The sequence below is a fragment of the Stegostoma tigrinum genome, chromosome 14, assembly GCF_030684315.1.
Source record: "Stegostoma tigrinum isolate sSteTig4 chromosome 14, sSteTig4.hap1, whole genome shotgun sequence".
Taxonomy (NCBI): Eukaryota; Metazoa; Chordata; class Chondrichthyes; order Orectolobiformes; family Stegostomatidae; genus Stegostoma; species Stegostoma tigrinum.
Window position 1 is genome coordinate 62,148,256 of NC_081367.1, and position 72,089 is coordinate 62,220,344.

At 41.0% G+C, this 72,089-nt stretch overlaps 2 protein-coding genes across 2 annotated transcripts; both read left to right on the forward strand.

The window, feature by feature from the left end:
- Window positions 1-6,673: 6,673 nt before the first annotated feature.
- LOC125457442 (extracellular calcium-sensing receptor-like) lies at window positions 6,674-31,958 on the forward strand. Its single transcript, XM_059650845.1, has 7 exons — window positions 6,674-6,857; window positions 13,393-13,556; window positions 13,680-13,769; window positions 27,088-27,921; window positions 28,021-28,248; window positions 30,813-30,997; window positions 31,088-31,958. Exons 1-7 carry the CDS (start codon window positions 6,674-6,676, stop codon window positions 31,956-31,958), a joined length of 2,556 nt encoding a protein of 851 aa, XP_059506828.1.
- An 18,183-nt stretch (window positions 31,959-50,141) lies between these two features.
- On the forward strand, window positions 50,142-56,226 carry LOC125457443 (extracellular calcium-sensing receptor-like). The gene is given in 8 exon segments (XM_059650846.1): window positions 50,142-50,281; window positions 50,601-50,892; window positions 52,202-53,035; window positions 53,155-53,184; window positions 53,186-53,392; window positions 55,041-55,221; window positions 55,327-55,453; window positions 55,455-56,226. Coding segments are annotated over 8 exon segments (2,583 nt in total).
- Window positions 56,227-72,089: the final 15,863 nt, after the last annotated feature.

Below are 72,089 nucleotides of genomic sequence, written 5' to 3' on the forward strand. Positions count from 1 at the left end.
TGCTGACGATAGAATGACAGGAAATCATTTTCAAGGCACAAAGTTTTTGATAAAATATCTACAAAGGGATCAAGATTGGTTAAGTGAACAGACAAAGGTGTTGAGTAGAATCTGTAGTGGAGTAGTTTCACCTCAATGTCCTTAGTGTGATAGATAGAAGTATGAAGCATAATTTCAAAAATAATACCGTTCTCACACTAGGTGGAGAAGAAGAAGAATTTGTTCTCTCAGAGAGTTGTTTTCTTTGGAATTCACTTTCACAGGGATCAGTCGAAGTTGAATCATCAAGTCTACTCAACGGCAAGCTCAATTGAATTTCAATCCACAAATATGTTGAGGGGGATGAAGACAAAGGAGGGAAGTGCTGTAGCAGCTTCAGGCAGATCATGCATTAACTTTTTGAATAATGGAGTAGGATCAAAGTGGCCTTACTGAAGAGAAGACAACAATATTGTCAACTGAGTTGAAGGGAAACATTCAGTTATGCGTGGCGTGGAACTTCCTGAAATGGAGACAAGGCTGAAGAGTCTGCAGGTGGGTGTAGTACCTTCCACACCCAGTTCAGTGACTAGTTTGCAGATCATGGAAAAAACATGGCACAGCAGTTTGTTTTCAAATTCAGCAGAATACCATTCACATTGAATTCCATGTGGAGTTCGACAGCCATGTTTACCTGAACAATTTTTAATGCATAGCATCTCTTTTTCATGGGTCTCTTTTCTTTCCAAATTTTGGATCTAGCAAGTTTTAATGTAACTTTGTGTTCTGTCTGGACTCGAGATAAGCCCACATTCCTAATTTAGTCTAAATATGGCCAAAATTTGAATTCTAAAAATGAGTGAAAACAATGCCACCCATCGAGCGAGGCAGCATTTGATAGGGGGAAGCTATAAGAAACCCAAATAAAATTAAAATCCATGGAAAACAAGTCTATTGGCGAGAACTATAGTTAGCACAAAATTTATGGAGATAAAACGTATTATTACTAATTCCTCAGAGCAACGAATGCTGTGGAGTATTCCATACCCGCATGCAGAAAAGCCATGGATGGCTTTCTGATTTGGAATGCTTAAGTGACAATTAATTTGCAAGAAACACAGGAACCAATTAATGACCATCTTCAACAAAATGGAACTCACTCATCTCCGCTTATCTTTAATTTATGCTACTATTCCTAAATTCTCCACTTTCAACTTCCTGCATGATGCCATTTGACTGGAGAAGCCATAGAAATATTTTCCTTGGACAGGCTGGATATTCTGAGTGGAAGAACTCACATCCTGCATTCCCTAAATATTTTTACATGCCATGAGGCAAAAATCAAGGAGCTGATGGTTTATGGTCACTTTTCCGGGCAGTGCAACCCCCACAGGGTTTCAATAAAATTGTGGAGCAAAGCAGTTGACTTGATTAAAACATTAATCACATTAAACCCGAAGTTCAATTTCAGTGGTGCACAGTGGCAACAGTGTGTAACGTCTATAAGATGCTCTGGATCAACTTGCAAAAGTGCTCCCTCCCTCACCCAGGACGACTACTATCGAGAAGAATAATGACAGCAGGTGCTTGTGAATGTTGCTATTTGAAAGATTCCCCCCCCCCCGTCCGTCCCCCACCACCAAGACTCAAACCATTTTAACAGAGAATGGTTACCACAAAGAAGGAGGCCATTCAGCTTGTTGAATCTGCACAAGCTGATTACAAGGGTAAATTTGCTTACTTCCATTTTTTATCCCTTTCCTGCCAACTACACACACATTAACCTTAAGGTTCTAATCTATTTTCCTTTGGAAGCCACAAATTGATTCGTCTCCATGACAGCATTAAGTAGGGTGTTCCAGGTTATAACTACCCACTGCATAAGATATAGACTTTCTTGATGCACCATTCAGGATATGGTAAATATATTGTTGTTTCTGTTCTGAAGATAGTTCACAGACGTAGAAATTTGCCTACCAGTGCTGGCTGGCTGTGTCTGTACCATAAGCAGAGCAGTACCTCAAGAGAGTAATTGACCACCATTCTCAAGCATATTTTGGGATTACGCAGAAATGATGGCCTTTCCAATAATACCTGCTTGCCAGAAATTAACAAAAGATTCACTCAAACATTGCTCCAATTAAAATACTGCATTTGCAATAATCATTGAATTATGCAAAGCAGTGAGCTATTTAGATAAATGCACACTTCCAGACATTTTAAGCTCTTTTCTGTTCTCCTTTCCAATAACTATGAATTTTTCACACTTCAAGCACTTATCCAATGCAGTTGTGAATTTTGTTGCTGAAACTGCTTCTCCTAACATTTCATTGATTGATTGATTATCACTTGTACCGAAGTAACGTGAAAAGCTTTGTTTTCAAAGAGTGCAGGCAGATTATAGTAAGCAAGGAATTACAGGTCAAAAAGACTCAGATAGAGGCATACCGGTTACACTGAAAAGGGCTGCCAAGGCAAGATCAATGTCAGCAAAGTCAACATTATATGAGGCTAGAGAATCCATTCATCAGTCTCATAACAGCCAGGGAACACCTGCCCTGGAATCTGCTGTTGTAGGTGTTCAGACTTCTTTATCTTCTCCCTGACAGAAAAGGTTGTCAGAGGTTACTAACAGGGTGAGATGGGGCATTGATGCCATTAGCAGCCGTTCTGCAGTAGTAAACCATGTAAATGGACTCCATGGATGGAAGAGCTAGCCCCATGATAGTCTGAACTGTAAACAGCTCCTTCTGGATTTACTTCCAGTCCTGGGCACAGCAGTTGCCAAACCAGGCCATTGCGCTCTAAGACAGAATGGTTTAAATCATGCAGCTAAATAAATTGGTCAGAATTCTTATGGGCATGCCAAAATTCATGTGCCACCTAAGGAAGAAGTGGCATCATTGTGCATTCTTGACCATTGTATCCATGTGGGATGTCCAGACAGTTTGTTGGTCATTGTCACTCTGAGGGTGTGATGCTGTCCACCTTCTCAACCTCACTTCTGTCGATATAGATGCGGCTGTGTTAATTCTTTCTGAAGTCAATGATCAGTTCTTTCCTTTTGCCAACATTGAAAGAGTTGTTCTCTTTGCACCAATTAACCAAGTCCTCGATCTGCATTCTACATTTTGATTTGTCATTGTTTGGTATCTGTGCTATTTCGATGGCACCATCAGCAAACTTGTAGATTGCATTAATTTTTGATTTTGGTGACACAGTACAGGGCATGGAGTACAGTAGGGGGATGAAGATGCATCCTTGGTGGGGTGGAATGGTGATGAGGGTTTGCTCCAGTGTTGGGTGTTATTGTGGAGGAAGTTCAGTTACCTATCATTACAGACTTCAGTTTGTGGGTTAGAAAGCTGAGGTCCAGTTACAAATGGTGGAGCCGAGACCAAGGTTGCAGAATTTTGTGATCAGTTGTGAGGATATAATGGTTTTGAAGGCATAGTTGTAGTCAATGAGCACGAACGTCCTTGCTGTTCAGTTGTTCTTTGAAAGAGTGCACGGCTCGGGGTATAGCATCAGTTGTGGACCTATTACATCAGTAGGCAAACTGTAGGGGTATGTATGAGTGATAATGGGAACTGCAGATGCTGGAGAATCCAAGATAATAAAATGTGAGGCTGGATGAACACAGCAGGCCCAGCAGCAGCGCAGGAGCACAAAAGCTGACGTTTCGGGCCTCGACCATTCATCAGGGACGGGGATGGGGTGAGGGTTCTGGAATAAATAGGGAGAGAGGGGGAGGCAGACCGAAGATGGAGAGAAAAGAAGATAGGTGGAGAGGAGAGTATAGGTGGGGAGGTAGGGAGGGGATAGGTCAGCCCAGGGAAGACGGACAGGTCAAGGAGCTAGGATGAGGTTAGTAGGTACGTATTTAGGCAGGTTGGAAGACTGGAGTTGATGTGGACCATGATCACCTGCTCGAAGTACTTCATGACTATTGAGGTCGGAGTCACTGGGTACTAGTCATCAATGCACATTGTATATGTCTTATTCGGTATGGAGATGATAGCCATCTTGAAGCAGGCAGGAACTTCAGCTTTTAAGAGGGAGGTGTTGAAGATGTCAGTGAATACCTTCGCCGACTGGTCCAAACAGGGCCTCAGTGCTCAGCTGGGAGCATTGTTTTCGCCCATTGCTTTCCTTGGGTTGACTCCCAGATGGACCCCTTTGATGTCTGTAATGGTTATCAAGGAACAGCATTGAATGCATCAGAGAGGGATGTGTTTTTGTCTAATGTCTTGCTGTGCTTCAGTTTGTATCCCCTAACATTGTTTCGACGTTGCCATTGGGGACAGGAGAGTTTTTTTGTGGATTTGGGTGTTGTACTTGTTCAGGTACTTCCTATTAGAATCCTTGATGATTTTGCCAAGGTCATATTTGGATTTCGTTTATTGGCCTCAGTCATTTGACTTGAATGTTGCACGTCTGGTTTTCAGTAGGGAGTGGATTTCCTGGTTCAACCATCGTTTACAGTTGGGAACACTGAGATTGACTTCTTTGCTACACAATCTGCCATGCACTCCCATTCATACATTTCTTCCAAATAAACAGTTCTGGTTGTTTTTATGCTTTCTTAAATTATGTCCTCTGACTCTTGGCTCTTCTGTTATTGGAAATAGTTTCTCCAATTCATTTACTTAAATGCCTTGATGATTAGAATTCTCACAAATCTCACCGAATCTTCTGTGCTTAAAGGCAGAATTCTTCTTCAAATTGTATCTCCACATTTTGAAGTCTAACATCCTTTCTTCTAACTGGTGTAAATTTTCTCTGAATCCATGTTAAGGCCTGAATATTCACTTGAGAGTGTGACGAATTTCTCCAGTTATGGACGTTTTTTTTTGTCTGGTGCAAGTCAATATTCTCTTTGAAATACAATGTTCAGAGTGTGCTCCGATCCAGAGTTGGTTTGTGGTAAACTTTAATTCTGCTCAATGAAAGTGGAAGAAATGTCATTTGGGAGAGTTCAGTGTTGACTGAGCAGCCTTTCAAAGCAGAAAAAGAAATATTGAAAGGAAGGTCAGTAAATATCGGAAAAAGAGATGTTCGCTAATTTTTTACGAGTAGAGCAATTAACTGTACTGTCAGGTTGGGACCCAAACATGTTGTGTACATAGTGAGAATTCAAGGACAGTTGGAAGACTGTATTGTTAATCGATTTCATAGCGTGTGCAACCAAGCCATTTGTCCCCTTGAATCGTCAATGTCCCTCCAAAGAAAATTACTCTCTGAAACTCTTCCTGTATCAGCATGGGTTTCACATCAATGGTTAGAGGTAAATAAAGAAGTATTGAATGACAACTGACATTTGGAATCAAACATTAGAATTCCTGGGGTGTTCCAAATTTGGGATAGCTGCTGGATCTCTGCTGAGAGAGGCTGTGAAGGTCGTAGGCTACACCATGCCTCTGGGCAATGATACTTCCATGCAGCAGAGAATTTGAGATCAGAAGTTTATAAGCAACTGTGTTTATCTGATGAAATGGAACAAGATTGGAGATTGGGAGATAATTCTTGGAGCAGACCTAGTTCAGTGAAGTTACCTGTCGTTGAAGAATTGGAATTATCCTTGTGAAAGTCTACTGGAGGACAATCTCTGCTTCCAGGCAACATGAACACAGGGCAGCAGTATGTATCACTAGAACAAAGCAGCCATTGAGGGAGTCCATGTGGCAACAGCTTATGAGAGGGAGTTTGAAAGATGGGTCATCAATAATGAAGATTTGTATTTCATTGTAAAGTTACATTAGAATTTATGATCTACCAAGTCTTTTAAGTACATGGATGGTTATTGAGAAGTCCATGGGATTTATCTTGTTTGCAACACCTGTTTGATGTGTAGGTGTATGATGTGTTTCTTTATTCACTCATGGTATATGGATTTTGCGGCCTCATCAATATTTATTCCCCATCCCTAATTGTCATTTGGAAAGTGGTGTTCAGCTGCTTACCTGAACCACTGCAGACCATATGCCCGTGTGCAGCATATGGCCCCATAATGCCTTTAGAGAGGTATTCCAGGATTTAGCTCAAAGTACATGTGAAAGTTTATCAAATATTGATTCTGTTTGTCAAGAAGAAGTTGTACATGTGTTAGAGATTGTATTGGCATCTTGTTTAGTACAGTCTCATTGTGTCTTCAAAGCCATAGCTGTATTGTCTTATAAGTCACTGGAAGTTGTGTACAGTTGAAACATGTAAAAATTGCTGATTTTTGAACAGTTCATGGTATAGTTTGACGTCCCCATAGTGGAAATAACATGGTGATCTCTACTGACACACTAACACAAAATTGATGTTCTGGTCAGGGTTCATAACAATAACCATTCCATGTATTTGACAGTCCTGGAGTTGGCTATAACTAATGATTGCTAAAAGTTCAGTGTATCCTCAACATCATTGCATTGGAAAAATCTCAAAATTGTGCAATTTAGTTTATAATGTCCACTTCTTTTTAACTCTTTCCTGTAATGTGGCATGATTGACAAGGCCACTAATGGATGACCTCGTGGTGAGGGTGAGCTATTTTCTTAAATCACCTGTGTATTTAGTGCTGTGTTGAAGCTGTTCCAGGATTACAACTCAATTACACAGGCAAAAGCTGGCAATTTGGATGCACAGTTGTCTTGAAAGTGGAAAGCAGAGAGCAGTAGTGGGAGCATACTTGTAGGACTGGAGGCCTATGACGAGTAATGTTCCTCAGGGAATGCTGTTTGGCCCATTGTTGTTTGTTATTAATATTCATGGTTTGGATGAGAATGTAAAAGACATGATTAATAAGTGTGAGGACGACGCCAAAATAGACAGCATTGTGGACAGTGAGGAAGGTTGTCAAACATTACAGCAGGATTTTGATCAGCTGACAAGTGGGCTGAGAAATAGCAAATGGAGTTTAATTTAGATAAATGCGAGGTGTTGCATTGTGTAAAGTTGAATCAATGAAGAAGCATCATGGTGAATGGTAGGGCCTTGAGGATTGTATTGGAACAGCCGGACCTTGACGTTCAGGTGTACGATTCTCTGAAACAAATACATGGGGACAAAGGGCAGAGAATAAGGCTTTTGTCATACTGGCCTTCATCAGTCAGTGCGCTGAGTACAGAAATTGGATAGTTATGTTGCAATTGTACAGTTCATTAGTAAGTCCGCACTTGCAGAACTGTTTTCAGTTTTGGTCACCTTGCTATAGGAAGGATATTATGAAAATTTAAACTGTTCAGAAGAAATTTACAAGAATTTTGCCAGTACTCAAGGTTGTAGGAAGAGGTTGGACTAGCTTGGGCAGCTTTTTAAGAGCATAGGAGACTGTAGGGTAATCTTTTGAAGTCTATAAGATCATGTGAGACACAGATAGAGTGAATGCACTCAGTCGTTTTCCCAGTATTGGAGAATCAACGGTTAGAGGGCATCGGTTCAAGGTACTTGGGGAAATAAGATGTGGGTACATGAGGGGAAATTTTTATTTTGTTACATGAGTGGTAATATGCATATGGAATTAACTGGTACTGGAAGTGTTTGAAGCAGGCACATTAGCAACATTTAAAAGGCGTTTGAATGAATATTTGGATAGGAACGATTTAGAAGGATGTGGGACAACTACAAGGAAATGGGTTTGCATAGATGCAAATTTTGGTTGGTGCAGACCAGTTTAGGCTGAAGGTCCTGTCTCTGTGCTGTAGGAATCTACGGCTCTGTGACAATGCTTATCTTATTTACATTAGGCACCACAAACACGTTACTCTGAAAGATGTACAGCTGGAACGAGGAAAGCTGCCAGAAAAGGACAATCTGTTTACTGTTTCTTTGTGTATACTGTGCTGAAGATTACAAATATTATACGTATGTCGCGTGTCCACACACACACACACACACACACACACACACACACAATAATTAAGCATTCATGCATTCTAATCTATTCATATCATTTTACTTTCAATAAAAATGAACTGTATGTGCTTTTACCACTTCTAAAAAAATAATTCGAAAAGTGTCGAAAGTGCCTTGAGGATTGTTGGCCATGTGAACAGTGAAATCAATGCATACTGAAGATAACATAAGTGCTCTCCATTGAGATCAACATGGGAATTGTTTTAGTGGCACAGGCATTAGTTGGAACTAGCTTCACAGTGACTGTAAGCATAATTATGTGTGTTCACATGAGCACTCCCATTGTTAACACAAACAACTCAGAATTAAGCTTAATAAAAACCAAAACTGTTCTGATAAATGTTCACCAGACCTGAAATGTTGATGTTTTTTTCTTTCACAGATGCTGCCAGACCTGCTGAGTTTTTCCAGCAGGTTTGGTTTTTGTTCAGAATTAAGCTTTCTGCTTTGTTTTTGCCGCACTGTTCTGCTTTGTTTGCAAAATAATGTTCATTGCAATACCATCAGACTGCTCTTGCTTGCTACACAACACAATATTTCGTTTTACTTTTGTGATCTTCATTTCCTGTGTTTTGGCCAGTGGTAATGATGGCCTTTATTGCGATCTTTCCTAATGACATCACAATGAAATGGTTTATGTCAGTACAATTGTGCCTGGCCACTTTCATCCTTACATTTCTCCAGTGTCTTCGTACGCATGACCCGGCTAATTACATCACTAACCGATCCATTGAAAACTGTTAATTATTTTAAACGTCTTATTAGTTTGCCTTATGTTTGCTTTGTTGTTACCTTTTAGCACATAAACTACACGATAATTTTAACAAAGCTAAATTTACTACTTTTAGCATGTTTATAATCAGTGTTGTTTGAATAACGTTCACTCTCATTTCTATGAGTTCCCCTGGCAAATGCATGACTGCAGAAGTGTTTGGTCTTCTGGCATCAAGCTTTGGCCTATCTGTCTGAATTTTTTTCTTTCTAAATGTTACATTATTTCCACCAATAGAGAAGAAAACATGTAAGCACAAGCACAAAGCACAAAGCCTCATGAAGTTAAAAGAAACTTCTAAATTTTCCAAAACTTTAAATTGTGTTACCCGGTTTCATGTCTTGTCTTGCAGTAGAATTATTACAGAACACTGACTAGGAGCAAAGCATTTGGAAGCAGGGTTAGGCTATTCAAACTTTGATCATGCTCCATCATTCAACAGCATCATGGATGATCAGATTCTGGTTGTAATCCTGTTTTCCAGTCAGCACTGCCCTCCCATAATTTATCACATAAGAAATGGTCCAACTGAAATGATTAAAATGGTGAAAAGGAGGTAAACAGACATATAGAGATAAAGAATTTCCTCCAGTCTAAACATCCAACATCAGTTATAACCTTAAAATTAGGACAAAACTATTCAGGCAGCAAGGTTGGAAGCATTTTTCAACACAAATAATTTGGAGAAATTTGGATAATTCTCATCCGAAATGCATTGGAATTGATATGTAAAGGCTCTGATTGATCAATTTTTGAGGTCATGTAACCAAAGCCACATACTTAGCTTGCAGACGAGCAATAATCTAATTGAACAAGAGAAAGTGTCAATGTGTCAATGGGGCGAAGGAGTTAATCCTTTTCCCATGTTTGACCATGAATTCTTTCAATATTAAACTTACGATTGCACAAAATGCAATCTCATTTTCCTTGGCTTTCTTTGACAATTATGCACATGCAACGTCTGAATAATAAACATTCAAAAAGTCCCACATTCTAAATTACTTAACATTGTGAATATCTATTATTTAACATGAATAGCATGCACCAGTGTTGCAGCATTACATTAATAAAGCTTTTCAGATGCTACGGATCCAATATAAGCGAACATTCATACAAATGTATGTGTGAAAATTGAAATTCTAACCTGTAGTTTGTCTGTACATTATCTGGAGGATGGTATTTCGCATATGTTACATCTCAGAATCCCTGTAGAGTGGAAACAGGCCCTTCCACCCAACAAGTCCACACGAATCTTCTGATCATCCGAGCCTGACTCCTCCCCTAACCTACACATCCCTGAACACGACAGGCAATTTAGCATGGCCAATTCACCTAGCTTGTACACATATAGACTGCGGGAGGAAACAGGAGTACCTGGAAGAAACTCACACAGACACAGGGAGAGCATTAAAACTCCACACAGAAAGATGACCAAGGATGGAATTGAACCATAGTCTCTGGTGCTGTAAGGCAACATCTAACTACTGAGCCACTATTCCACACCAACTACAGAGCCACCGTGCCACCACACGTGCTTAAGTCAAATTTTGTTATTACTGTGATGTCAATTTGTTTACAATTGAAATTACACGACGAAGATCATCTAAAAGGAACAGGGCAGCAGATACATGGAGACAGCTGCAAGTTCCTGTCAAAGCCTCTGAGCTTTCAGACTCTGAAGTATAATGACCTCCATTCAGTTTCTGGGACAAAATCATGAAACTTTCTCTCTGACAGCATTACAAGGGGGTATCTATTATAAGTTGGCTATGTTGGCTTCAGGCCGCAGTTCACTATCAACTTCTGAAGGACAATAGGCATTCGCAAGAAATGGTAGCACCACCAATGAAATCTGTGTTCCATAAATTCGTGGAAAATAAACCCTTAAAATCCCAAAAATACAGGAGTAGTTGCACTGCTAGAGCATGTCTGAGGCACATGATGTCTTGTTTCTGAAGAAGGCAGATTCTGTGGTGAGGTCTCGTAGTCCGAGATTCTCTCATGAATCCTCATTGGCTGCTCAAACTTAGTGATAAGAGTGGTATTAATGCATTATTCAGTTCTGAATTTAAGCTGTCCATGAGCGATGGATGTTTCGTGTGTTCACGGGAATGTGCCATTTATTACTTACCAGAAGGATTGATGTTTCTACCCGTTGCTTTACCCATTCGCAATGGCATGATCATTCCTCACTCCTCATGTGTCACCTCACTCTGCTGCATCAAATACTGTTTCCTTTGTCTCCTCTTACTTCGGGGCCATTACAGCCATGAGTTACTCACCGGAATTAGGTCCTCTCCAGTTCCCTGGATTTAGAGACAGACTCAAATAGGCACATTTCTCCAATGATGTTAACATTATATCAACCTGTGTCAGTTTTCATGACAAGCAATGCACTCTGTGCCTGCTTAAAAGAGTCATTCGCCCTTGATAATGCAGTGCTCAATTCTGACCAACATGGGGGCTCTGCTGCAAGTGCTTTGCTTCTGTACCTGCATCTGTCTGACCCATGTGTTTCCAACATGGATATTCATATAGCTGCCATTGATGAATTGCAAAGATGTGACCTTGTTATAATTTGTAATAGACAACTTGGTTGATCAAAGTAGGCAATTGAATATCTTAAGATATTCAGGCCACGTTCAGCAACGACCCTATGGTGACTCAGCTCACCAGTCAACCTCATCGAAGCATTCTTTCTGGCTGGCTACTCTCATCCATTAAAAAAACTCTCTCAATTGCATTGCTGTCAGACGCAGGATGTTCAGAGTGGTATTGTAATTACTTGGTGAGATATTGGAAAATATCAGATGAAGTTTAATAATTTGAGTTCTGTTTGTTTTAAAGCTCAGAGGTTTTGCCAGCTACTCTCATTGTTCTGTTCTATCACTAAATTAAACCCTTCCTGAAATGCATAGCCTAATTTATTTCTTTATTTATTCACTTGCTTACTTTTCGAGGAATCCATCTCCCCTACGCTCCCAGGCAATGCATTCCAAACCGTAACAACTGTCTGAAGATAAAGCTTTCTCCTTATTGCACTCCTGTCTTGCATGCAATCTTGAATTTGTGACCCTTTCTTGTTTCTTTCATTCTTGGGATGTCGGTATTCACGTCCAGCATTTATTGTCAGTCCCTATTTCCTGATGGATGGAACATACTTGCTTTATTGTCTTGGAGGCTATTTTGCAACCACATTGGTGTGCACCTAGAGTTGCATGTAGGCCATAAAGGGTAAAGATTGTTATTTCCTTCCCTGAAGGAAAACTTGGAAAAAACTGAGGATTGATGAAGATCAGCAACAGTTTAATAGTAACCAACAGATTGGACGTTAATTCCTAATTTTATTTTACATTTGAATTCAAATTTCACCATTGGCTATGATAAAATTTGAACACAGCGCCCTCACTCTATTAGCCTGACTTTTCAGCTTCACATAAATGGAAAAGTGGGAGTATGTGTGTTCACTGTATTCACTTCAATTGAAGATTGAGTTTCCAGAGTTGGGGAAACATTTGTAGTATGTTGTACATTAAAGAGTTGGATGGGGGTTGTTTGACAGCTCAGGAGAATTAGCTAGCACATTCCTCTTATCAATCTGGTCTAAGGGTTAATGATTTTGTTAAACTTTGAAATCTTCATTCACAATCAAAATTACTACAACCGTATTGGCAAAACGTCTAAAAATAAACAGCGACTTCCACACTTTTTTTCTGGAATGGGATATTATTTTGTTCTGTTTGAGCAGTTTGATCTTGCATTTAATTCCAATAATGATTGTTCTCACTTGAATTCGAATTCCAGAGGGTAACTTCCCAAGTTTTTTTTAATTTCTAATGTACAATAATACTATTAAGTCATGAACTTTATGCCAAAAGTGAAAACTAAGTAAAAGACTCGATTAAACAGTTATATTTAAGAATGAGCTTGCAGACTGGAAACATCCAAGTGCGTGCAAAACAGTAGACGTAGCATGCAATCAAAAGAACGAAATGAGCCACATTCAATGGCTAAAATACCAGATAGTTAGCGTTGCCACATAACCAGAACGCAACTAAACAACTAAAGTATTGACATCCACAATGAGAGAAATATCGAGCACAGCAATGTAAACTCAGGTAAGTGGTAAACTTCCTCAAACTTTCCAATTGTCTTGCCATTACTGTTGTCATTATCAGCAAAAAGATGGAAAGTGTTGTTGACAGTGTTACCAACTGCTATTTATTCAGCAGTCATTGCTCCATGGATGCTTATTTTGGATTTCACCAGAGTAATTGAGCTCCTGACTTCAGTAAAGCCTTGATCCAAGCATGGGTAAAAGAGTCGAAGTGAAGTAAAGTGTTAGCACAGCTGCCTCACTGTGCTGGGACCCTTGTTCAATTCCACCTTTGGACAGCTGTCTGTGTGGAGTTTGCACATTCTCGCTGTGTCTGTGTAGGTTTCCTTCAAGTGTCTGGTTTCCTCCCACAGTTCTATAATATGCAGGATGACTGGAGTGGCCATGTAAAGTTGTCCACAGATATGCAGGCTGGGTGGATTAATGATGTGAAATCCCAAGATGCCCTTCAGAATACAGGTGTGAACTGGATGGGCCAAATGGCCTGCATCTAAATATCCATGAATGGCACCCAGAAGCCGCTATCAAAATTACAATAAATGTGATTGGGGAGGAAAACTTCCCATAGTTGAAGTTGTATGTAGCACTGATGATTATGGTGTTGAATATGAATAATCTTAAGCTAGGAGGTTACTGCAGCAATCACATTGGTTTGTGTCCCAGGATCAATCATCTTCATCTTCTTTATCACTGATCATTCCGTCATCAGAAATTCAGAAGTGCATGATGAACAATGATGATTACACAATGAGCATCACCATCCAGAACTTGTCTGGAACTGAAAGCGTCAGGTTGAAATGCAATAAGCCCTGGAGAACATGAAGACTTGGGCTCATAACTAGCATGTAACATTGTCCAGGACAACAGCTGTCTCCATAAATAAATAATCCAATTATTTCTCTTTTACAGGGAATGACTTTGCCATTGCTGAATCTATCTCCCACAGTCAATCGCTTGAACTCTACCATTGACCAGAAGCAAGAAGAGTCAGACATGCCAGTAATGTGACCACTAGAGTAGGCCAGAGGCTTACGATGCTGTATTGACTAACTTGCCTCTGTGCAACTGCCATCCACTATCTGCAAGACACAAATCAGGATTGTAATGTCATTGGCTGGCCAACAGAAGGCAGCAAGTGGTAGTAGAAGGAAAATATACTGCCTGGAAGTCAGTGGTGAGTGGTGTTCCACAGGGCTCTGTCCTTGGGCCTCTACTGTTTGTAATTTTTATTAATGACTTAGATGAGGGGATTGAAGGATGGGTCAGCAAGTTTGCAGACGACACAAAGAATGGCGGTGTCATTGACAGTATAGAGGGTTGTTGTAGGCTGCAGCAGGACATTGACAGGATGCAGAGATGGGCTGAGAGGTGGCAGATGGAGTTCACCATGGATAAATGCGAGGTGATGCATTTTGGAAGGTTGAGTTTGAAAGCTGAGTACAGGATTAAGGATAGGATTTTTGGCAGTGTGGAGGAACAGAGGGATCTTGGTGTGCAGATACGTAGATCCCTTAAAATGGCCACCCAAGTGGACAGGGTTGTTAAGAAACCATATGGTGTTTTGGCATTCATTAACAGGGGGATTGAGTTTAACAATCGTGAGATCTTGTTGCAGCTCTATAAAACTTTGGTTAGACCGCACTTGGAATGCTGCGTCCAGTTCTGGTCGCCCTATTATAGGAAAGATGTGGATGCTTTGGAGAGGGTTCAGAGGAGGTTTACCAGGATGCTGCCTGGACTGGAGGGCTTATCTTATAAAGAGAGGTTGACTGAGCTCGGACTTTTTTCATTGGAGAAAAGGAGGAGGAGAGAGGACCTAATTGAGGTGTACAAGATAATGAGAGGCATAGATAGAGTTGATAGCCAGAGACTATTTCCCAGGGCAGAAATGGCTAACACGAGGGGTCATAGTTTTAAGCTGGTTGGAGGAAAGTATAGAGAGGATTTCAGAGGTGGGTTCTTTACACAGAGAGTTGTGAGAGCATGGAATGCGTTGCCAGCAGCAGTTGTGTTAGCAAGGTCATTGGAGTCATTTAAGAGACTGCTGGACATGCATATGGTCACAGAAATTTGAGGGTGCATACATGAGGATCAATGGTCGGCACAACATCGTGAGCTGAAGGGCCTGTTCTGTGCTGTACTGTTCTATGTTCTATGTTCTATAATATCCACTTGCCTGGATGACTGAAACTCCAGGAACACTCAAAAGCATTGCCACGAATCAAGACAAAACAATTTGCTTGAACTCAACTTGTAACATTAGAGCTGGAAGCATTTAGAGATATTTCCTGGTAACTGAAGTCCTTCTTTGCAAACTGGAACAGATTTGCAATTAATTATCGTGGTTTGGGGAGGTTTCAAACCTGTTCTTCTTTGAAGCATCATCACTTTGGTTAATAGCGAAACATTGCTGACTTTTATAGAGACTGAATAAATGCAGAAGAATGAGAAATGCAATCCATATGTAGAGACATATCGAATGATTTTTCATCCATCACCTTACCAACCGAATCTGAACATAGATTAGCATCTCATTTGATTGACACCCCACTCATTACTTTCAACATGCACTTACTCAATCACTGCTGCCCAAGAACAATGGAGAATGCTCTCATTTCAGTGCACAGTAGCACCATTGTTCCTTCAACAACATCTCATACCCTCTATGGTCTAGAAGGGAAAAGACATCAGATGCTTTTAAATACCAGATGTACAAGACTTGTTTCCCATTGGTTAGCCTATCAATTCTATATTATTGATGCGTTATCACCATAATGGTAACTACGAATGGCCAATTTGAAAACAACGGTGCAAGGCTTAACTTATATTTCTTTTTTTTTGTATAGCCGCTGCGCAGTAATATGTAAAATCTTTCACAAGCAGTCATAAGCATTGTCAATGACTTTTGCAATGCATTGAAGTGAGCCGATCTCTGAGCCAGGAGGCCTGAGTTCAAGTTCCACCTAGCCTCAACATCTTTGGACTGTAAGAAGAGACTGGAGCACCCGGAAGAAACACACAGAGAAACGGGGAAAATATATGCAAACTCCACACAGAGAGTCGCCTGAGGTTGGAATTGAGATGGGTCCCATGGCAGAAGTGCTAATCACTGTGCTACCCAAACTGGATTGAATGTACTCAGGTGACTACGTTTGCAATTATTTCCTTCATGAGTCTCATTTTGGCTGAAGTGGTGATGTGTTTTCTGAAGGGGCTAGTCAAGCAATAAGTTGATGTTCTACAGAGATTGAAATCGATTTGGCACTTATTCGCAATTTAGTCAATGTAACGATAGCAATTTAACAATTACTCTGTGTACCCCGCCAGCTCCCACAATTAGTCATGTGATAGCAACTCCGGAACCTCTTTTCGAATTTTGGAATGAGGGATAGATGTGGGCCAGGCATTGCGAGAGCTATCCTGATAGACTTCGAAATACTTCTATTGAATCCAAGAGGAAAAAGTTAGGAATCCTGTTAACTTCTTACTTGAAACAGAGCACATTGTCAGGTTTTTACTTAAAATTGGTTAATTTTTTTGTGCTCAAGACTCTGCATTTGAACTTAAATCCACCAACTTTCAGTTTTTACTCAGAGGTGTGCCACTGAATTGTAGTCAACAACAGCAACGCGGCAGTCCCCTTGCATATATACCTGTTATCGTTATTTTATGTGTTTTTTTTTGTCGTATTCCTTCACCTTCTCTGCAGTTTTCAGTTCCGACCTTTCCGTTTTGCTCTGGCGATGGTTTTTGCAATTGAGGAAATAAATAACGATACGGCTCTACTACCCGGTGTCACTCTGGGATACCGCATTTACGATTCTTGTAATTTGCCCCAGTTATCGTTAAAAGCAGCAATGGCGTTTCTCAACAAACCCGAGGAAATCACATCCTCTGATAACTGTAAAAGCTCCCCCATTGTTTCAGCGATTGTTGCTGATTCTGGATCCACGAATTCTTTATCAATAGCACCTTCCATCGGTGCCTTCAGAATTCCAATGATAAGAAATGGCTTTTAATATCTTCGTTATGCAGTGTGAACACATTTGGATTAACAGCATTTGATGCGGTGTTATATGTGTAATACAAACCATCGTTCATGCAAAATTTGGAACGTTTCTTGGTGATTGAAAAAAGACCAAACACTTCAATTACATCCCCATTTGCTGTTTTGATTGCATACCATGTGCACAAAATGAAATTAGTAACTGAACTGGTAAGGAAGCACCATTGCAAAGAGCATTTTTTTTTCAGATTGATGTCTGCATTGTACGGGCGTTAAAATTTATCTTGGAATAACGAAGTTTCGTGGTGCTTTTTAGATTCTGTTCATTGCATTGTCTTGTATGCTCTGCCACGTAGCGTTTGGTATAAGTTTCGTGCTTTGCATCTCATGCGTATTGAGTAAAACAATAGTGGTGGTGATGGCATTCAAAGCAACGTTTCCTAACAATAATATGATGAAGTGGTTTGGACCAAGACAACAACGGCTGATGGTTTACGTTCTTACCCTGGTACAATGTGTAATATGTACTGCCTGGTTAATTACATTTCCACCTTATCCTTTGAAAAACACTAGTCACTTTAATGAGATAATTGTGTTTGAACGCAACGTGGGATCTTCGTTGTCTTCTATTGCGTACTTGGTTATATTGGATTTCTGTCCTGCGTGTGTTTCGTGGTCGCATTTCTAGCTCGCCGACTTCCAGATAACTTCAACGAAGCTAAGCACATAACGTTTAGTATGCTTATTTTTTGTGCAGTTTAGATAACTTTCATTCCAGCATATATAAGTTCGCCAGGGAAATATGCTGTGGCTTTTGAACTATTTGCGATTTTGGCTTCGAGCTTTGGGCGACTTATTTGTATTTTTGTCCCAAAATGTTATATTATTCTACTGAAGAAAGAAAACAACACAAAACGGAACATGATGTCCTCAGTGGCTTCCAAGGAATTCGTCGAAAGCAGTTTTTTTTTGTAAAGATAGTGAATAAGAATTGCATGTAGAGAGCCAGAAAATCGACTGTTTTACGAGCACCCATCTTTACAATCGAACAAAGCCATAATGACCACACGGAAAATGAATTTTGGTGTTGGGTGGTAATTTGAGCCATATCATATATCTCTCGCGAAATCCATTTCAACAGAATTACAAATTGTGTATGATGAGTATTTATTTAAATACGGATGGAAGTCACATTCAGTTCCTTCTCCATTCCTTGACTTTCTTCATTGCGTTGAGTTTTAATTTGAGAGCTTGTCTTATCTGTCAATATTTGTGTATTTTCTCGTGAGATTTAGTAATTCCCTGCTGTATTGTAAGTTACTCATATTCAGCACCGAATTTACTCTATCATTCCTAAAATATTTGCCATTTAAATCAACTACCATGTACTGCACGCTTAGTTTTCCACCGTGATTGAAACCAATAGAGTTAACAAGATTTTTTTTTCAACACATGAAGGCATTATTTGCGCACATTTTGGAGAAAATGCCCATGGATATCCATCCTTTCCTTTCGAAATAAAACTGTCAGGCGTGTTTGTTTTCATGGTGAACAAAATTAACGAAACGATTATTGAATACAAGACGATTAAATATTTGATTTGGAATAAAATCATGACATCCAAATGGAGCTCCTTAATTTGGAAGTCATACTTATCAAACTTACTCAGTAGTTTCGAACTGAGCTCTGAGTGCAGGGCAAGTTCAGAATCCTGGATGACGAGATATCTGCAGACCTGTTTTTCAAATAAGATATTGCTGTTGGCGGGGTGGTGGTGAACGGTGGGGGCGTGAGTAGTCCCGAAGGACAGTACAACGATCCTTGGAGGGATGTTACTTTTGCATTTCGGTTTTGAATGGTAATGTTGCTGCACAGGGTGACATAGAAAAGGTTGCTGCACAAGGTTTGATCTCGTGGTCTTTGGAGGTGGATATTAACATGGACATAAGATTTGCTAATGAACAGGAGTCATGATAGGTAAGTCATCTCCAAGTTCGAACATTGTAATTAATAGGATGCATCAATCATACATCTGTAACTATTTAAAATGTATATGAATTTTTTGAAGGGGTAGAGTTATTTGCAGCCAAAATTGCTGATGATAGAAGGACTGGAAATCATTTTCAAGGCATAAATTTTTTTGGACAAAATATCTACAAAGGGATCAAGATTGGTTAAGTGAATAGACAAAGATGTGGAGTAGAATCTGTTGTGGAGCAATTTCACCTCAATCACTTGAGTAGAAGAGATAGAAATATGAAACATAGTTTCAAAATAATTTCAAAAATAATTCAGTTCTCTCAGAAAGTGGAGATGCAAAAGAATTTCTTCTCTCAGCGACTTGGTATCTTTGGAATTGGAAACGTTGAGTATGTTTCGTCCCTCACAGATGCTGCCAGGCCTGCTGAGCTTTTCCAGCAGTTTTGGTTTTTGTTCAGAATTAGGCTTTCTGGTTTCTTTTTGCCGCACTGCTGTCCTTTCTTTGCACAATAATCTTCATTGGAATACCTTCTGACTGGATTTGCTTGCTACACCACACAATATTTCATTTTATTTTTGTGATCTTCATTTCCTGTATTTTGGCCAGTGGTAATGATGGCCTTTATTGCGATCTTTCCTAATGACATCACAATGAAATGGTTTATGTCAGTACAACTGCGCCAGGCCACTTTCATCCTTACATTTCTACAGCATCTTCATTCGAATCGCCTGGCTAATTACTTTACCATCATTGAAAAATGTTAATTATTTTAAACATCTTATTGTTTTACCTTATGTTTGCTGTGTTGCTACCTTTTAGCACGTTAACTACCCGATAATTTCACAAATCTAAATTTACTACTTTTAGCACGCTTATAATCAGTGTTGTTTGAATAACGTTCATTCTCGTTTCTGCGAGTTCCCCTGGCAAATGCATGACTGCAGAAGTGTTCGGTCTTCTGGCATCAAGCTTTGGCCTGTCTGTCTGAATTTTTTTCTTTCTAAATGTTACATTATCTGTACCAGCAGAGAAGAAAACACGGAAAGATTTGATGCACAAAGTCTCGTGAATTCAAAAGAAACTTCTCATTTTTCCTCTACTTTAAATTGTGGTCCCCGGTTTCATATCTTGCCTTGCACGTCAATTATTACAGAACATCGACTAGCAGCAAAGCATTTGGGAGCAGGATTACGCTATTCAAACTTTTGAGTGTGCTCCATCATTCAACAGCTTCATGGATGATCTGATTCTGGTTGTAATCCTGTTTTCCAGTCAGCACTGCCTTCCCATAATTGATCACATAAGAAGTAGTCTAACTGAAGTGATTAAAATGATGAAAAGGAGTTTAACAGAAATATAGAGATAAAGAATTTGCTCCCGTCTAAACATCCAACTGATAAGTTCGTTTTCGGAGACCCTCACGGAATTGTTGCAATAACAAGACACTGACCTGTTTAGAAAAACACAAATCCTTTTATTACCAAGCAAGTGGAGAATCACTGTACTCAACCCGGCACAGAGTGCAGAGTCTCGCAAGTAATTCTCCCCGAGCAGCGGACAGTACCCGCTTTTCATACTTCACAAAAGACATGATACATAAAACGATTTCACAATTTACAATGGCATGATACATAAAACAATTACTGCAACAGACAAAAACAGGATACGAAACAATTATTACATCAACAACATAAAAGGCCAGGATATAATATTGATTGCTGGTGAAGTAGCTGCTAATGGCAGGAGGCGATTTCGAATTGTTGTCCGGGACAGATTGTGATTTCAAGTTGCCAGTGTGTCTGACTAGAACAAAATCAATGCCCTGGCCCCTTTGTCAGCGACAGAAGTTACATGCTTTAGAGGTTTCACAGCTTTACAAATTTTCCGCACCTAACCCTATTTGAAACAGTGATAATGTTGGATGCTGGAGAATCCAAGATAACAAAGTGTGGAGCTGGATGAACACAGCAGGCCAAGCAGCATCTCAGGAGCACAAAAGCTGACGTTTCGGGCCTAGACCCTTCATCAGAGAAGGAACTGGAATAAATATGGAGAGAGGGGGAGGCGGACCGAAGGTGGAGGGAAAAGAAGATAGGTAGAAAGGAGAGTATAGGTGGGGAGGTAGGGAGGGGATAGGTCAGTCCAGGGAAGACGGACAGGTCAAGGAGGTGGGATGAGGTTAGTAGGTAGATGGGGGTGCGGCTTGGGGTGGGAGGAAGGGATGGGTGAGAGGAAGAACCGATTAGGGAAGCAGAGACAGACTGGGCTGGTTTTGGGATGCAGTGGGGGGATGGGACGAGCTGGACTGGTTTTGTGATGCAGTGGGGGGAGGGGACGAACTGAGCTGGTTTTGGGATGTAGTGGGGGAAAGGGAGATTTTGAAGCTTGTGAAGTCCCCATTGATACCATTGGGCTGCAGGGTTCCCAAGCGGAATATGAGTTGCTGTTCTTGCAAACTTCGAGTGGCATCATTGTGACACTGCCGGAGGCCCATGATGGACATGTTGTCTGAGGAACGGGAGAGGGAGTTAAAATGGTTCGCAACAGATTGACTCCAATTTTAATTCAGCCAGGAAGCTTAAGGCAGTGTCTGCATACCAATGTGTGAGGAGATAAGGAGTGACAAAAGCTTTACGTTGAATTCGTAACTGGGCAGGAAGCTTCAGGGCAGTGCCTGCATACCTATGTGGACGTAGATAAGAGTTTACTTCTGTAAATTAAAGTCTCTGCATCGGAATCAAATGCAGATAAAAGACTTTAATTTATCGAAGTGTAGAAATCAATGGGTTGTTATCACATTAAAATCTCACAACATCAGTCATAATTTTAAAATTTGGACAAAACTACTCAGGTAACAACGTTAGAAGCAATTTTCCACACAAATAATTTGGAGAAATCTGGATAATTCTCATCCAAAATGCATTGGAATTGATATGTAAAGGCTGTGATTGATCATTTTTGAGGTCATGTAACCAAAGCCACATACTTAGCTTGCAGATGAGCAATAATCTAATTGAAAGTATCAATGGGGTGAGGGAGTTAATCCTTTTCCTGTGCTTGACCAAGAATTCCTGCAATATTAAACTTGTGATTGCACAAAATACAACCTCATTTTCCTTGGGTTTCTTTGACAATTATCCACATGCAATATCTGAATAATAAACATTCAAAAAGTCCCACATTCTAAATCATTTAAAATTGTGAATATCCGTTATTTGACTTGAATAGCATACACCAATGTTTCAGCATTACATTGATACATCTTTTCAGCTACTATGGAGCCAATATAAGCTAACATTCATACTAATATATTTGTGAAAATTCAAATTCTAACATGTACTTTTTCTGAACATTATCTGGAGGATGTTATTTTGCACATGTTACATCTCAGAATCGCTGCAGTGTGGAAACAGGCTCTTCCGCCCAACAAGTCCTCACAACCTTCAGATCATCCGAGCCTGACTCCTCCCCTGACACATCCCTGAACACGACAGGCAATTTAGCATGGCCAATTCACCTATCTTGTACATATTTAAACTGTGGGAGGAAACAGGAGTACCTGGAGGAAACTCACATAGACCTGGGGAGAACGTTAAAACTCCTCAAAGACAGTTGGCCAAGGGTGGAATTGAATTATAGCCTCTGGTACTGTAAGGCAACATCTGGCCACTGAGCCACCATGCGGTGCAAGCTACTGAGCCACTGTGCTTCCACAGATGCTTACATCAAATTTCTTTATTATTGTGATGTCAATTTGTTTACAATTGAAATTCCACAACAAAGATCATCTAAAAGGATCAGGGCAGCAGATGCATGAAGCCACCACCACCTCCAAGTTCCCCTCAAAGCCGCTAAGTTTCAGACTCTAAAATGTAATGACATCCATTCATTTGCTGGGACAAAATCATGAAACGTTCTCTCTGACAGCATTACAAGGAGGTACCTATTATAAGTTGACTATAGTGGCTGAAGACCGCAGTTCACCCTCAACTTCTGAAGAATAAGCATTAGCAAGAAATGATGGCCCCACCAATGAAGTCTGTGTTTAATGAATTCATGGGAAATAAAGCCTTAAAATCCCACAAATACAGGAGTAGCTGCACTGCTGAAGCATGTACGATGCACATGATGTCTTGTTTCTGAAGATGGCAGATTCCTTTGTGAGGTCTTGTAGTCCTAGATTCTTTCTTGATTCTTCATTAGCTGCTCAACCTGTGTGATAGATAAGAGTGGTATTAATGCATTATGCAGTCCTGAATTAACGCTGTCCACTATTGATGGACTTTTCATGTGCCCACAGGAAAGTGGCATTTATTACTTAGCAGAATGATTGATATTTCCACCCGTTGCTTTACCCACTCGCAATGGCATCATCATACCTTACTCCTCATGTCCAACCTCACTCTGCTGCATCACATACCGTTTCCTTTGTCTCCTCTTACTTCGGGGTCATTACAGCCATGAGTTACTTACCAGAATTAGGTCCTCTCCAGTTCCCTGGAATTAGAGACAGACTCAGATAGACACATTTCTCAGATGATGTTCACATTATATCAACCAGTGTCAGTTTTCCCGACAAGCAATGCACTCTGTGCCTGCTTCAAAGTGTCATTCACCCTTGATAATGCAGTGCTCAACTCTGACCAACATGGGGGATCTGCTGCAAGGGCTTTGCATCTGTATCTGCATCCGTCTGACCCATGTGTTTCCAACATGGATATTCATATATTTATATAGCTGCCATTGATGAATTACAAAGATGAGACCTTGTTATAATTTGTAATAGCCACCTTGCTTGATCAAAATAGTCAACTGAATTTCTTAGGATATTCAAACCAGGTTCAGCAACTACCCTATGGCGACTGACATCACCAGACAACCTCATCGAAGCATTCTTTCTGGCTGGCTATTCTGATTCATGTAAAAAAAAATAAACTTTCTCTATTGCATTGCCGTCAGAAGGAGAATGTTCAGAGTGGTATTGTAATTACTCGGCGATATTTTGGAAACTATCAGATGAAATTTAGTAATTTGAGTTCTGTTTGTTTTAACTCTCAGATGTTTCGCCAACTACTCTCATTCTCCTGTTCTATCTCTAAATTAATCCATTCCAGAAATGCATACACAATTTTTTTACAGGAATCCATCCCCCCTACTCTCCCAGCAATGCGTTCCAAATCTTAACAACTCTCTGAAGAAAGAGGTTTCTCCTCATTGCACTCCTGACATGCATACAATCTGGAATTTGTGACCCTTTCTTGTTTCATTTATTCTTGGCATGTGGGCATTTACGTCTGTCTCCATAAATAAATAATCCAATCAGTTCTCTTTGACAGGGAATGACATTGCCATTGCTGAATCTATCCCCCACAGTCAATCGCTTGAGCTCTACCATTGACCAGAAAGCAAGAAGAGCCAGACATGCCAGTAACATAACCACTAGAGTAGGTCAGAGGCTTACTATACTGTATTGACTAACTTGCCTCTGTGAAACTGCTATCCACTATCTGCGAGACACAAATCAGGAGTGTAATGTCATAACATCCACTTGCCTGGATGGCTGAAGCTCCAGGGACACTCAAACGCGTTGCAACTAATCATGACAAAACAATTTGCTTGAACTGAATTGGTAACATTAGAGCTGGAAGCATTTAGGAATATTTCCTGGTAGCCGAAGTCCTTCTTTGCAAACTGGAACAGATTTGCAATTATTTATCGTGGTTTGGGGAGGTTTCAAACCTGTTCTTCTTTGAATCATCACCACTTTGGTTAACAGTAAAACATTGCTGACTTTTATAGAGACTGATTAAAGCAGGAAGAATGAGAAATGCAATCACTATGTAGAGACATCCCAAATGATTTTTCATCCATCACCTTACCAACTCGAACCTGACCATAGATCATCATACCATTTGATTGACACCCTACTCATTACTTTCAACATGAACTTCGTGAACCACTGCTGCCCAGGAACAACAGAGAATGCTCTCATTTCGGTTCACAGTAGCACCATTGTCCCTCGACAACATCTCATACCCTCTACGGCCTAGAAGGGAAAAGGCCTCAAATGTTTTTAAATACAAGATGACAAGATTGTTTCACCATATGTTGGCCTATCAATTTTCAATTATTGATGCATTATCATCGTAATGGTAACTACAAATGGCCAATTTGAAAACAATGGTGCAAGGCTTGAATATCTTTTTTGTATAGCCGCTGCATAGTAATATGTAAAATCTTTAGCAAGCTGTCATAAGCATTTTCAATGACTTCTGTGATACATTGAAGTGAGCCTATCTCTGAGCTGATGTTCTACAGAGATTGAAATCGATTTGGCACTTCTTGAGGCATTTTGAAACAGAAAGGTCTGGCAGCTTTTGTGGAAATAAATCATGGTTTCTTTTTTCTTGAGCCTCGTGACCCCTTTTCAGAACATTACATGGAATCACGCGCACAGTAGACATTAGTGAAAGAGATGGAAACCTTTCTTTGACTTCAATTCGAACTTCGTTGTTAATCCTGCTACCTTTATATTCGAAATGTAATCTTTGAATTTAATCTCAACCGGTTGCCATGGTCTAATACCAATGGCATTTGTCCGCCTGCAAATTCACACTTTTCTCATACTGTGCTAAATGAAATACATGTTAAAAAAATAAACTAACGGCTTTATCAGACTTTCACTTAGTTTTCAATCAACTTGTCCATTGAGGCTATCGCAATTTCTGGGCAGGATGAGAAGTCATTCTGTCCAAAGTTCGGGACCTTGCCAGTGCGCTTCAACAGCCCTTCGCCATTTTTGTCAAGTGTGCCTGTTTGTCAAGATTTTGATGTGTTCTTATCATGAATAATGTTAACGTAATTTACGAGTGGCCAATCCAGCCATTACAAAACTTCCTTAAGTGTAAAATCACTCGCTTTTCAATACTTTCCGTATTACAGCATTTGTCACTGTTGAGTTTTAACGGAGACCTCAATCTATTAATTGTAAATATTTCAGCGACAAAACGAACCCATGAGATCATTTATTTACTTTAAAAAAGACTATTGCCATTACAATGCAATTTTTTAAAAACAAAACCAGATAATTTTGAAAATAATGGTCAGGTCAAGTGTATCTGTGGAAAGAGAAACCGTGATTTAGAGTGAGCTCGATAGTGTTCCACATTTAAATTCAATTCCGGTCTTCCAAAAAGAGATGGATAACATTTTAGCCAATCCGTAAACGTTGTAACTCATTCTGGGAATAGTCGCGTTGAGGCATGTAATGTTTTCTGTGAGGATTTGCTCAGAAGCTTCCAAAATGAGTGAATGCCATCTTGAATCCAATGCCTTAAAGCTACATTACACAAGAGAACATTTGCTCCGAAGAATAACAGAAAAAAAACATTCCAAAGGAGGCAAAAACTGAAAATAACTTACATTTCTTTGAATAATCTTGTATTATCAAAAATGCTACAAAACTAAAGATGCAAAGGGATAAACAGCCAGCTATTCACTGAGATTTTGAAATTAAAGTGTTGTAAAATAGAACGATAAACATTATAAAGCCTGAATAAAATATTCGCAAAGACTGCCCAGCGAAAAACGACACGATAATAGATTATCAAACCATACAATGCAGACATTACGCTATCAGTTGAAGTAAGTCTAACTTAAACGAAAGAATGTTTTGATTTCGGCTCACTGAAGCATGCATAATTCATGCTTGAAAGACGATGAGCTTAATGTTGGTGCCAGAAGCAGAACAAATTCTTCGAAGTTGTACTTCCGATTTTTGAATTAAAATCAATGTTGAACATGCCGATAAAGACGTTAAGAGGTTTGACGAAGAGGAATTTTATCTTGGGGCAACGCTGTAAAGCTGGTTTCATAAAACTAGTCTCATATCCTACCTCTTGCTTTGCTTTTCCCTCCATTGAATGCTTTGGGTAGGGACAGAAGCCGAGAACGACAGTGGATCCTCATTCTGATATTATACGCAGTTAGAGTTGACCCCAACTAACATCAAGTGGAATTAGAGGGAGAAAGAGAGGAAGAGACGTTCACCACGTTAAATTGTGATGAATGGAAGTTATGCGCGTTGATGCAGCTCGGACAAGGTGAATCAAGAATGAGCAGGACTTGGAATGAACATTTGGGGAAAATATTTGAATGGGATGTTTTGAAATTATGGAAATAGTAGTTAGTTATACTTTTAAGTTTGTCCACTCCTGTACGGACAGCGCGATTGCAAACTTTGCACTTTTTCGCCGATATCGACGCCTTGATGTTATGAATATCCACCAATTGTAGTCCAAATGCAAAATTTTCCGCTTTATTTATGACAGGTTAGCTACATTTCTACCTGTGTCTGCCTGAGCAATAGAAAGGAATATCCATCATTTTTTCGAACAATACCGAGTGATTACTATCAGGCTCGAGCATTAGCCCAACTCGTGAAACATTTCGGATGGACCTGGATTGGGACAGTTAAGAGCGATGATGATTATGGAAACTTTGGAATGCAAGCATTTGAAGAGGCAGTCCAACAATTACGCGTTTGCGTAGCCTTCTCGGAGACGTTTAACTTCACGTACACTCGAGAGAAGTTACTGAAAACAATTGACACCATAAAAACATCATCCACAAAAGCTGTTGTTGCGTTTGTGGGTGAATTAGACATGCGTACTCTGCTAAAAGAAATGCTTAGACAAAACGTCAGCGGCATACAATGGATTGGAGGCGAATCATGGGTTTCCACGTTGCTTCTTTCTCCGAAGGAAAGTAAAAAGATTGGATCTGGTGTAATTGGGGTTGCAATTCCCAAAGTCGGCATACCACGGCTGAGGGAATTCCTGATGAATGTTCATCCATCCTCGCATTCGGGGAATCCCTTGGTGAAAAAGTTTTGGGAAAGTTGTTTCGGCTACACTCTAAGTGGTGGAAACAAAACAGATACTCGGAAAACTGATTCAGATCTTAAGGAATGCACGGGGAGAGAAAATTTACAGAACATCCGAAATGAATTTACTGATGTGTTGCAGTACAGAGTCACCTACAACGTGTACAAAGCAACTTATGCGATAGCTTATGCGCTTCACAACATGGTGTCATGCAAAAATGGGCAAGGACCCTTCTCCAACGGGAGTTGTGCGAATGTTTCAAATTTTCAACCGTGGCAGGTGAGGAACATTCAATGTTGTATGGTGACTGTATTTACATAAGAATCTAATGTGGTTGGACATTTGTAATTAATGTAACAGTGTTCCTACTTTTTAAAGCTCCTTTATTACATGAAGACAGTGAATTTCGTAACCAAGAACTGCGAAAAAGTTTGTTTTGATGAAAATGGAGACCCGGTCGCAACATATGACATTGTAAACTGGCAACCAAATGCCTTCGGTGATATTGAAATTGTAAATGTTGGGCACTATGATGGGTCAGCTCGATCTGGTGAAGAATTTTCGATAAGAGAAGAGGCAATTGTTTGGAGTGGCGAGCAGAAGTTGGTAAGATTTGTGGAGAACCGTTCCTTTATAAAATCTGGTGTAGAGCTGGATGAACACCGCAGGCCAAGAAGCAGGCAGGCTTGCGTTTCGGACCGAGACCCTTCATCAGAGAAACCTAAAACCGAACTGGTGCTTGTTGTTTCGTTTCTGTGTCCTACGCGACACTGTAATTTTCTGCTGAGTGAAATTGCAACTTCATAAGCTTTTTACATGGAACAGTACGGCTTACCGATTCAACAGTGTCTGCATCAAAACAGAATATAACATTAGAGAGATGTTTTATTTCCATCCATTTCAACAGCAGAATGTCTTTACACAAGTAATGTGGTTAAAATGACCGAAGGAAAGGTAGTGCCGTTTATCAACAAGAAATGTAGCGATATCTTAAATGAAAGCCCGCATGACGTAAACATCTAAACAGACTGAAATGTGCTTGAATAGTCTAAATTCATATTTAAAAAACAGGGAGCCATAGTTCAAGGCACATTATAGTTGTTGAAAAAAAAAACATTTGTGCCACATATGTCCCAAGCAATGATTATCTCCACCAAAAGAGGATCTAATCATTTCCGCTTCATATTCAATAGGATCAGCATGACTAATTCCCACACGATAAAAATACCGGGGATACCAGAAAAGAAAAACTAAACTGAACTAATCAGCTACACTCTGCGGCTACAAGAGTTGATCAGAGATGAGGAAAACCGCAGTCAGTATCTCATCTCTAGACTCTCCAAGATATAACCACCACTAACGGAGCACAGCTCGGGACTGTGGTACCAAAATCCCTCTTACCTGAATGGGTGCCGTTTCAAAAACTCCGAAGAAGCTTGACACGTTCAAGGAAAAAGCAGCCCATTTGTTTGGCACCATATCCACAAACAGTAACTTCATCTATCACAGATGATCAGTAGCAGCACTTCAAAATACAATGTAAAAATTCAACAACAGTGTGGAGCTGGATAAACACAGCAGACTAAGCAGCATCTTCGGAGCACAAAGGCCTGCTGTGTTCATTCAGCTCCACACTTTGTTTTCTCGGATTCTACAGCATCTGCATTTCCCATTAGACAATAGGCAACAGAAAATAGGTGCTGGAGTAGGCCATTCGGCCCCTCAGACCAGCACCGCCATTCATTATGATCATGGCTGATCATCCACAATCAGTATCCTGTTACTGTCTTATCCCCCTAACCCTTATTACCACTATCTTTAAGAGCTCTATCCACATCTTCCCTGAAAGCATCCAGAGAGTTGACCTCCATTGCCTTCTGTGGTAGAGCATTCCACATATCCACCACTCTCTGGGTGAAGTTTTTCCTCAACTCTGTTCTCAACGGCCTCCCTCTTATTTTTGAACTGCGTCTTCTGGTTCTGGAATCACGAATCAGCGGAAACATGCTTCCTGTCTCCAGAGTGTCCAATTCCTTAATAATCTTGTACGTCTCAACCAGATCCCCTCTCATCCTTCTAAACTCGTGTACACAAGCCCAGTCGCTCCAATCTTTCAACATATGATAGTCCCGCCATTCCGGGAATTGGCCTCGTGAACCTACGCTGCACTCCCTCAATAGCCAGAATGTCTGTCCTCAAATTTGGAGACTAAAACTGCACACAATACTCCAGGTGCGGTCTCACCAGGGGCCTGTACTGCTGCAGAAGGACGTCTTTGCTCCTGTACTCAATTCACCTTGTTATGAAGGCCAGCATGCCATTAGCTTTCTTCACTACCTGTTGTACCTGCATGCTTAGTTTCATTGACTGATGTAGAAGAACACGGGAATCTCTTTGTACTTCCCCTTTACATAACTTGACTCCATTATTCCTGTGCAAAAAAAATCAACAATGCTTTTTCGGCAGCGCCTCCCAAACACATGCCCACTTCCATCGAGAAGAACATTGCAACAAATCGATGAGAACAACTCCAGATGAAAATTCCCCTGGCAGCCACTCGCCAGCTTCACTTGGAAACATATGTCAGTTCCTCTTTTATGACATTATGGGTCTACCTACAGGAAATGGATTGCACCAGATCAGGAATGTTGCACAAAGGCAGCGAGGGATGGGCAATAAATGCGAGCCTCGACAGAAACATCCGCATTGCATGATTTTTGTTGTGTAGACAGAAATGGTCGGAACTGCCGATGCTGGGGAATCTGAGATAACAAAAGAAAGAGCTGGATGAACACAGCAGGCTTCTCAATCAGTTTTTTTTTCCATTTCGGCCATTAAAAAGTATTATTAAAAAATATGTTTGATTTTATTTAGTTCATTTCTGATATTCTTTTTCAGTAGCGAATGAAGCAACTCCAGAGACACGTCATGAATTTTATGATGAGTATTTGAAGTCAATAAAAACGTCCGGATTCTGGAACTGCAAATCTGTTCCAAACACTTTCGCGCAGCTGTAAATTGCGACAAGTCAGAAACAGTAAAATCAATCCAAAAAAAGGATACAAATGTAGCAGAAATAGCCATTCCACTGTAAACCAGACTGAATGTTACAGTTTTGCCACGTGGAGTAATTAATATTTCTCCATCATTGTATTCATGTTCATAAACAGTTTCCTAAAGTTGTTTGCTCTGAAAGCTGTCATCAAGGGACAAGGAAAGCAGGAAGAAAAGGACAACCCATTTGCTGTTTTGATTGCATAAAATGTGCACAAAATGAAATTAGTAACAGAACTGGTAAGGAAGCACCATTGCAAAGAGCATTGCTGTTTCAGATTGATGCCTGCATTTTACGGGCGTTAAGATTTCTCTTGGAATAACCAAGTTTCGTGTTGCTTTTTAGATCCGGTTCATTGCATAATATGTCCTTTGGAATCCAGATCCAAAGGCAGGACCGGTGCATTCCAAAGGAAATCGAGTTTCTTTCGTTTTTCGAGACATTGGGCACCATTCTGGTGTCCCTGGCGTTGTTGGGAGCCTGCGCCACTGTCGGTGTATGCGCAATATTCTACATCTATAGACACACTCCGATTGTTAAAGCTAATAACTCTGAGTTAAGCTTCCTTCTTCTTTTTGCCTTGACGCTTTGCTTCCTGTGTTCAATCACATTCATTGGTGAACCTTGTATGCTCAGCCACGTAGCGTTTGGTATTAGTTTTGTTCTTTGCATATTTTGTGTATTGAGTAAAACAATAGTGGTGGTGATGGCATTCAAAGCAACGTTTCCTCACAATAATATGATGAAGTGGTTTGGACCAAGACAACAACGGCTGATGGGTTACGTTCTTACCCTGGTACAATGCGCAATATGTACTGCCTGGTTAATTGCATTTCCACCTTATCCTTTGAAAAACACTGTTCACTCTAATGAGATAATTGTCTTTGAATGCCATGTAGGGTCTTTGTTCGCCTTCTATTGCGTACTTGGTTATATTGGATTTCTGTCCTGCGTGTGCTTTGTAGTCGCATTTCTAGCTCGCCAACTTCCACATAACTTCAATGAAGCTAAATACATAACGTTTAGCGTGCTTATTTTTTGTGCAGTTTGGATAACTTTCATTTCAGCATATATAAGTTCGCCAGGCAAATATGCTGTGGCTGTTGAAGTCTTTGCGATTTTGTCTTCGAGTTTTGGACTACTTATTTGTATTTTTGTCCCAAAATGTTATATTATTCTTTTGAAGAAAGAAAACAACACAAAGCGAAACATGATGTCCTCAGTGGCTTCCAACGAATTCTTCGAACGCGTTCGTAAATGACGTGCAGATATTTAAGTAGTTAATTAATTTGTTGCAAAAATAGTGAATGAGAATTGCAAGTAAAGAGCCAGAAAATCGACTGTTTTACGAGCACCCACCTTCGCAATTGAACAGAGGCATAATTTTCCAGACGGAAAATGAATTTTGATGTTGGGCTGGAAATTTGAACCACATCATATACCTCTCCCGAAATCCATTTCATCAGAATTGTAAATTGCGTACAGAGAGTTGTGAGAGCATGGAATGCGTTGCCAGCAGCAGTTGTGGAAGCAAGGTCATTGGGGTCATTTAAGAGACTGCTGGACATGCATATGGTCACAGAAATTTGAGGGTGCATACATGACGATCAATGGTCGGCACAACATCGTGGGCTGAAGGGCCTGTTCTGTGCTGTACTGTTCTATGTTCTATGTTCTATCAGTATTTATTTAAATACGGATCAAAGTCGCTTTCAGTTCCTTCCCCATTCCACGACTTTCTTCATTCCATTGAGATTTAATTTGAGAACTTATCTATCAATATTTGTGTATTTTCTCGTGAGATGCTGTAATTCACTGCTGTATTGTACGTTACTCATATTCAGCACCGAATTTACTCGATCATTCCTTAAATATATGCCATGTATATCAACTATCATGTACTGCACGCTTAGCTTTCCACCGTGATTGAATCCAATAGAGTTAACAAGCTGGTGTTTTCAACACTTAGAGGCATTATTTGCGCAAATTTTGGAGAATATGCCCATGGGTATGCATCCTTTTCTATCAAAATAAATCTGTTAGACGTGTTCGTTTTCATAGTGAGCAAAATTAATGAAACACTTATTGAATGCAAGATGATTAAATGTTTGATTTGAAATAAAATCCTGATTGCTCAATGGAGCTCCATAATTTGGAAGTCATACTTATCAAACTTACTCAGTTGTTTCGAACTGACTTCTGAGTGCGGGAGAAGTTCACAATCCTCGATGGCAAGATGTGTGTAGACCTGTTTTTCCCAAATAGGATATTGGTGTGGGCGGTGTTGTGGTGAAGGGTGGGGCGTGATTAGCCCAGAAGGACAGTACAACGGTCCTCGGAGGGATGTTGCTTTTGCATTTGCGTTTTTGAGTGGTAATGTTGCTGCTCAGGCTGACACATATAAGGTTAACACAAGGTTTGAACTCGTTGTCTTTGGAAGTGGTTATTAACACGAATATAAGATTTGCTAATGAACAGGAGTCATGATAGGTAAGTCATCCACAAGTCCGTACATTGTAACTAATAGTATGCATCAACAATACTCCTGTAGCTATTTAAAATTTGTATGATTTGTTTGAAGGGATAGAATTATTTGCAGCCAAAATTGCTGATGTTAGAAGGGCAGGAAATCATTCTCATGGCATAAAATCTTTTGGACAAAATATCTACAAAGAGATAAAGATTGGTTAAGTGAATAGACAAAGACATCGAGTAGAATCTGTTGTGGAGTAATTTCACCTCAATCCCTTTCGTAGGAGAGACAGAAAAATGTAACATAATTTCAAAAATAATTCAGTTCTCTCACTAGGTGGAGATGAAGAAGAATTTCTTCTCTCCGTGACTTGTGATCTTTGGAATTCACTTTCACAGGTAACAGTAGAAGTTGAATCATCAAATATATTCAACGGCAAGCTCAATTGAATTTCAATCCACCATTCCATTGAGCGGAATGAGGAGAAAAGAGGGAACTGTTGTAGCAGCTTCCGACAGATCATGCAATACCATTTTGAATGATGGAGAAGGATCAAGGTGGCCTGACTGAAGAGAAGACAACAATACTGTCAACTGAGTTAATGGGAGACAATCAGAAATGACGACAAGTCTGAAGAGTCTGCAGATGGGTGTTGTACCTTCTACATCCAGTTCAGTGACTACTTTGCAGATCATGGGGAAAACATGGCACAGCAGTTTGTTTTCAAAATGAGCATCATACCATTCACATTGAATTTCATGTGCAGTATGACAGCAACGTTCAGCTGAACAATTATTAATGCTAAGCATCTGTTTTTCATTGGTCTCCTGACTTTACCAATTTGGATCTAGCAAGTGTAAATGTAACTTTGTGTTCTGACTGGACTCCAGGTAAGCCCACATTCCTAATTTAGTCAAAATAGAGGCAACATGTTGAATTCTAAAAATGAGTGAAAAGCATGCTGCACCTCGAGTGACACAGCATTTGATAGAGGGCAGCTTTAAGAAACCCAAATAAAATTGAAACCCTGGAAAACAAGTCTATTGGCTAGAGATATACTTAGCATAATGTTCTTGGAGATAAAACGTACTATGACTGGGTCCTCAGAACACTGATCTCTGTGGTGTAGTTCAAACCCGCATGCAAAAAAGCCATAGATGTTTTTTTTCAGGTTTGGAATGGTTAAGTGACAATTAACATGCATTTAAGCACAGGTACCAATTAATGACCACCTTCAACAAAGTGGAGCTCAATCATCACCGCTTCCCTTTAGTTTATGTTACAATTCATAAATTCTCCACTTTCAATGTCCTGCATGATGCCATTGGCATGGAGAAGCCAAAGAAATATTGTCCTTGCACAGGCTGGGTAGTTTGAGTGGAAGAACTCTCATCCTGGTTTCACTAAATCTTTTCACATGCCATGAGGCACAAATCAGTAAGCTGATGGGTTATGGTCACTTTTCCGGGCAGTGCAACCCCCACGGGGCTTCAAGAAAATCGTGGACAACAACAGTTGATTTGAATAAAACATGAATCACATTAAACCCGAACTTCAATTTCAGTGGTGCACAGTGGCAACAGTGTGTAACGTCTATAAGATGCTCTGGAGCAACTTACAAAGGTGCTTCCTCCCTAACCCAGGACGACTACTATCTAGATGAGTAATGACAGCAGGTGCTTGTGAATGTTGCTGTTTGAAAGCTCCCCTCCAAGCCTCAAACCATCTTAACAGAGAATGGTTACCACGAAGAAGGAGGGCATTCAACTCATTGAATTTGCACATGGCCATTTCAAGAGTAAACTCGCTTTCTTCCATTTTTTTATTCCTTTCCTGCCAACTACACACAAATTAATCTAGAGGCTCTTATCTAATTTCCTTTGGAAGCCACGAATTGATTTGTCTCCATGACTGTATTAATTAGCATGTTCCGGATTCTAACCACTCACTGCATGATGCTCATAATTTCTTGATGCACCATTCGGTATTTTGGAAATACATTGTTGTGTCTTTACTATTGATAGTTCACAGACTTAGATGTTTGCTTTTCAGTGCTGGCTGGCTGTGTCTATGCTGTAAGGAGTGCAGTACCTCAAGAGAGTAATTGACCACCAACCTTGCAAACATATTTTGCGATTGCAGAGTAATGATAGCCTTTCCAATAATACCTGCTTGCTAGAAATTAACAAAAGATTCATTCAAACATTTCCCTAATTTAAATACTACATTTGCAATTAATCATCGAATAATGCAATGCATAGATCTATTTAGATAAATGCACTGTATCAGACGTTTTAAGCTCGTTTCTATGCTCCCTTCTGATAAGTAATTTTTCACTACTTCAAGTACTTATCCAATGCAGTTGTGAATTTTGTTGTTGAAACTGCTTCTCCTAACATTTCATTGATTGATTGTTTATCACTTGTACCGAAGTGAAAAGCTTTGTTTCCAAGTAGTACAGGCAGATCATAGTAAGCAAGGATGTACAGATCAAAAACGCTGAAATCGATGCATACAGATTACATTAAAAAGGGCTGGCGAGGCAAGATCAACATTATATGAGGCTAGTGAGTTTATGAATCAGTCTCATAACTGCCAGGAAGCAACTGCCCTGGAATCTGCTGTTGCAAGTTTTCAGACTTCTTTATCTTCACACTGATGGAAAAGGTTGTCAGAGATTATTACCAGGGTGAGATGGGGCATTGATGATGTTAGCAGCCGTTCTGCAGTAGTGAATCATGAAGATGTTACTCCATGGATGGAAGAGTTACCTCCATAATTGTCTGAACTGTAAACAGCTCCTTCTGCAGTTACTTCCAGTCCTGGCAGAGCAGTTGCCATACCAAGCCATTATGCACTAAGACAGTATGATTTTATATCGTGCATCTAATGAAATTATTCAGAATTCTTCTGGGCATGCCAAATTTAATGCGCTGCCTGAAGAAGAAGAGGCATTATTGTGTATTCTTGACCATTGTATCCATGTGGGTCGTCCCGCACATTTTGTTAGTCATTGTCACTCTGAAGGTGTGATGCTGTCCACCTTCTCAGCCTCACTTCTGTCGATGTATATGCAGCTGTGTTCTCCTTTTTTCTTTCTGAAGTCAGTGATCAGTTCTTTACTTGTGCCAAAGTTGAGAGAGTTGTTCTTTTTGCACCCTTTCACCAAGTCCTCAATCTGCATTATGCATTTTGATTTGTCACTGTTTGATATCCGTGCTATTACTATGGCACCATCAGCAAACTTGTAGATTGCATTAATTTTTGATTTTGGTGACACAGTACAGGTCAGGGAGTACAGTGGGGGGATGAAGATGTATCTTTGGCAAAGCGGGGGGGATGGTGTTGGGGTTTGCTCCAGTGTTGGGTGTTACTGTGGAGGACGTTCAGTTACCTATCTTTACAGACTTCAGTTTGTGGGTTAGAAAGCTAAGGATCCGGTTACAAATGGTGGAGCCAAGACCAAGGTCGTGGAATTCTGTGATCAGTTGTGGGGGTATAATGGTGTTGGAGGCGTAGATTTAGTCAATGATCAGGAATGTCATTGCTGTTCAGATGTTCTTTGAATGAGTGCACGGCTTGGGATATACGATTTGTTGTGGACCTAGTACGTCAGTAGGCAAACTGTAGGGGAATCGAGGCAGGTTGGAAGACTGGAGTTGATGTGGGCCATGACCACCTGCTCGAAGTACTTCATGACTATTGAGGCTAGAGCCACTGAGTACTAGTCATCAAGGTACATTACATGCGTCTTATTCAGTACAGAGATGATAGCCATCATGAAGCAGGCAGAAACCTCAGCTTTTAAGAGGGAGGGGTTGACAATGTCAGTGAATACCTTCGCCAATTGGTCCACACAAGACCTGAGTGCTCAGCTGGGAACATTGTTTTGGCCCATTGCTTTCCTTGGGTTGATGCCCAGATAGACACCGCTAATGTCTGCAGTGGTTATGAAGGAACAACATTGAATCCATCAGGGAGGGATGTGTCTTTGTCTGCTATCTTGCTGTGCTTCATTTTTTATCCCCTAATGTTGTTTTGACCTTGCCATAGGGGACAGGGGAGTTTTTTTGGTAGATTTGGGCATCAACTTGTTCAGGTACTTCCCGTTAGAATCCTTGATGGTTTTGCTAAGGTCATATTTGGATTTCCTTTATTGGCCTCAGTCATTTGACTTGAATGTTGCACGCCTGGTTTTCAGTAGGGAGTGGATTTCCTGGTTCACCCAGGGTTTACAGCTGGGAACACGGAGATTGAATTCTTTGCTATGCAGTCCCGATCATACATTTCTTCCAAATAAACAGTTCTGGTTGTCTTTATGTTTTCTTAAATTATGTCTTCTGACTCTTGGGTCTTCTGTTATTGGAAATATTTTCTCCAATGCATTTACTTAAATGTCTTTACGAGTTGACTTCTCACAAATCTCACCGAATCTTCTGTGCATAAAGGCAGAATCCTTCCTCAACTGTATCTCCACATTTTGAAGTCTAACATCCTTTCTTCTTACTGGTGTAAATTTTCTCTGTATCCATGTTCAGGCTTGAATTTCTCCAATTATGTACTTTTTTTCTGGTGCAAATTAATATTCTGTTTGAAATATAATTTTCAGAATGTGCTCCAATCCAGAGTTGGTTTGTGGTAAACTTTAATTCTGCTCAATGAAAGTGGAAGAGCTTAAAATGCCATTAGGGAGAGTTCAGAGTTGACTGAACAGCCTTTCAAACCAGAAAAAGGGTTTATTGAATGGAACATCAGTAAATATGGGAAAAAGAGATGTTTGCTAATTTTTTACGAGTACAGCAATTAATTATACTGTCAGGTTGGGAGCCAAACATATTGTGTACATAGTGAGAATTCAAGAACAGTTGAAAGTCTGTGCTGTTAATAGATTACATCGAGTGTGCAAACAAGCCACTTGTCGAACGGAGGGCACACTGACCGTCCAAAGAGCATTTCACTCTCAAAATATTCCTGTATCTGCATGGGTTTCACATCAATGGTTAGAGGGAAATAAAGAATTGGTGGACAACTGACATTTGGAGTCAAAACTCAGAAGTCTTGGGGATTTCCAAATTTGGGATGGCTGCTGGGTCCCGACTCAGGGAGGCTGTGAAAGTCGTAGGTTACACAACATCTCTCGGCAATGATACTTCCGTGCCGCAGAGGTCAGAAGTTTATAAGCAACTGTGTTTATCTAATGAAATGCAGCAAGATCAGAGATTGGGAGATAATTCCTGGAGCTGATCTCGTTCAGTGAGGTAACCTGTCATAGAAGAATTGGAATTATCCTTGTGAAAGCCTACTGGAGGACAATCTCTGCTTCCAGAGTAACATGAATCCAGGGGAGCAGTATGTAACACTAGAACAAAACAGATATTGAGGGAGTCCATGTGGCAACAGCTTTTGAGAGGGAGTTTGAAGGATGGATCATCAAAAATGAAGATTTGTATTCCATTGCAAAGTTTCATGAGAATCTATGATCTACCAAGTCATTTAAATACGTGAATAGTTATTGAGAAATCCATGGAATCTATTTTGATTGCAACACCTGTTTGATGTGTGGGTGTATGATGTGTTTCTTTATTCACTCATGGTGTACGGATTTTGCTGTCTTGTCAGTATTTATTGCCCATCCCTAGTTATCATTTAGAAGGTGGTGTTCAGCTGCTTATGTTAACCACTACAGGCCATGTGCCCATGTGCAGTATGTGTTCCCATAATGCCTTTGGAGAGGTATTCCAGGATTTTGTTCAAAGTACATATGAATGTTTATCAAATGTTGATTCTGTTTGTCAAGAAGAAGTTGTACATGTGTTAGAGATTGTATTGGCATCTTGTTTAGTACAGTCTCATTGTGTCTTCAAAGCCCATCTTTATTGTCTTCTAAGTCACTGGATGTTGGCTATAGTTGAAACATGTAAACATTGCTGATTTATGAACAGTTCATGGCATAGTTTGATGTCCCCATAGTGGAAATAGCATGGTGATCTCTACTGACACACTAACATAAAATTGGTGGTCTGGTCAGGGTTCATATCAATAACCATTCCATGTATTTGACCGCCCAGGTGTTGCCCACAAATAATGATTGCTACAATTTCAGTGTATCCTCAACGTCGTTGCTTTGGACAAACCTCAAAATTGTACAATTTAGTTTATAATGTCCACTTCTTTTTAATCTTTCCTGTAATGTGGCATGATTGACAAAACCATTTATGGCTGACCTTGTGGTGATGGTGACCTATTTTTTTAAATCACCTGTTTATTTGGTGCTGTGTTGACACTGTTCCAGGATTATGATTCAATTAGACAGGTAAAAGCTGGCAATTTGGATGCGCAATTGGCTTGAAGGTGGAAAGAAGAGAGCAGTAGTGGAAGGATGCTTGTTGCACTGGAGGCCTGTGACTAGTAATGTTCCTCAAGGAATGCTGTTTGGCCCATTTTTGTTTGTTATAGGTATTAATGATTTGGATGAGATTGTAAAAGACATGATTAGTAAGTATGTGAATGACATTAAAATAGGCAGCGGTGTGTACAGTGAGGAAGGTTTTCAAACATTACAGCAGGATCTTGATCAGCTGGCAAGTTGGCTGAGAAATAGCAAATGCAGTTTCATTTAGATAAGTGTGAAGTGTTGCATTTTGGAAAGTTGAATCAATGTAGAAACTTCATTGTGAATGGTCGGGCCTTAAGGATTGTATGCTAATAGAGGGACATTGAAGTTCAGGCTTACGATTCTCTGAAACAAGTACATGGGGACAAAGGGCAGTGAAGGAGGCTTTTGTCACACTGGCCTTCATCAGTCATGGCATTGAGTATAGAAATTGGGTAGTTATGTTGCAATTGTACAGGCCATTAGTAAGCCCGCACTTGCAGAACTGTTTTCAGTTTAGTTCACCGAATGATAGGAAGGATATTATGAAAATTGTAACTGCTCAGAAGAAACTTACAAGAATTTTGCCAGTACTCAAAGTTGTAGGGAGAGGTTGGACAAGCTAGGACTTTTTTAAAAAAAAAGCATAGGAGACTGTTGGGTAATCGTTTGAAGTCTATAAGATCATGTGAGACACAGATAGGGTGAATGCACGCAGTTTCTTTTTTCCCCCAGTGTTGGCGAATCAAGGACTAGATGGCATCGGTTCAAGGTGCTTGGGGAAATAATATGTGGGTACATGAGGGGCAATTATTTTGTTACACGAGCCGCGTATGGAATTAACGGGCACTGGAAGTGTTTGAGGAGGGCACATTAACAACATTTAAAAGGCTTTTGAATGAACGATTTAGAAGGATGTGGGACAACTACAAGGACTTGGGTTAGCATAGATGGATATTTTGGTTGGTGCAGACCAGTTCAGGCTGAAGGGCCTGTCGCTGTGCTGTAGGAATCTATGGCTCTGCGACATTGTTCATCTTATTTTCGTTAGGTACCACAAACAAGGTGCTTTGAAAGTTGCACAGCTGGGACAAGGAAAGGTGCCAGAAAAGGACAATCTATTTACGTTTGTTTGTGTGCAGTGTGCTGACGATAAGCAATATTGTATGTATAAAGCACACACATACACACACACGTGCATACACTATCACTAACTGATCATATTTTCTAACGTATTCGTATCATTTTACTTTCAATAAAAATGAACTTTATGTGCTTTTACCATTTCTAAAAAAAGATTCAAAATGTGTCTAAAATGCCCTGAGGATTATTGGCCATATGAACAGCGAAATCAATGCATACTGAAGATAACATAATTGCTCTCCATTGAGATCAACATGGGAATTGTTTTAGCGACATTGTCATTAGTTGGAACTAGCTTCACAGTGACTGTAAACATAATGTTCACATGAACACTCCCATTGTTAACACAAACAACTCAATTAAACTTAATAAAAACCAACACTGTTCTGAGAAAGAGTCACCAGACCTGAAACGTTGAGTATTTTTCTCCCTCACAGATGCTGCCAGACCTGCTGAGCTTTTCCAGCAGTTATGGTTTTTGCTCAGAATTTAGCTTTCTGGTTTCTTTTGGCCACTGTGCTGTCATTTCTTTGCACAAGAATGTTCATTGGGATAACTTCAGGCTGGTCTTTCTTGCTACCCCACACAATATTTCGTTTTAGAGATAATGGAAACTGCAGATGCTAGAGAATCCAAGATAATAAAGTGTGAAGCTGGATGAACACAGCAGGCCAATTACTTTTGTGATTTTCATTTCCTGTGTTTTGGCCAGTGGTAATGATGGCCTTTATTGCGATCTTTCCTAATGACATCACAATGAAAGGGTTTATGTCAGTGCAACTGCGCCTGGCCACTTCCATCCTTACATTTCTCCAGTGTCTTCGTACGCATGACCCGGGTAATTACGTCACCACCATTGAAAACTGTTAATTATTTTAAACATTGTATTAGTTTGCCTTATGTTTGCTTTGTTGTTACCTTTCAGTACATAAACTACCTGATAATTTCAACAAAGATAAATTTACTACTTTTAGCATGCTTCTAATCAGTGTTGTTTGAATAACGATCATTCTCATTTCTATGAGTTCCCCTGGAAAATGCATAACTGCAGAAGTGTTCGGTCTTCTGGCATCAAGCTTTGGCCTATCTGTCTTCATTTTTTCTTTCTAAACGTTACATTATCTTATACCATCAGAGAAAAAAACACGTAAACATTTGATACTCAAAGGCACGTGAAGTTAAAAGAATCTTCTCATTTTTCCTCGACTTTAAATTGTGGCACCCGGTTTCATGTCTTGCCTTGCACTTCAATTATTACAGAACTTCGACGAGCAGCAAAGCGTTTGGGAGCAGAATTAAGTTATTCAAACTTTTGAGAATGCTCCATCATCAACAGCATCATGGGTGATCTGATTCAGGTTGTAATCTTGTTTTCCGGTCAGCACTGCCCTCCCATAATTTATCACATAAGAAGTTGTCTAAATGAAATTATTAAAATGGTGAAAAGCAGGTTAACAGGCATATAGAGATAAAGAAATTCTACCAGTCTAAACATCCAACATCAGTCATAACTTTAAAATTGGGACAACGCTACGCAGGCAACAATGTTGGAATCAATTTTCCACAAAAGTAATTTGGATAAATCGAGATACTTGTCATCCGAAATGCATTGGAATTGTTATGTAAAGGCTCTGATTGATCAATTTTTGAGGTCATGTAGCCAAAGCCACACACTTAGCTTGCAGACGAGCAATAATCTAATTGAATAAGAGAAAGTGTCAATGGGGTGAAGGAGTTAATCCTTTTCCTGTGTTTGACCATGAATTCTTTCAATAATAAACTTATGATTGCACAAAATGCAATCTCATTTTCCCTGGCTTTCTTTGACAAATATCCACATACAATATCTGAATGACAAACATTCAAAAAGTCCCACATTCTAAATTACTTAAAATTGTGACAATCCATTATTTGACTTGAATAGCATGCACCAGCATTTCAGCATTAAAATTAATACAGCTTTTCAGCTGCTACGGATCCACTATCAGGTAACATTCATACAAATGTAATTGTGAAAATTGAAATTCTAACATGTAGTTTGTCAGTCCATTATCTGGAGGATGTTATTTTGCACATGTTACAGCTCAGAATCCCTGCAGTGTGGAAACAGGCCCTTCCACCCAACAAGTCCACACGAATCTTCAGATCATCACAGCCTAACTTCATCTAGCCACTAAGCCACCATGTGGCCCAGACTACTGAGCCACTGTGCATCCACACGTGCTTAAATCAATTTTCTTTATTATTGCGATGTCAATTTGTTTACAATTGAAATTACACAACAAAGATCATCTAAACGGATCAAGACATCAGATACATGGAGACACCACCACGTCCAAGCTCCTGTCAAATCCACTGAGCTTTCAGACTCTGAAATATAATGACATACATTCATTTGCTGGGACAACATCATGAAACGTTCTCTCTGACTGCATTGCAAGGAGGTACCTATTATAAGTTGACTATGGTGGCTCTATACTGCAGTTCACCATCAACTTCTGAAGGATAAACAGCATTAGCAATAAATGATGGCCCTACCAATGAAGTCTGTGTTCCATGAATTCGTGGAAAATAAACCCTTAAAATCCCAAAAATACAGGAGTAGCTGCACTGCTGTAGCATGTACGAGGCACGTGATGTCCCGTTTCTGAAGATGGCAGCTTCTTTTGTGAGGTCTTGTAGTCCTAGATTCTTTCTTGAAATCTCATTGACTGCTCAACGTGAGCGATAGATAAGAGTGGTATTAATGCATTATACAGTCCTGAATTAACGTTGTCCACTAGAGATGGAAGTTTCCTGTGTCCACAGGAATGTGACATTTATTACTCATCAGAATGATTGATATTTTCACCCGTTGCTTTACCCACTCACAATGACATCATCATACCTCACTCCTCAAGAACAACCTCACTCTGCTGCAACACATACTGTTTCCTTTGTCTCCACTTACTTCGGGGCCATTACAGCCATGAGTTACTCACCAGAATTAGGTCCTCTCCAGTTCCCTGGAATTAGAGACAGACTCAAATAGGCACATTTCTCAGATGTTGTTCACATTATATCAACCAGTGTCAGTTTTCATGACAAGCAATACACTTCTGTGCCTGCTTCAAAGGGTCATTCACCCTTAATAATGCAGTGTTCAATTCTGACGACACGGGGATCTGCTGCAAGTGCTTTGCATCTGTATCTGCGTCTGTCTGACCCATGTGTTTCCAACATGGATATTCATATATTCATACAGCTGCCATTGATGAATTGTAAAGGTGTGGCCTAATTATAATTTGTAATAGCTACCTTGCTTGATCAAAGTAGTCAATTGAATTTCTTAAGATATTCAAACCAGGTTTGGCAACTACCCTATGGTGACTGACCTCACCAGTCAACCTCATCAAAGCATTCTTTCTGGCTGGCTACTGTCATCCATTAAAAAAAAAACTCTCTCTATTGCATTGCCGTCAGAAGTAGGATGTTCAGAGTGGTATTGTAATTATTTGGTGATATATTGGAAAATATCAGATGAAACTTAGTAATTTGAGTTCTATTTGTATTGTCTCTCAGAGGTTTTGCCAGCTACTCTCATTCTCCTGTTCTGTCTCTAAATTAATCCCTTCCAGAAATGCATACAGTTTTTATTTAGGAATCCATCTCCCCTACTTTCCCAGGCAATGCGTTCCAAACCTTAACAACTCTCTGAAGAAAGTGGTTCCTCCTCATTGCATTCCTGACATGCATACAAACTGGAATTTGTGACCCTTTCTTGTTTCATTTATTCTTGGCATGTGGGTATTCACATCCAGCATTTATTGTCAATCCCTAATTCCCGCTGGATTGAATATACTTGCTTTATTATCTTGGAGGCTGTTTTGCAACCACTTTGCTGTGGATGTGGAGTTGTATGTAGCCTCAGAAGATTTAGCAAGCACATTCCTCTTATCAGTCTGGTCTAAGGGTTAATGATTTTGTCTTACTTTGAAATATTCATTGACAATCAAAATTACTGCAATCGTTTGGCCAAATGTGAAAAAAAGAATAATGCAACTAATTCCACTCTTTTTTTTCTGGAAGGGTATATTATTTTGTTTTGTTTTAGTATTTCTGCCTTGCATGTAATTCAGATAATGATTGTTCTCAATTTAATTCGAATTACAGAGGGTCACTTCCCAAGATTTTTTTTAAATTTCTGTTGTACAATAATCTTACTAAGTCCTGAAATCCATGTCAAAAGCGAAAATGAAGTAAAAGTCTCAATTAACCAGAGATATTTAAAATTGCGCTTCCAAACTAGAAGCATCCAAGTGCGTGCAAAATAGTAGATGTAGCATGCAATCAAAAGAACTACGAGAGCCACATCCAATGGATAAAATTCCTGATAGTTCGTGTTGCCAAATAACCAGAAAGCAACTAAACAACTTCAGGGTAAGTATTGACATCCACAACGAGAGAAGTATCGACCACAACAATTTATATTCAGGTAAGTTGTAAACTTCCTCAAACTTTCCAATTGACCAGCCATCACTGTTGTCATTATCAGCAAAGAGAAGGAAAGTGTTGATGACAGTGTTACAAATTGCTATTTACTCAGCAATCATTGCTCCATGGATAACAAAGTGTGGAGCTGGATGAACACAGCAGGCCAAGCAGCATCTCAGGAGCACAAAAGCTGATGTTTCGGGCTTATACCCTTCATCAGAGAGGGGGATGGGGAGACGGAACTGAAATAAATAGGGAGAGAGCGGGAGGCGGACCGAAGGTGGAGAGAAAACAAGATAGGTAGAGAGGAGAGTATAGGTGAGGAGGTAGCCAGGGGATAGGTCAGTCAAGGGAAGATGGACAGGTCAAGGAGGCGGGATGAGGTGGTAGGTGGGAAATGGAGGTGCGGCTGGAGATGGGAGGAAGGGATGGGTGAGAGGAAGAACAGGTTAGTGAAGCAGAGACAGGCTGGGCTGGTTTTGGGATGCAGTGGGGGGAGGGGATGAGCTGGGCTGGTTTTGTGATGCAGCAGGGAGAGGAGCGGAAGAACTGGGCTGGTTTTGGGAGCAGTAGGGGAAGGGGAGATTTTGAAGCTAGTGAAGTCCACATTGATGCCTTTGGGCTGCAGGGTTCAACCAGCCCAGTTCTTCCCCTCCTCCCCTGGTTAGTGTCCCTATCAATATTATATTTATGTGCAAACTACAGCATAGTTGCGGAATTCCCTTTAACATATTTCATGTACCTTTGAACGTCAACTTTATCCTCCCACTTGCAAGCATTTCCAGTCAGCTTTGGTCATGCTTGCTACTAATTAGGCTCAGCAAATCCTTTCTACAGGTATGTCCCACCCATGTAAAAGTGTAACCAATGTTGAACATCATCGTTAGAATTTAATCTCTTTCGATCAAGTTCAGAGATATAAGCCAGGAATTAAAGCTGAAGCTCCATTAAAACTGATCAAGTCTCACTTAGAATGCCATCAAGATTTTCCATATTATTGACAGAAAAATAGAGAGTGATTGCCATCCTTCCGGGTCTGTAAATTCTGGAGCCCACATCTGTCAATTTCATCATGGAAGTTGATGTGTTGTGCCAAAGGACCTGTTACCACTCTGTCAGGCCGCACTGTGTGGATACTAGGTGGATATTTTCAGATATGACCCGGTGTACAAACCATTGAGAAACAGAACTAGAAGTGACCCCAAACACCCCAACAAACTGAAGCATTTAAATAACAGAGATAATGGGAACTGCAAATGCTGGAGAATCTGAGATAACAAAGTGTGGAGCTGGCTAAACACAGCAGGCCAAACAGCATCTTGGGAGCACAAAAGCTGAAGTTTCGGGCGTAGACCCTTCATCAGAAAAGCTTCAGAGGAACACTGATAATGTTACCGACTAGGGTGATGAAATGTTTGCAACCAAATCCAGCAGCTAGGTGAGCATGTCTGTAAAATTAGAATCAATGAGAGAAAAAGGTCACCATGTTTGAAGTCTCATGCAACATTAATGAGGATGATTACGGTGTTCAATATCAATCATTTCAGTGCCAGGATATCCCTGCAGCTGTCACACTGGGTTTGGCTCTCAGCCCAACCATCGCCACTTACTTTATCACTGACATTCCCTCCATCAGAAATTGGAGTGTTCTCGGATGAGTGCACAATGCACAGCACCATTCACAACTTTTTTAGACATTGAGATAACTGAAATTGCAATGTGGCAAGAGCTGGACAAAATGAAAAAGTGGACTTATAAGTGCCAAGTAACGTTTCTGTCATGACAGCTTTCTCGAAAATGAAATAATCCAAATTATCTCCTTGACAATCAAGGTGTTACCATTGCTGAATCGATCCCCAACTATCAATATCCTGATGCAGACCATTGACCAGCAACTGAAATGAGGCAGACACGTAAATATTGTGACCATGTGAGCTGGTCTGATGCTAGGATTTCTGCATTAACTAACTCACCCCCTCTGCAAAACAGCTGTTCACTATCACCAGTCACAAATCAGGACAGTGATGTCATATTCTCCACTTGGCTGGATGATTGCAGCCCCTGGAACATTTAATTGTTTTGACACTATCCAGGACAAAGCAGGCAGCTTGAACTTAGTTGATAAAAATAGAGCTGGAAACATTTAAGGATATTTTCTGTAGCTGATGTACTTATTTGCAAGCTAGAACAAGAGTTGCAATGAATTACGGTGGGTTGAGAAAATGAAGACTTCAACCCTGTTTTTTTAATGTAACAATACTTTGGTTAACAACTAAACATGTTCATTTTTACAGTGCAACGATCCTGTAGCTTTGACAGATAACACAGTATGGAGCTGGAGGAACACTGCAGGCAAGGCAACATCAAAGGAACAGGAGCTGTTATTTCAGGTCTGATCACAATTTTAACCTCACTGTGAAGCCTCTTCCAGGATGCCTAACCTGAAGAAGTTACCCTCCTCCCTCCGGACCAGCCTCAGGGGATCTCTCTCCCACTGCAACTGTCTTGTCACCTCTTTCTACCTTCGGTCCACCTCCCCCTCTCTCCCTATTTATTTCAGAATCCTCTGCCCATCCCCCTTTTCTGATGAAGGGTCTAGGCCCGAAACATCAAAAGCTTTTGTGCTCCTAAGATGCTGATTGGCCTGCTGTGTTCATCCAGCTCCACACTTTCTTATCTTGTTTCAGTTATGGAGCCTTCTTCAGACCTGGCCCGAAATGTCATTCTTGTTCCTCTGATGCTGTCTGGCCTGCTGTGTTCCTCCAGCTCCACACTGTGTTATCTCTGACTCCAGCATCGGCAATTTTTACTATCTCTGTGACTTTAAGCGGTGTGTTTTGTCCCGGTTTCTTTTAGAAAGAAATTGGCAGACAGGCGGTGAGCAGCCTATGAGAAGATAAATAATGGTCGAGGCCTTGAGTTTTTTTTTGTTTTCCGTTTGGAACATTTGTAGCAGTCTGACTGGCTGTGGTCAAGACCTCACAAATTCGCTATTTTCAGTAGGCTTTCGGAGGTTTTTCCTCGAGTCTCAGTGGAATTGGATCACGGCGAATTTCTCCCGGCTGCTACTCTTTCTCTCACTCTCTCTTTGAATTGCACGTTGAAGTTATGTCCTCCTGAAATGCAGAGCTGCATGTGGATAATCTATCTCTGAATTTGTCTTTTTCCTAAGAGTGTGCTTGAGTGATGTTTTTATGTTGAAACAGTTACTCTTTAGTCGCAAAATAATCTATAATTCTGTTAGATTTCCAGCAGAGTTAAGTTCTTTCACATTCCTCTTTCTTCCCAAGCAGTTTGACCAAATGAATTGCACCTGGAACACAATAACTCAGATTTACCTTTGAAATAAGGCAAAGTTAGTGGCTAGATTACTTCCTTAATATGTTTTGAGAGGGTCTTGTCTGGTCCATAACAATAGAGACTGAGTAAATGGAACAAGGATGAGAACTGCAGACAGCAGGATTTGTTTTTATGTGGGGACATCCGAAAATATTCCTCATCCAGCACCTTAAATATTGGCCCTGACCATAATTCAGAAACCCACTTGGTTGGCACCCCACCTATCACTTTCAACATGCATTCTGTTCAGACTTAATGGACAACAGAGAGCACTATTTACAAATCGCACAGTAGCACCATTGCTCCTTCGACAATATATCACAATCTCTACGGCTTTAGCAATGCAAGCACAGCAGAGGCATTGAAATACCCAAGTTTTCTTTCACGAATGCTGATTGTTTAACCATCATGTCTGACTGATGAATTGTCAGCATATGGGAACTATGAATGTTCATTTCAAGAAAGTTCAAGGCACAAATTTATTTCCTTTGTTTACAGACTTTCATGTGGTCATATGAATCTTTTGGCAAGCAGCAATAAGTGCTTTTCCAATGGCTCTTGTGGTGTATTGGTAGCGTCCCTACCTCTGAGCCAGAAGGCCAGCGATCAATTCACAACTATCCCAGAGTTGTGCAACAATATCCCTAAAGAAATTGATGAGAAAATATCTCAGTGATCACTTAACTAGCTCAACTAATGATCTTGAATCGGTTGTTAGAGTGCACTCTGGATTGTGCAGCAATTGCTGCCAAATAATAACCAACTCACAGCTTATAGTGTTCATTAGGCACTGAAACTCAAAGATGACATTGTGCTGAGACTAGGAAGTATTTTGGGATGAAGCTACATCTTGGCATTGAAACATAACACTCACAAAGCCTCCGCATATTCACAGCATTAAAAGTTTACTTAACCCTCTTATTTGCATATTTGAGATTCTTGACATTCTAAATCATTTGTGAATGAGTGGTCACGTTTCATATCCGGAAGTGGTGGCCTGCGACAAATGTGTCATTTTGCATGATGAGCAACGAATAATGATCTGGCCAGAATTAACAAAGTCCCACACAATATGAAAACATCTGAAGTTAGATGATGATACTACCGTGATGCTAGCGAATCCAGGTACTTGATCTCTTGTAACTCCAGAGCTTGTAGATCTGAACATACACTCTAAAGTTTCTACTGGAAGACTACTTCAGCGTTCTGAGGATCTATCGACCTGAAAAATTAACGGTGCCTCTCTGTGCACGGATGTTGCCTGGTTTTCCACATGTTTGGGGCGTTTTTTCACTCTAATTGGATTGCTGGTACACAGATGACTATGTGTGCAATTATTTCCTTCATGAGTCCCATGTTGACGAACGTAGTAATGTGTTTTCTTAAGGGACGATCCAAACATTATGTTGATGTTCAACAGAGATTGAGATAAATTGGGCACATATTAATGCAATTTTCACAGGAATAGCTCGACCTTATAAAACAGAGCCACCCTGCTGTAAGACGAGGACAGTTACTTTCCTTGTCAAAGATGCATTATTGGTTATTTTTAGTGATAATTTCTGCTGTTGCCCTGACATGGTCCAGTAATGAGCAGGCTTGCAAACGTTGGGGTAAGTTTGATTTGCTGGGCTTTTCGAAGGATGGAGATATCACCTTGGGAGGAATTTTTCCATTGCATTACCACATTGAGTATCCGGACCTATCGTTCAGCAAACATCCGGGACCGGCAAAATGCCTCAGGTTTGTTTGTGCTATTAGATGCTCCATTTGGGAATGAGTGGTAATTATCGGGTAAGGCCTTGGGTGAGCTCTTCTGTTTTCCTTCAAAATACTTCCATCGGATCTCAGAAGGAAGGTAGGGGATCCTTTAATGGTTCATTTTGAATCGACACGTAGTCAGGTCTTCACTTAATATCAATTAATATTTTGAGCTCAAGGCTTTACTTTGGGACATAGATCCATCAAACTCCAGCTTAGAAACAATGGTAGTGTCACACAATTACCGCGAATAATATCGACACTTTGATCCACTCTGATATAATTGCATCGTTGCTTTCTGTGTACATTTTTAAATTATTGTTTCTCTGCCTTCTCTGCAGCTTTCAGTTTCGTCTTTTCCGGTTTGCACTGGCGATGATTTTTGCAATAGAGGAAATAAGCAATGATACAGCACTGCTTCCCAGTGTTACTCTAGGATACCGCATATACGATTCTTGTCATTTACCCCAGCTATCATTAAAAGCAGCTCTGGAGTTTCTAAGCAGTCAAGAGGCGAACACGTTCTCTAGTAAATGTAAAAACTCCTCCATCGTTCCTGCGATTGTTGCTGATTCTGGGTCCACGCAGTCTTTAGCAATAGCACCTCCCATCGGTGCCTTCAGAATCCCAATGGTAAGAGGTGGCATTTAATAACTTGGATCAACAGTAGATACAAAATTATTCGAAACCAGCCAGAATCTTTATTTACATTCTCATTAGAGTGTCCATTTAGGATGGTCAGACTGTTGATTGTTCTTTGATTCGGCATGGTTATAGCTGTATAACCAGGTTATGATTCTTCTTCTTCGAAGTTACCACTTTGAGAATCTCATTTTAGCAACCTGGTGATAAAAAGAAGTAACATACAATTTTAAAAAATCTTTCAGAAATGATTACAGAAAGAAAAATTGACAAAATTTGCTCGTTTGTTTCATTGCTGAGATGCGGGCAGTATTAACAAAATCAATATTTGTTTCCCATCCCCAGTAATCCTGGAGCGGAATAATTTCGTAGATCATCTGGGGACAAAGTTGATGGTGAGGTATGCACAAACCTGCCCAGGAGCAATCAACATGATAATTAGAACGCTAAACGATACAATGCCAGCGTTACATTATCGCTTGAAATAAATCTATTTTAAACAATAAAATGTTTCAGCATCCGCTCACTGGGACCTGTGTAATTCATGCCTGGAAGACAGTGTCTTTACTGTTGGCTCCAGGGGCCAGATGAAGCTGTTCAAAATGAAAACCGAAACAACTGCGGATGCTGTAAACCAGGAACATAACCAGACGTTGCTGGAAAAGCTCATCACACCTGGTAACATCTGTGAAGAAAACAAAAATCAGCGTTATTTTAATCCAGACGTTAACGCTATTTTTCTACGCAGATGCTACCAGATGTGTCGATATTTTTCAAAGTTCTATTTCGCAACCTTGACTTTAAAAATAAACAGAGAATGTTGGATATGTTGCTAAAGATATAAGATGTTGGGTGGAAAAGTATTTTATATTTGGGCAATTAGTCACATATCCTGCATTTTCTATTTCTTTCACTCCATTGACTTCAATGGGAAGGGACAAAAGGCGAGATCGACTGTGGATCCTCAATGCGATGCTGCATAGCGTTTGATTTATCCTCAAGCACCCAGTAGAGAGAGAAAGAGACTGTTCGACGATGTTTTTCATGTTAAATTGTGAGAACAGGGGATAGTTGGAGCTCGAACAAGGTGAATCAGGAAAGAGCGACGCTTGGAAGGAACGCTGAGAATATTTGAATGGAGTGTTTTTAAATGATTAAATATGCATTTGAGATAAACTACTCCTGTAAGCCCGACCAGAGTTGGAATCTTTATACTTATCAATTAATATCTGTGTGTTGATGTCATAAGTAGTAATAAATTATAATGGAAACTCATTTTTGTTTGTTTTATTTATGACAGGTTAGCTACTTTTCTACCTGTGCCTGCCTCAGCAATAGAAAGGAATATCCGTCATTTTATCGAACTATATCAAGTGATTACTATCAGGCGAAAGCATTAGCCCAGATGGTGAAACATTTCGGATGGACCTGGATCGGGGCAGTTAAGGGTGACGATGACTATGGAAACTTTGGGATGCAAGCATTTCAAGAGGAGGGACAACAATTAGGCGTTTGTATCGCTTTTTCTGAGTCATTTCATAAAACATACACTCAAGAGAAGTTACAAAAAACAATCAATACCATAAAAACTTCTTCTACGAAAGTTATCGTTACATTTATCGGAGAAGCAAGCATGGGAGTCCTTCCAAAGGAAATGATTGGACAAAACGTCAGCGGCATACAATGGATTGGAACCGAATCATGGGTTTCCACGTTGCTTCTTCCTCCGAAGGAAAGTAAAAGTATTGCTTCTAGTGCAATTGGAGTTGCAATTCCCAAGGTCAGCATTCCAGGGTTAAGGGAGTTCCTCATGAAAGTTCACCCATCCCAGTATCCAGGAAACCTCTTGGTGAAAAAGTTTTGGGAAAGTTGTTTTGGATGCACTCTAAGCCGTGGAAATAAAAAGGATCCTCCAAATGCTGAACCACAGCTTAAGGAATGCACAGGAAGAGAAAATTTAGAGAATGTCCAGAATGATTTTACTGACATGTTGCAGTATAGAGTCACTTACAACATGTACAAAGCAACTTATGCTATAGCTCATGCACTACACAATATGATCTCCTGCAAAACCGGGGAAGGGCCTTTCGCCAATGGCAGTTGTGCAAGTGTTTCGAATTTTCAACCGTGGCAGGTGAGGAACATTTAACGTAATTTGATGACTATATTTATGGAAATATCCGATGTGATCGAATTCATGTTTGCATATCTGCCATTAATGAAAACTTGTTCCGAATTTGTTTTGTTTTTAAGTTACTATATTACATGAGAACAGTGAATTTCATAAGCAAGATCAAGCAAGATCAGCGAAAAGGTTTATTTTGACAAAAACGGAGACCCTGTCGCAACATATGACATTGTAAACTGGCAACCAAATGTTTTCGGTAACATTGACATTGTAAATGTTGGGTACTATGATGGGTCAGCTCGTTCTGGAGAAGAATTTTCGATAACAGAAGAGGCAATTGTTTGGAGCGGCGGTCAGAAGTCGGTAAGGTTTGTGGAGGACTTGTGCTTTAAAAAATAACTACCTGATTTTTAACTTCAATTTTATTTCTCTGAAACGAAAAAGCGAACTGATGGTTCTCGTATTAAATAGGCGCAGTATGCGCTACTGTCCGGTTTCTAATGTTGACTAAAATTGCAACGCATCAAACATTTTTTAATGGAAAAGCTCTGCTCATCAATTCTCTGAGCTTAATGAACCGAGCACGTAATACCAGAGAGATATTTTATTTCTACCCATTTCAACAGCAGAATGTAATTGCACATAACTGACATAATGAAAAAACTGAAATGCAATGAAAAATGAAATTACTGATAAAAAAAGTGCAGCTTAAGAACAAGATATAAATGTAACTATCTTAAACGACACTAAATGATCAAATGAGTAAAATGTAAACTAAATGAAAAAAAAGGTTGCATTGGTTTGAAATTATAAATTTGCGGTTCATGGATCCATTGGGTCGATGTCAGGGACTTTATGGTTCATATTCATCATAGTCACAAACACATCTGTGCCAGACAAGTGGCAAGCAATGTCTATCTTCAACGAGAGAGGATCTAATCATCTTCCCTATATATTCGAGAGCATTAGCATCACTGAATCCCACATTGCCAACGTCTTAAGCGATAACCTTCTAAAGAGAAACTGAATTTGACCAATTATACAAGCTCTGCAGCTACAAGAGCAGATCAGATTGTACGAACCTTGCAATAGGTAACTTACTCCTGGACTCTCTACCAGCTACAGGCTCCAGGCCAGGGTTGTGATAGAATCTGCCCACTTGCCTCGATGGGTGCAATTCCAATTACTCAGGAAGCTTAACGCCATGTAGGATAAGGCAACTCATTTGATTGGTGATTTCTTGATTTCTGAAGAAGGGTTTCGACCCGAAACATCAGCTTTCCTGCTCCTCTCATGCCGCTTGGCCTGCTGTGTTCATCCAGCTCGACACTTTGTTATCTCACTTGATTGGTAACACATCCACAACATTCACTTCCTCTGTCACAGATGGTGAGTAATTGCGCCTACCAGTTACACTGCAGTATTTCAACAAAGCTATTTATGTAGCACCTTCCAAACTCATGCCCACTTCCCTTCAGAGGAGTATTGGCAAAAAGAAATCCACGCCAACTCCAGCACCTGCAAGTTCCCTTTGCAGCGCAACACTGTCTTGAGTTGGAAAAAAAATCTCATTTCCTCCCTTATGACATAAAAAGGTCAACTTGCATTAAATGGATTGCAAAAGTTCGGAAGACAGCTCAAAGGCAAAAAGGGATGGGCAATAAATGCTGGCCTCGCCAGAAACGTCCACATCTCATGACTTTTACTGTGGAAACGATTTTTATTTCCGCCATTAAACGGTATTATTACAAAATATTTTGGTTTAATCTTTTTCATTCCCTCTTTCTTTTTTTTCAAAGATAAGTTATTCAACTGCAAAGACGCATTATGAATGTTATTACATTAAGCTGAATTCTAATGTCCTGATTCTGCAAATACATGTCTGTTCCAAGCACTTTACAACGACTTCCAACTGTGATATGACGAGGTAAAAAACCGTAACATTATTCCAAAAACTGAACAAATGTATCAGAAATGTCGATTGCACTCTAGGCCTGACTGGATGTTTTAGTTTAGCCACATAGAATTACTAGAATTTGTTCACCATTGTATTCATATTCATAACCGGATTCCGAAAGCAGTTTGCTCTGAAAGCTGCCATCACGGAACAAGGAAAGCAACACGAAAAGGGCAACCCATTTGCTGTTTTGATTGTATACAATGTGCACAAGGAGAAATCAGCAACACAACTGGTAAGCAAACTCTACTGGCAAAGGCATTGCTGCTTAAACATGATTTCCGTCTCATACAAGCATTAAGATTCCTCATGATTCACTAAGTCTTGGGTTGCTTTTTAGATTCCATTCAGTGCATAAAATGTCCAACGGAATTCAAATCTAACGAGAGACGGGATCAGTGCATTCCAAAGGAAATCGAATTTCTTTCCTTTTCCGAGACAATGGGAATCATTCTGGTGTCCCTGGCGTTGGTGGGAGCCTGCGCCACTGTTGGTGTATTCGCAATATTCTACGTCTCCGATTGTTAAAGCTAATAACTCTGAGTTAAGCTTCCTTCTTCTTTTTGCCCTCACTCTTTGCTTTCTATGTTCAATTACATTCATTGGTGAACCTTTAGATTGGTCTTGTATGGTCTGCCACGTGGTATTTGGTATTAGTTTTGTGCTTTGCATATCTTGTGCATTGAGTAAAACAATAGTGGTGGTGATGGCATTCAAAGCAACGTTTCCTAACAATAATATGATGAAGTGTTTTGGACCAAGACAACAACGGCTGATGGTTTACATCCTTTCCCTGGTACAACGTGCAATATGTGCTACCTGGTTAATTACATTTCCACCTTATCCTTTGAGAAACCGAAGCCACTCTAATGAGATAATCGTGTTTGAATGCAATGTAGGATCGCCGTTAGCCTTCTATTGTGTACTCCGTTATATTGGATTTCTGTCCTGTGTGTGTTTTGTTGTAGCGTTTTTAGCTCGACAACTTCCAGATAACTTCAATGAAGCTAAACACATAACGTTTAGTATGCTTATCTTTTGTGCAGTTTGGGTAACTTTCATTCCAGCTTACATAAGTTCTCCAGGAAAATATGCTGTGGCAGTTGAAATATTTGCTATTTTGGCTTCGAGCTTTGGCCTACTTTTTTGCATTTTTGCCCCAAAATGTTATATTATTCTTCTGAGTAAAGAAAAGAATACAAAGCGGAACATGATAGGCTCGGTGACTTCTAAAATATGATTTTAAAGTGTTCACTAAAGAGGCCCGGATATTTTAGTCAGTCATTGTTTTGTCTTAAAGATAATGAATGAGACTTGGTGTGGAGAGCCGCAAAGCTTTTTACCAACACCCATTTTACGCAACCTAACGAAGCCGCAATGACCTGCAGTAAGTGCAATGTTGAAGATGGGCTGATATTTTTGGCTATTTTATACATCTCTCCCGATTTTACTTTAATCTGAATTGAAAATTGCAAGTGGCCTTTCATTATTTAAACATGGGTCCAAGTCACTTTTCGCTTCCTTGTGGTGCCCTGAATTTCTTCATCGCACAGAGGTTTGATTCGAAACTTGCTTGATCTGTCACATTAAGTCAGTTCTCAAAGTTGCCCTTTACTAGCGTCCAAAATTGATTACTCACATCGCTTTCACTACACACATTATTAAAAATGCCGTCAATGTGCTCTGTTGACATTTAGAGTTATAGGTTGTGGGAAGGTGTGGTGATGGTGGTGCTGGAAAGATGGAAGCTTTAGAATCTTTGAGTTCACCATTTTGTACGTAAAATGGAAATGTGAATATTAGCCTGTTTCAGAATTAGTTAAATATTCATATTCCAAAGGAATTCACGAACAATTATTTGCTTCTCCTGTTTTTAATTTTGAGAAACCTATAATATGGACTCGCTAACTAGCAGACATTTTACGCTTATTGAATTCCTATGAGCCATAAGTTTCACCTAAACATATTTGTGTATTTTCTTACTGAGATGCTGTAATTCACTGCCGCATTGTAAGTTAGGCATATTCAACACCTAATTTACCAAGTCATTCCTGAAATAGTTGTTCTTTATGTAGACTATCACGTACCGCATGCTTACTTTTCCACCAAGACCGAAACGAATAGAGATTACAGTTTCTCTAACACATTTATCTATTATTCCTGCACATTAATGCCAGTATGTCCATGGATGTGAATCATTTTCGTTCAAAATAAAGATCTCAATATTGTTGCGGTTCTCTGTGGTCAAAATTAAAAAAAATAAACGTAAGATGATTAAATATTTGATGAGGAATAAAATCTTTAATGGCGAATTTACGTGCTTAATTTGGAAGTCGTAGTTTTATAACACACGCAGTTCCTTTGAATTCTCAGTCAGTGAGAAGCCAACAATCCTGCTTGAGAACTTATCTGTAGACCGGTTCTACGTCACGATCTTGGGGGAGGTGATTAGTCCAGAAGGAGAGTTGACCGGTGCTTGGAGGATTGCGTATCCTGGGATGGAGAGATGTTACTTTTGGAACTGGACTGTGGGATGGTCATGTTGCTGAGGTGGTTGCTCCTGGATCTGATGATCCATTCAGCATAGAAATAAATTAACCTTTTTTTTTTCATCTCGCAGACATTGCCTCCCTTTAGCGGTCAGTTTTCTCTGCAACAGAAGAAAGCCTGCTAGTCATGGCTGGAGAAAGTAAACATGTAATTTGTAGTGACTGAACTTTATGACAATATTTATATTTCATTCCGCCTCCCGGGTAGTTTGGCTATTAGACCTTTCCAACACTAAATTATGTTTGATGAACTGATTAGATGTCTTTAAGAATGGTGCAGCCAGGTATATAAAAAAGGAACACGTTGATGTTTTGCATGAGGATTTCCAAAACGTTTTACCAAAGATGACTTATAAACGGTTACTGCACAAGATATGAGCTCCTCACGTTTGGAGTGATGTATTAACATGAATATAATTTTGGCGAACTAGCAAGACTCATAATAGGTAGATCATGTCCAGGTTAGAAAATTGTTCCGAATAGGATGCTACAGTGATGCTCCTTCAGCTATTTACAGCACACATTAATAGATTGTTTGAAGGGATAAAGTGTATTGCAGATGTATTTTCTGATGATAGAAAGACAGGGAAACCATTTGAGGTAGAAAACGTTTGCATACAGTATCTACAAAAGTACATAAGTACGTTAAGTGAATGGACAAAAATGTCAAATTGAGTAGAATAGATAGGAAAAAAAGTCATTTCAAAAATAAAATGATTCCCGATTTGGGTGGAGTTGAGGAACAATTTCTTCTCTCAGAGGGTTGTTACCATTGGAATTCTCTTTCCCAGAGACCAGTAGAAGTTGTATCATTCAACATGTTCCAGGCAAATTAGATTGATTTTTATTCCCCAAATGAGTCAAGGGTTATGGGGGCAAAGGAGTGAAATGCTGTAGAGGCTACAGTCAGATCAATCATTGACTTACTGAATGATGGAGTAGGATCAAGGTGTCCTCACTGGATGACAGACAACAATACTCTTAACAGGGTTGAAGGGAAGATAGTCAGCAACTAGTGGTGTGAAACATCCTGAAATGGAGGCAAGGCTGAAGAGTTTGCAGATGGGTAGTGTACCTTCCACCTCCATTTCAGTGCCTAGTTTGCAGGTCATGGGAAAACCAGGCCACAGTTGTTATTTTCAGATTGACCATCCATAACATCAACATTGAATTTCAGACAGAATTTCACAGCAAGGTTTCTGAAGGACGTTCTTATTTTGTTGAAACATGTGGAATTATGTAATAGAATTATCATGAAAATGATTTACAACCAGTTGCTACTTAACAACCTATAATATCTAACTTCTCTTTTTCATGACTTTTCTTCTCATTTTTGTATCCAGCAAATTTTACTTTATTTTTGTGTTGTGTATGTACTTAATACAAGCACTCATTGCTACTTTAGTTCAAAGAAGGCCAGAAAATTGAAATTTAGATTTGAATTAAAAGTGCCACCCCTTGAGGGAGTGAGCATTTTATAGAGGACAGCCTTAAGCCACCCAAATAAAACTGAAACAATGGAAAAATTATCCATTGGCTCGAGCTATACCAAGCACAAAGTTCTTGAAGTCAAAGCATATTTTCACTCTTTCCTCAATGCACTGATCTCAGTCCAATAATCTTCAGCTGCTTTAACAAAGAAATTTATTCATGAGAATTTCAGAAGTGGAATGATAGCACTGTGTTCAGCCCATTTTTAGCTACTCAGAAAATGGAGCAGTACATGGCCACAAACAGCCTAGGATGGTTTTACAACCTTTGTTTTTACAACCAAGTTCTTTGAGGATGTGACTAGAAAAGTTGATGAGGGTCGAGCTGTGGATGTGGTGTATATGAACTTCAGTAAGACATTTGATAAGGTTCCCCATGGTAGGCTCATTCAGAAGGTCAGGAGGAATGGGATACAGGGGAACTTAGCTGCCTGGATACAGAATTGGCTGAACAACAGAAGACAGCGAGTGGTAGTAGAAGGAAAATATTCTGCCTGGAAGTCAGTGGTGAGTGGTGTTCCACAGGGCTCTGTCCTTGGGCCTCTACTGTTTGTAATTTTTATTAATGACTTGGATGAGGGGATTGAAGGATGGGTCAGCAGGTTTGCAGACGACACAAAGGTTGGAGGTGTCGTTGACAGCATGGAGGGCTGTTGTAGGCTGCAGCGAGACATTGACAGGATGCAGAGATGGGCTGAGAGGTGGCAGATGAAGTTCAACCTGGATAAATGCGAGGTGATGCATTTTGGAAGGTCAAATTTGAAAGCTGAGTACAGGATTAAGGATAGGATTCTTGGCAGTGTGGAGGAACAGCGGGATCTTGGTGTGCAGATACATAGATCCCTTAAAATGGCCACCCAAGTGGACAGGGTTGTTAAGAAAGCATATGGTGTTTTGGCTTTCATTAACAGGGGGATTGAGTTTAAGAGTCGTGAGATCTTGTTTCAGCTCTATAAAACTTTGGTTAGACCACACTTGGAATACTGCGTCCAGTTCTGGTCGCCCTATTATAGGAAAGATGTGGATGCTTTGGAGAGGGTTCAGAGGAGGTTTACCAGGATGCTGCCTGAACTGGAGGGCTTATCTTATGAAGAGAGGTTGACTGAGCTCGGACTTTTTCCATTGGAGAAAAGGAGGAGGAGAGGGGACCTAATTGAGGTATACAAGATAATGAGAGGCATAGACAGAGTTGATAGCCAGAGACTATTTCCCAGGGCAGAAATGGCTATCACGAGGGGTCATAGTTTTAAGCCGGTTAGAGGAAACTATAGAGGGGATGTCAGAGGCGGGTTCTTTACACAGAGAGTTGTGAGAGCATGGAATGCGTTGCCAGCGGCAGTTGTGGAAGCAAGGTCATTGGGGTCATTTAAGAGACTGCTGGACATGCATATGGTCACAGAAATTTGAGGGTGCATACATGAGGATCAATGGTCGGCACAACATCGTGGGCTGAAGGGCCTGTTAGGTGCAGTTCTGTTCTATGTCCTATGTTCTATGTTCTAACCTTGAGACGGTTAAGTGGCAATTAACATGCAAGTCACAGAAATACCAAATAATTTCTATCTTCAACAAAAGACAACCAAATCACCACCCTTTACCCTTAAGCTACATTCCTGTTGCTAAATTCACTCCTTTCAGCAGCATGCATGGTCCCATTGAACTAGAGATATTGTGCTCTCAAATGCAAGAAGTTCTGAGTGAAAGAATTCACTTCCTCATTTCCACAAATCTTTTCACCAACTGTGGGACACATTTTGGAAGGCTAACAAGTTATGTTCACTTTGTTGTGCAGTACAACTTCAAAATCATGTCAAAACCATCTAGGGTGAAAGCAGCTGATTTGATTAAAACATGAATCACATGAAACTTAAACTTCAATTTCAGTGGAGCACGGTGGCAGTGGTGTATGCTGTCTACAAGATGCTTTTGAACAACTTGCAAAGGTGCATCCTTCCAAAGTCAGGACCTCTACCAGCTAGGAGAATAATGATGGGAGATGTTTGTGAATACCACTGTCTGAAAGCACCCCTCCAAGCTTCAAACCATTTTAATCAAGAATGGTTTACCACAAAGAAGAAGGCCATTCACACTGCAGAATCTTCACCAGCTCATTACAGGAGCAAATTCTCTTTCCTACTTGTTCACCCTTTTCCGCAACATACACACACATTAATCCTGAGGTGTTCATCTAATTTTGTTTGGAGGCCACAAATGTATTTGTAACCTTGACCAAATTAGCTTTTGCGTTCCACCAATTTATCAAGTATAATTTGGAATGAGGAAGTAATTATGACCTTTCCAATGATGGCAACATGCCAGAAATTAATGAAAGATATCTCCAAACACTGCAACAAGGATATTATCATACTGTGAATTAATCATAGAATGACACATTGCAGAAGATGGCTATTTTGATGAACACACCCTATCAGTCTTTGTAAGCCTATTTCCCTTCTCCTTTCACGTAACCATGATATGTTCTCCATTTCAGGTACTCATCCAAATCTATTATCAATTTTATTGTTGAAACTGCTTCCAAGACCACTTCATTCAGGATCATATAACCTCTTTCTCAAAAAAAAATGCCCCTAGTTGCCTTAATGTTTATCTTAAATTGCATCCTTCACTATTGACTTTTCTGACAGTGGAATTTTTCTCCAACTTATTTACATAAATATCTTTATAGTTTTTTTATTTATTCTCAAAAATCTAATTTAACCTTCTCTGCGAAAAGGAAGACATCCTCCTTCAGTTGTGTCTCCACAACGTGAAGTCCAACATCCCTGGTTATTATCGTTGCAAATGTTCTCTGCATCCATGTTAAGGCTTGAAGATTCACTCGAGTGTGTGATGAATTTCTGCAATTACGTCCATTTTCTTTCAATGATGCAAGTCAACATTATCTTTGAAATATACTGTGGAGACAATGATCAGATCCAGAGATCCCTTCGGAAAGACATTACTTATACATGCAATTCTGGTTTCCCCACCAAAGGAAAGATGTTGTGGAATTTCAAAGTGTTCAGAAAAGATTTACAAGAATGTTACCAACATTGTCAGTTTGAGCTACAGGGAAGGGCAGAATACACTGAGACTATTTTCTCTTGACTGTCAGAGGCTGAGGGGTGAACTTACCATTGTTTTTTAAATCATGCAGGGCATAGAGAGGTGAAATAGACAAGATCATTTATCCCCTAGTAGGGAAGTACAAAATTAGAGGGGTAATGGGAACTGCAAATGCTGGAGAATTTGAGATAACAAAGTGTGGAGCTAGACGAACACAGCAGGCCAAGCAGCATCTTAGGAGCGCAAAAGCTGACGTTTCGGGCCTAGACCCTTCATCAGAAGGCCCCTTCATCAGAAAACCCTTTTCTGATGAAGGGTCCAGGCACGAAAAATCAGCTTTTGCACTCGTAAGATACTGCTTGGCCTGCTGTGTTCATCGAGCGCCATGCTTTGTTATTACAAAATTATAGGGCATAGGTTTAACGTGAGAGGGGAACGATCTAAAAATGATCTAAAGGGGCCCCTTTTACTTCCAGAGAGTGGTGCATGTATGGAATGAGCAGCCAGAAATTTGGCGGAGGCTGGCACAATTACAACATTTAAAATGAATTGTATTTTCTGAAGAAGGGTCTAGGCCTGAAATGGCAGCCTTCCTGCTCCTCTAATGCTGCTTGGCCTGCTGTGTTCATCCAGCTCTACACATTTTTTTCTGAGGTATTATGAATAGGAAGGGTTTAGAAGGATATGGGTCAAACGTTGGCAAGTCAAAAATGATTTATTTTGGACAAATAGGCCTGGTTGGCATGGATGAGTTGGACCAAAGGGTCTGTGTCCATTTTATATATTTCTATGACTCTATGGCTGCAATTATGATCGGTGAAATTGGAAGGGTTTAAAAAGTCATTTGGGATAGTTCAGAGATCACAAAAAAGCTGCTCAAAGCGGAAAGATATGAACAGAAGGTCATTTAATTTGGGAAATAGAGAGGTGTAAGCTCCATTTATATGAGTAAGACAATTGTATTGTTGGGTAGAAGAGTAAGATCTGCCGATGCTGTAGTGAGAGCTAACAAGGTGTGGAGCTGGAGGAACACAGCAGGCCAGGCAGGTAGTGACTATCATACCCATGGCTAATGGAGGCACAGTTGTGGTATGGCGCACTGACCATTAGGTCGCCGATGCCAGCCGCCTACTCTCTGACATCTCCTCCTAGCACCTCCTTAATCATGACCTCACCCCGATAACCAAAACATCATCTCCCAGACCATCCACAACCTCATCACCTCAGGTGACCTCCCACCCACAGCCTTCAACTTCATTCTTCCCCAGACCCACTCTGCCCATTTCTATCTCCTTCCCAAAACCCACAAACCTAATCACCCTGGCCAAACCATTGTCTCTGCCTGCTCCTGCCCCAATGAACTTATCTCAACTCTATTTTCTTCCCTCAGCCCAGGAGCTCTCTACCTGTGTCTGTGACACCACACACGCCTTCCACCTCCTCCAAAACTTCTGATTCCCTGGCCCCCAACACATTATCTTTACCGCGGGCACCCAGTATCTATATACTTGCATTTCCCATGCATATGGCCTAAAAACCCTCCATTTCTTCCTCACCCTCAGGCCCAACAAGTCTCGCTCCACCAACACCCTTATCTGCCTAACTGAACTCATCCTTACCCTTTACAACTTCTCCTTCAACTCTTCCCACTTCCTACAGATGACACAAAATAAGAGAATATTTGATTATTATTATGCTTTTTTTATGTTTAATGTGAAATGACAAAGAGGGATGTTAAAAGTTATAATTAGTGGGGGAAAAAAACATTAAACACCACAAATGGTAAAACTGCAATGTGGATCCAAAAATAAAAAATAAAGAATTGGAACTACAAACAAAAAGTGAAATGTCTAGCTCTGGTTACCTGTGATGTTTCAACAATTTCTGTTGCATGGTGTCTCAGTGATTAGCACTGCTGCATTTCAGTGCCAGGGACCCAGGTTTGATTCCACCCTCAGGTGACTACCTGTTTGCAGTTTGCACATGGTCCCTGTCTCAGTGTGGGTTTCTTTCCACACTCCAAAAGTGCACAAATTAGGTAGATTGGCCATGGTAAATTGTTCATAGCATACAAGGATGTGCAGCCTAGATGGTTAGCCATGGGAAATTTGAGGTTACAGGAATAAGGTAGGGTGATGGGTCGAGTGGGAAGGCATTATGAAGAGTTGATGTGGACTTGATAGGCTGAATGACCTGTTGATATCACACTGAAGGGATTCCATGAATATCATGGCAAATTTTATCAATAGCATCACCATAACCATACCAATGAATAGGGCATCTCTCGCATTAAAGGGAGATGAGATATGTTGATTTAACTTGAGGACCACCATACCTCAGGCAAGGGGAAAGACTAACCAGGAGTTCCATCATGATAACTGCTGCCAATTATAGGATTTGAACACATGTTGTTGGATCACACTGCTTTACAAACCGATTGTCCAGCCATCTGATGTAAACTGACCCCATCTTGTCAATAAGACCATAAAATGGGCTGGATATGAGGGTAAATCAAAGAACCACATGAAATTTTACCACATCAATGTCCCAAAGCTCAAGAAGTGGGTTAAATTATTACATTAGCATCAAGTCATTACATGTAGGAAAATAAATTAAAGGTAAGATGCATGGGATCTACGTTGACTTGACTGCATTGATTCAGAATTGGCTTGCCCAGAGAAGGTGATGGTGGAAGTTTGTATTTTTTCAAGCTGGAGGTCCGTGATTGGTAGTGTTCCATAGGGGCCTGTACTGGGAATCCTGCTGTTTGTGATATAAATGACTCAAATGAAAATGCAGATGGGTGCCTTAGTAAGTGCGCAAACAATGCAAAGGTTGGAGTTGTGGATATTGTAGCAGGTAACAAAGGATACAGTGGGATATATAGTATCAGAGATAATGGGAACTGCAGATGCTGGAGATTCCAAGACGACAAAATGTGAGGCTGGATGAACACAGCAGGCCAAGCAGCATCTCAGGAGCACAAAAGCTGACGTTTCGGGCCTAGACCCTTCATCAGAGAGGGGGATGGGGGGAGGGAACTGGAATAAATAGGGAGAGAGGGGGAGGCGGACCGAAGATGGAGAGTAAAGAAGATTGGTGGAGAGGGTGTAGGTGGGGAGGTAGGGAGGGGATAGGTCAGTCCAGGGAAGACGGACAGGTCAAGGAGGTGGGATGAGGTTAGTAGGTAGCTGGGGGCGCGGCTTGGGGTGGGAGGAAGGGATGGGTGAGAGGAAGAACCGGTTAGGGAGGCAGAGACAGGTTGGACTGGTTTTGGGATGCAGTGGGTGGGGGGGAAGAGCTGGGCTGGTTGTGTGGTGCAGTGGGGGGAGGGGATGAACTGGGCTGGTTTAGGGATGCAGTGGGGGAAGGGGAGATTTTGAAACTGGTGAAGTCCACATTGATACCATATGGCTGCAGGGTTCCCAGGCGGAATATGAGTTGCTGTTCCTGCAACCTTCGGGTGGCATCATTGTGGCAGTGCAGGAGGCCCATGATGGACATGTCATCAAGACACGGCCGACGGAACCCCGCCCACGGCCGACGGAACCCCGCCCACGGCCAACGACATCATCGCTCCGCCCACAACCTCCACAGCCTGCAACCCCAGAGGAGACAGCCACACTGAGCCCTGCCGAATCTTCACCATCCCCCCAGACCTCCCACTGACTGAGGACGAACGGTCAGTCCTGAGCAAGGGGCTCACCTTTGTTCCCCTACAACCACACATCAACGAATACCAGTCACGGTCGGACATAGAGCAGTTTTTCCGCCGTCTTCGCCTGCATGCCTACTTCTTCAACCGGGAACCCAACCCTCCTTCCACTGACCCCTTCACCCGCTTTCAACACAAGTCCTCCTCCTGGACACCACCCCCAGGCCTCCTACCCTCCCTCGACCTCTTCATCTCCAACTGCCGTCGAGACATCAACCGCCTCAACCTCTCCACCCCTCTCACCCACTCCAACCTCTCCCCCGCAGAACGGGCAGCCCTCCGCTCCCTCCGCTCCAACCCCAACCTCACCATCAAACCCGCAGACAAGGGTGGCGCAGTGGTAGTATGGCGTACTGACCTCTACATCGCCGAGGCCAGACGCCAACTCTCCGACACCACCTCCTACCGCCTCCTCGATCATGACCCCACACCCGAGCACCAAACCATCATCTCCAACACCATTCATGACCTCATCACCTCAGGGGACCTCCCACCCACAGCCTCCAACCTCATTGTTCCCCAACCCCGCACGGCCCGTTTCTATCTCCTTCCCAAAATCCACAAACCTGCCTGCCCTGGTCGACCCATCGTCTCAGCCTGCTCCTGCCCCACCGAACTCATCTCCACCTATCTGGACTCCATTTTCTCCCCTTTGGTCCAGGAACTCCCCACCTATGTCCGTGACACCACCCACGCCCTCCACCTCCTCCAGGACTTCCAATTCCCTGGCCCCCAACACCTCATATTCACCATGGACGTCCAGTCCCTGTACACCTGCATTCCGCATGGAGATGGCCTCAAGGCCCTCCGCTTCTTCCTGTCCCGCAGGCCCGACCAGGTCCCCTCCACCGACACTCTCATCCGCCTAGCGGAACTCGTCCTCACACTCAACAACTTCTCTTTTGACTCCTCCCACTTCCTACAGACTAAGGGGGTGGCCATGGGCACCCGCATGGGCCCCAGCTATGCCTGCCTCTTTGTAGGTTACGTGGAACAGTCCATCTTCCGCACCTACACAGGCCCCAAACCCCACCTCTTCCTCCGGTACATTGATGACTGTATCGGCGCCGCCTCTTGCTCCCCAGAGGAGCTCGAACAGTTCATCCACTTCACCAACACCTTCCACCCCAACCTTCAGTTCACCTGGGCCATCTCCAGCACATCCCTCACCTTCCTGGACCTCTCAGTCTCCATCTCGGGCAACCAGCTTGTAACTGATGTCCATTTCAAGCCCACCGACTCCCACAGCTACCTAGAATACACCTCCTCCCACCCACCCTCCTGCAAAAATTCCATCCCCTATTCCCAATTCCTCCACCTCCGCCGCATCTGCTCCCACGATAAGACATTCCACTCCCGCACATCCCAGATGTCCAAGTTCTTTAAGGACCGCAACTTCCCCCCCACGGTGATTGAGAACGCCCTTGACCGCGTCTCCCGCATTTCCCGCGACACATCCCTCACACCCCGCCCCCGCCACAACCGCCCCAAGAGGATCCCCCTCGTTCTCACACACCACCCTACCAACCTCCGGATACAACGCATTATCCTCCGACACTTCCGCCATTTACAATCCGACCCCACCACCCAAGACATTTTTCCATCCCCACCCCTGTCTGCTTTCCGGAGAGACCACTCTCTCCGTGACTCCCTTGTTCGCTCCACACTGCCCTCCAACCCCACCACACCCGGCACCTTCCCCTGCAACCGCAGGAAATGCTACACTTGTCCCCACACCTCCTCCCTCACCCCCATCCCAGGCCCCAAGATGACATTCCACATTAAGCAGAGGTTCACCTGCACATCTGCCAATGTGGTATACTGCATCCACTGTACCCGGTGCGGCTTTCTCTACATTGGGGAAACCAAGCGGAGGCTTGGGGACCGCTTTGCAGAACACCTCCGCTCAGTTCGCAACAAACAACTGCACCTCCCAGTCGCGAACCATTTCCACTCCCCCTCCCATTCTCTTGATGACATGTCCATCATGGGCCTCCTGCACTGCCACAATGATGCCACCCGAAGGTTGCAGGAACAGCAACTCATATTCCACCTGGGAACCCTGCAGCCATATGGTATCAATGTGGACTTCACCAGTTTCAAAATCTCCCCTTCCCCCACTGCATCCCTAAACCAGCCCAGTTCATCCCCTCCCCCCACTGCACCACACAACCAGCCCAGCTCTTCCCCCCCACCCACTGCATCCCAAAACCAGTCCAACCTGTCTCTGCCTCCCTAACCGGTTCTTCCTCTCACCCATCCCTTCCTCCCACCCCAAGCCGCGCCCCCAGCTACCTACTAACCTCATCCCACCTCCTTGACCTGTCCGTCTTCCCTGGACTGACCTATCCCCTCCCTACCTCCCCACCTACACCCTCTCCACCTATCTTCTTTACTCTCCATCTTCGGTCCGCCTCCCCCTCTCTCCCTATTTATTCCAGTTCCCTCCCCCCATCCCCCTCTCTGATGAAGGGTCTAGGCCCGAAACGTCAGCTTTTGTGCTCCTGAGATGCTGCTTGGCCTGCTGTGTTCATCCAGCCTCACATTTTGTCGTCAGTGGGATATATATGTCACTTCATACTTTGGTTAAAGTACACCTCTGACAATTGTGTGAGTGCTCATCAATATCAGTAGACACCCCAGGTCTGTAACTCTGCTCTCTGATTAGAGTAGTCAACTTTTCTGTTACTTGATATTCTGCTTGATCTGAAAAGCCTACTATTGGTTTGCTGCTCTGCATGGGTGGCAGTTAGGCAAAGTGCTTCAACCTTGCCGAAATTTCATGCTAATTGCGGAGCAAGACTCAATCACATTACACATGACTGGGCCTCTTCTTGAAGGAAACTTCGCAATCCCAACCGCACCCACACCTCCCATTGTCTGAATCAATCTGGCTGTCAATGGGTGGCCCAACTAGTCGAACTTTTGGTAAGAAAGGAAGACCATGGAATTGGATGGGTTTTCTGTCCCTCACTCTTTCTGTTGTGTGATCCTTTAGTACTCAGTCCCTTGTTGATCTGTTTTAAGGATTTGATTGGTCAACTTCACTAGCTCCAGGGACATAGGAACTAGACATTTTGCTTAGCCTGCTGGTATTCACAAAACATCTGCTGCTATGATATCAGTCTACTCAAGTCTCCAAAAATCATTGTTGGCCACTTCAAATGCTCTCTGCATACTTTTTTGAAGGTTTATTTATCGTCCCAGTATTGTCCAAGAGATCTTCTGTCATGAATGCCTGTTCACTTGAATTGTGGTTCCGGTGATAGGTCAGCTAGATGCCCTCAAAATGAGGCCTTCATTAGTTGTTTCTGGTCTTCTCACTAATCTATCTACCTTCTTACTCATTGGCAAGTAGAATATCTGACTAGAGGTACTGCTTCCTTCTTCCATATTGCCAAGGGAACACATATGGGGAGCTGCAGCGTCCATTTGTCCTGATGTTCAAATTCCCTCCAGCAGTATATGAGTTGTCAGTTATCCTGCAGAAGCTTTAGCCTCCCACATTGCCTGTTCTAACTCTTTCACCATCTGTCCACCTATAGTCAAATATCATACAACTTTGCCAATAATGACTTCATGCTGATGCTGTGGAACCTGGCGGCTACATCAGAAATGGAACATGAGATTTGAATACGTGGAAGAATGAAGGATCATGTGGCATGATTCTCCACTGCACCGACATCAGATAATTACAAATGGGAAGCAAAATTAAGAATGAACAAGGAACTATCTATAATACTTGCAAGGAGCAAAGCCCATGCATTTTATTGGGATAATCAAGTATTTCCTAAATGGTCCCCCTTCACATTCATTGTCTTTTCACCAAATACATTTTTTTTTACACAGAATGAATTAATTGGATCAACCCAGAATGTAAATCCTGCAAAATATTTTACTGGTATGCAGTTCAAGAGCAGAATGACTGTACGCATAACTGATGTAGTTTAAAAGTGGCAAAAAGAAAGAGCACAGTTTGAGTATATGAGTTACAAATGTGACAAATTTTAAGTGAATTAATTTATTAATGCTTGAACAAAGTCTCATAAATCTATGCTTTCTGAAAAAGTATTGGAACACGTTTGCTTTTTTAAAAAGTATTCTGAGAGCAATGGATCCATTGATTTGTTGTGAAATGGCATTATTTGTTGATGTTCATCTTGGGCAGCATGGTGGCACGGTGGGCAACACTGCTGTCTCACTGCGCCAGGGACCAAGATTGATTCCAGCCTCAGGTGACTGTCTGTGTGGTGTTTGCCAATTTTCTCTGTGTCTGCATGTGTTTCTGCCGAGTGCTCCAGTTTCCTCCCACAGTCCAAAGACGTGCAGAGTAGGTGGATTGGCCATGTTAAATTGCTCATAGTGTTCAGGAAAGTGTAGATTAATTGGGTTATATAGAGATGGGTCTCGGTGGATGCTCTGATGTTCAGTGTGGACTTGTTGGGCTGAAGGGCCTGTTTCCACGCTATAGAGATTCTCCAAAAACACATTTGTGCCACAGAAATGCCAATCAATGACTATCTTCAACAAGAGAGAATGTAATTGTACAATCATAGAATCCCTACAGTGTGGAAACAGGCCCTTCATCTCAACAAGTCCACACACTAACCCATTGCCATTGAAACCCCCTAATCTAGGCATCATTTGAACACTAAGGGCAATTTGCAACATTTCTTGAAAGCCAATTGGGGATGGGCAATATATGCTGACATGTCCAATGACACCCACATCTCTTTCACTTGCATACCAAACAGTCGATATATCATGCAATTGAAAGAACTAAGTGAGCCACATTGATTGGATCACACAATGATATTTTGTTTTGCCACATAACCAGTGGAGAATTGAACAACTGGAAGGAGGAGGACTCCCCAAGTACTCCCATCCACAATGATAGAAGTGTTCAGCACAATACTGCTTAAGAAAGGGAATTTACAAGCTTCCTCAAGGTGCCCAATTGTTGCTCCATCAGTGCAATCCTTAGCATTAGCAAAAGGATTGAAAGTCTTGTCGAAAGTGTTATCATCTGGAATTTCATCAGAAATAATCTCCTCGGGGATCTTGGGTTTAAGTTTCACCAGAGCCTCTCAACTCCTGCCTTCATTGCAACCTTGGTATAAACATAGACACAATATTTTTTTACTGCGTATGTGAGGTGAATGTGAGTGCTTCTGATATCAAGGCAACAACTGTCCATGTCTAACAAAATTACAGTCAATGTGAATCAGGAGGGAATGTCTCCTTGGTTGAAGCTTTATGTGGCACAAATGAAGATGATTGCAATGTTGTATATCAATCATCCCAATGCTAGGAGATCAATGCAGAAATCACACGGAGTAGTGACCCAGGCTTTTTTTCATTTTCACCTACTTTATAATTGACCATTCCTCCATTGGAAGCCCAGATGTGAGAGTGTTCACTGATGATTCCACAATGTACAGGACTATCCGTAACTCATCAGACACTGAAACACTTCAAGTTGAAATGCAGCAAGAAAGCTGGGCAACATGTAGATTTGAGCTGATAAGTGACAAGTAACACTGATGGCACAAAAGTTAAAAAAAACTGCCACCTCTGTCAAGGAGCAATCCAATCAGTTTTCTTTCACAGTGCTGAAACTATCCTCCACAATTGAGAGCTTGAAGCATACCATTGACCAGAGACCAAAATGAGCACGGCATGACAGTAATGTGACCGCACAAGCTGGCCAGATGTTTGTAATTATGTCATAAATAACTCACCTCTTCTGACAAATAATTGTCAACTTGCTACAAGTCATAAATGTGGAGTGTAATGACATAATCTCTGCTTGGCTGGAAGATTGCAGCTCCGGGAATAATCAAACATTTTGCTGACGACCAACCCCAAGACAAAGCAGCTTTCTTGAACTCAGCTGATAAGAATAAAGCTGGAAGCAATTTAGAATAATTCATCGCAATTGAAGTCTCTATTTGTAAGCAGAAACAGAGTTACAATGATGTATAGTGGGTTGGAAACAGTGCAGACTTCAGCCCTCTGTGTTTGAAGCAACAATACTTTGGTTAACAATTAAATGATATTTTTAATAGAGACTGAGTAAAAGCAGGAAAGATGAGAAATGCAGTCAGCAGGATGTTGTTCAATGTCATGACATTTGAAATGATTTCTCATCCATCACCTTAAACACTTCGCCCTCACTATAGATCAGCAGCACAATTCCTTCTCATACCACCCACCCAATTCAGCATTCAATTCCTTTATCACTGTGCACAAGAACAACAGGGAACATTCTCCACAAGATGCA

Bases quoted from the DNA above. Each gene is read 5' to 3' on its own strand.
- LOC125457442 (XM_059650845.1), top strand. From the start codon at position 6,674: ATGACGAGTAATGTTCCTCAGGGAATGCTGTTTGGCCCATTGTTGTTT. The intron at 13,557-13,679 runs GTCAGGTTGAAA...TCTCTTTTACAG, and splicing joins ACTTGTCTGGAACTGAAAGC to GGAATGACTTTGCCATTGCT. The intron at 30,998-31,087 runs GTTAAGATTTCT...CCAGATCCAAAG, and splicing joins GATGCCTGCATTTTACGGGC to GCAGGACCGGTGCATTCCAA.